Raw genomic sequence first — 68276 nt, 5'->3', positions numbered from 1 at the left:
AAATAACTCGAGTTGTAACTTTCCGGCGCCCTACCTGCCAATAACCCTTTCCCCACCTTGCCTAATCTAATCGCAGACCTTCTGGTTTTTTTCATAGTGAAACGTGATGCCTTAGGTCTCTGGCTGTTCACAGACTTCATTAGTTCCAAGCCGCTTGGATCCCAGGGAGGTGATGTAAGGGCCTAAAAAGTTAGAATAAGTGTAAGAGATTTGAACTCTGAATCTCAAATTTTAGACCCTTAATAACAAAGCTACGCTAACCCGATAGGCCAAGAGATAGCAGGCATTTCTTTTACAGAGCATAACTGGGTGTCAAAGAATGTACCGCAGCACAAGCTGCGTTGAAAACTTAATTGCTGCTTTTTCAACGCTCCTAAAATTACCTCATCCTTAAAACTGCTGTGGTATAACCATAGGGCTTCCTAATTATAGGTGTCATATTTAACACTGAGTGTTCTCTGTGTTCCCCCTGGTAGAGATGACCAGGATTTGCACCATGCTTTTCTTAAGCTGAAACGGTGCAGTGACCCAATGGTCATAATGGTCATTGGGCCAAAATTATCGTGTGTAGTTGTGATGAGAACTACTGGATAAGAAAAATGAGCTTTTTTTTTTTTTTTTTTTTAAAGAAAACAGAAAGATCATGATACTTTGTCTCCTGTTTACATATAAAAATCTCCTTAAAACTTTTTAACAGATAATTCAGATGAAACCCAGAAATTCATTAGGAGAAATGTCACAAGTTCTAATCAAAATATTGATGGAAACTGAACATGAGTATGCTTAGTCTCTCACAGCATGATGCAACAGTTGGGGTAAAGGGGATTCGGTGCTTTGGTCTACACACAGAGCTGTATGCTGAACAAAGAAGCTGTACATTGTTTTATGAAGGGATGTTCCAAAGCGGTGTGTTGATTTTAATGTCTGTCAGGAAACAGACAACTTCATGAACAATTAAATTCTAGCCTTTGATGTTTTAAGCGGGGGAATAAGAGGGAACAGGAATGCTCTAACTGTTCACCTCTCCAAGTGCTGTTCCCTACCTGAAGAACTTTTAAGGACTGTTTTTAAGGAAAAAGAAAAGTGCTTAAATGAATATGAATTCCATTTTATCATATTAATTTTTACTTTGACTTTCGAACCATGAAGGCCGGGAAACTCTGAAGGCCAGGAAAGTTCTTGGAACTTAGTAAGAAAATACAATGCTGTCAAGACTAATAGCACAGATTTGAATCAAACGCATGTTGCTTCAGTTCAGTTCAGTTCAGTCGCTCAGTCGTGTCCAACTCTTTACGACCCCATGAATCGCAGCACGCCAGGCCTCCCTGTCCATCACCAACTCCCGGAGTTCACTCAGACTCAAGTCCATCAAGTCAGTGATGCCATCCAGCCATCTCATCCTCTGTCGTCCCCTTCTCCTCCTGCCCCCAATCCCTCCCAGCATCAGAGTCTTTTCCATTGAGTCAACTCTTCTTTGCTTAGTTTCTCACAAAGAACAAGGTTCTGTAGTCATATACCAGATATCTGTACCGAGCTGACTACTTTCCACATGGCTCCCAGGAAGATGACTTGAAAGAACTGATGATTCAATGCAGACCCATCACTATTACCAGTAAGTCAGTCTGAAGAAGAATGTTTACTATCAGTGGCCTTTGGCATCATTTTTATATAGGAAGAACAGAGCATGATTTATAGTTTTAACTTAAAGAAGCACTGGATTAGAATTTTAAGTTAATGTTTCCATAAACAACTGAGTAAAGTGGCACTTAAAACTTGGAAATATGTGTATTTAAAAAGTATTCAACTGATATGCAATTTTCCCTCAAATCCCATTTCTAAATTTAAACTGAAAGATGACAGGGGAGGAAGCCTTTAAAATATAAACAAGGTTCATTTCAGTACATAAAGAATACGTTCAGTCAGAGACTGTAAAACATTAGAAAAAAATAAAGAGGCTAAACTTTGTCAAGTGTTTACATCTACCTCAGTATATGTCTGGGTATATTAACTTCAGCACTTCAAATATTTTGTGCCAGATATTCTCTGTGTTGTAGAGGTCTGTTCTGGCCTCAACTCACTAGATGCCGTAGCACCTCACTCTCAAGTCATGACTATCAAAAAGGTCTTCTCTCAGTTGAGCCCGACTCTTTTGCAGCCCCATGGACTGTAGTCCGCCAGACTTCTCTGTCCATAGGATTTCCCAGGCAAGAATACTGGGGTAGCTTGCCATTTCCTTCTCCAGGGGATCTTCCTGTCCCGACCCAGGGATCAAGCCTACAGTTGCAGGTGAATACTTTTATCTCTGAGCCCTCAGGGAAGCCCAAAAAGGTCTCCAGACATAGCCAAATGTCCTCCGAACAGCATATCACTGCTTTAGGTAAATTGAATATACAAAATTATCCTTTTATAAACAGATAATTGCAGTAGTTATTTGCTTTACAAAGAACTTAAGATTTAGTTATTCATAAAACCTGAAGATCACAATATGCTACCCCAACATATATGACACTTTGGCATAAGAATTATTTTGAGCTAAAACCAATTAAGAAACAATACAGGACATAAATTTCCCTTTTGTAAATGAAATTTCCACTTATAAAGGAAATTTCCATTTGCAAAGGTGCCCCCTCTGCCATACCAGGAAGAGAAGAACAACTCTTATCATGGAGATGGTGTTGAGATGAGTCTGCACAGTTTCTTGTCTACCATTTGTTTCTCCCATACATTTCCTAGTTACCTTCCTACAACTTGCCCCCGACACCAGAAGCCCAAACTCCCTTTTCCTTGTCCAGTCACTTCTCCATAATTTATCACCCTTTGTTAAAATGGTATATAAGTTCCCAATTCTAACCACCTCCTTTCACTCAATGCTGCTGCTGCTGCTAAGTTGCTTCAGTCGTGTTCGACTCTGTTAACCACTGAGTATTCCTGCACAACTATGCATTTCACATGCAAATAAACTTTGTTTTTTTCCTCTTGCTAATCTGTCTTTTGTCAGTTTAATGCACAGGCCTCCAGTTATTAAACTTGAGAAGTTAGAGGAAAGTTTTTCCTCCTGTACAACCTTTTGAATACCTAAAAGATGTGTAGTGTAATGGCCAAGACCTTGAAGAAAGAATGTGCCAGATTCAAATCTTACCATTACCATCCTTTTTTTTATAATGTCCAACTTTGGACTGACTTTAACTCTCTGAGTCTCTGTCCTCATTCACAAAAGTAACATCATAATTTTGACATGGGTTGTTAAAACATGATTTATATGTAAACAATTTAACATAATAGCTGACACATAGTAAATACTCAATAAAAAGAAAACCCTCAATATCATCTTTTTTTTTTTTTTTGGCCTCACAGCATAGCATGCAGGATCTTAGTTCCCCGACCAGGGATAGAACCCTTGCCCCCTGCAGTGGAAGTGCAGAGTCTTAACCACTGGACTGCCAGGGAAGTTCCATCATCATCATTATTCTTACCTGCCAAGATTTGTAATAAAACATAGAAGAGAAAGATTTACAATAATGACGACCATGAACTGTACAGAATTCTCCCTGTGTATGTTAGTTGCTCAGTCATGTCCTACTCTTTGCGACTCCATGGACTGTAGCCCATCAGGCTCCTCTATCCATGAAATTCTGTAGGCAAGAATACTGGAATGGGTTGCCATTTTCTTCTCCAGAGGATCTTCCCGACCCAGGGATTGAACCTGTGTCTCCTGCATTATAGGCAGATTCTTTGCCATTTGAGCCACCAGGGAAGACCAAAAGCATTCCGAGGGCGGGCACTTTTGTTCCTTTGGTTCATTGCTGTATCCCAGTGCCTGGAATAACATCTGGTACAGAACATACTCAGTAAGTATTTGTTGAATGAATATAACACTTTCAAAATGGATAAAAACATGCTTTTAAGCATCTAATGAGTCAGCCATGTCAAGGGTGGATTGGATGGGAGGAAACTGGAGGCGGAGAGACCTATTTGGAAGCCACTGAAATAGTCAACTTAGAGAAATGTATATGTGAATAAAGTCATGATATTGAGGATAATGATGAGGGGGTAGATTTAAGAATTATTTAAGGAACAGAAAAATGGAACTTGATGACAGATGAGATTCCTTTAAAAGTAAAATTTCCCAAATGCATTAAAAAAGTAGATGTATACAAGTACAATTTCTAAAGTGTTTTAGAAATACTTCTTTTGAAGGAATGAGAGGCTCTCTCGATTGACAGATGGTCTTTCTCCCATGGCTAACATATCGTCTATTGGAAAGTCACTCCTATTGCATGGTGGGCAAAAGCCAGATATTCTTGGGTATGAAGAATATCTATCACCATATTTCCCATCTCCAACTCTTTTTATAATTCCTGTATTAGTAACTATGTTTGAGGGGAAAGTTGTAAAATAGTTGAATTTTTATTTCATCAGTTGCTTCCAAAGACAGGGATCCAGTGTTTTTTGAGTTAGGGTAATGGCAGGGCATAGGAGCAAAGTTTAAGTCTATAATAGCTGGATTTACCGGAGAAGGCAATGGCACCCCACTCCAGTACTCATGCCTGGGAAATCCCATGGGTGGAGGAGCCTGGTAGGCTGCAGTCCATGGGGTCGCTAAGAGTCGGACAGGACTGAGCGACTTCACTTTCACTTTTCACTTTCACGCATTGGAGAAGGAAATGGCAACCCACTCCAGTATTCTTGCCTGGAAAATCCCAGGGATGGGGGAGCCTGGTGGGCTGCCATCTATGCGGTCGCACAGAGTCGGACACGACTGAAGCGACTTAGCAGCAGCAGCAGCAGCAGCTGGGTTTACATACTTGATCTGTACTTACCAGCTGGTGGCTTAGACCCCCTGAGCTTCTCTTTTCTTCAAAGGTATAATTCTCCCAGAATGACTGGGTTGCAGTAAGGATGAAATGAGTTGGTATGTGTAATACACCTTACCCACAGGACACTCTTTAGTAGTATAGTAATGGTTCTAGAACTTCCTCCCAGGAGGGACTCAAGGGTGATGGTCTCAGGGAGATGTGGCTCTTATTGATTGAAATACATCACCCCAAAAGGTGTGTCAATGGCCCAAATCCCAATATTTGCAGACCCTTATCTGCAAATAGGGTCTTGACAAGTTAAGATTAGGTCAAAATAGAGCAGCTGAGCCTATTGCAATGACTGGCATCCATACAAGAAGAGGAAATTTGGACCCAGGGACACAGACACACCCAGGAAGAATGCCGTGTGAGGAGGGAGGCAGAAATTGGAGTGACATGTCAAGGAATGCCAAAGATTGCCAACAGCAACCAGAAGCTAGCAGAAAGGCATGGAGCAGGTTCTCCCTCAGGAACCAACCCTGTTAACACCTTGATTTTGGACTTCTTAGCTTACAGGCTGCGAATCAATTTCTGTTGTTTTACTCCACTCAGTTTGTGGTACTTTGTTACAGCAGCCCTAGGGAACTAATACAGTGGGATTGTGGAATTCATTCTTTAGTCCATTATGTTTGATCTGGACCAACTTTAGCAGCGAGCACCAACAGAAATAGTCACTCCTTTGCAGCCATCACTCTAACCAAAGCCCTGGACTTTATACTACAACTTGGGGGAGGGGGTGGTTTGGGGTTTTGTTGTTTTTTGGGGTGTCGGGGGGGTTGTTTGTTTTATTGTTTGGTTGTTTTGTGTGGGTTTTTTGGTGGGGGTGTTTTTTGGTATTTTGGTTGTTGTAACATTTTGATTGTTTTTGTTTGTTTGTTTGTTTCTTTTTGCCACACTGGGAGGCATGTGGGATCTTAGTTCACTGAACAGGGATAGAACCCATGCCCCTGGTATTGGAAGCATGGGGTCTTAACCACTGAACTACCAGGGAAGTCCCTATAAGTTGTTTTTAATATAATTTTAAGTAAAAAAAAAATAGCAGAGTAAATATCTAAATGAGTTTTCAGCAGAGATGTCAAATAGCCATTTAAAAAAATGCATTTGAGAACATATGAACCTTTCCAACTTTGAAGACCAAGGCATCCTATACTTAGCATACCCATAGAGATGTCATGTGCTTGCCACTGACACAGCTGATGTTCTCAAAGTCCAGAGCCAGTGTGATCCAATTTTATTAGATTAATGTGATTTAGTGTTAAGGGGTCATTGGTTCCTATTTCCCAACTATAATGGAAAGAAAAGCTTAAATCTATATTAGCTGAATTATTACAGACATTGCTTTCAAAATTCGTGTGATTTAAGGTATTAAACTTACATGAATTATAATGTCCAGACATGTGTTTTCATTTATTTCCCAACCCACTGTTGAAACTTTCTATTCATTTTATGTTACAGACAAAATTGCAATGGGGACAGTTAATGCCTCCTTACTTATCTCAGAGGTTTCTGACCATGATTTGGGCCCTCAAAGAGAGTAGCCCTACTCTATCCACTGGGGAAGACCTCCCTCCATATTTAGCAAGGCTTGCCCTTTGCTAAAACATCTAAAGGCATTATAGTAAATCTGTGTGGCATATATATATATATGTTTTTTATGATGTAATCTGTCTAAAAGCTGATAGTCTTATTCCAGGCAGACTGACATAAAAATGTAATTAAAAGCAATTTGATTCTTTATTGCTCTCTACAATGAATCCCATTCATTACACAAAACAGCATTTTCTGAAAAAATTCGCTCAGCCCTTCTCAGCTTTAAATTTTTCCAAACGCCAAGGCTCTCTTTTCCCCTCTATTAAAAAATCTTCCCACCAAAACTATCCACAAACCCTGAATACTCTTTCATCTCTGCCTCTCTTGCCTCAGGGCTAGATTCAGATCTTTATCAGGAGAGGCACCTTGAGTCACCTGTATTCTGAAAAACAAAGGAAGGTCAGGGGCTGCCCTGGCTTATAAGGGGTTTGAAGTAAAACACTTAATAATGAACGTATTAATTTTCTTTCATTCAGTAAACACATTTTAGGGACTATAATTTTCATGACACTTTGCCAAATGCTTTAGAAAAATAAAAGACAAAACTTTCTCAGCCCTTAAGAATCATATAACCCATACAATCCCATTTTATCCAGTGTCCAATCTTCCAGCATCCCAGCTGCCCACAAGTTACTGAAACATGTAAACAACACTTAAAATAAGGAGAATAGCCCAAACCACAAGTCACAGAGATGTAATATGATGGGTTGATTTCTTGATCAAAATAAATCACTTCTATTACCGTTGACTGGAAAAGTCTAAAAGGCAAAAACAAAGAACCCATGCCCTACTGGCACTAAAGTCAAGAATTCTAAGAGAAATGGCAGGAAATAGCAAGAAAATAAAAACGAAAACTTAGGATTTCCCTGGTGGTCCAGGCTAAGATGCTGTGCTCCCAATGCAGGGGGCCTGGGTTCGATCCCTGGTCAGTCAAATAAATAAATACAATAAACTGAAAATCAGACAAAAGAGGGGAATTCCCTGGTGGTCAAGCACTTAGGACTCAGCACTTTCACTGCCATGACCTGGGTTCAATCCTTGACCTGGGAGCTAAGATCCCACAAGCCATGCGTGATTTAAAAAAAAAAAAGACAAAACAAATAGAGAGCAGAAGAGATGGATATTAGAGGCAGCTAGAGAGGTAGCCTGGTAGGCTCCAGTCCATGGGGTCGCTAAGAGTCGGGCACGACTGAGCAACTTCACTTTCACTTTTCACTTTCATGCATTGGAGAAGGAAATGGCAACCCACTCCAGTATTCTTGCCTGGAGAATTCCAGAGACAGAGGAGCCTGGTGGGCTGCCATCTATGGGGTCACACAGAGTCGGACACGACTGAAGCGACTTAGCAGCAGCAGCAGCAGAGACGTAGATGCTTTTGCTATTAAGCAGTTAGGTGAAGATGCAGAAATGGCCTTGAAGAAAGCAAAGAATCATAAGGAAAGGAAGTTCAGTGTCAGGGCCAGACCTGAATCCAAGGAGACACAGTCCAGGTGCAAGCACATATGTCTACACAGTGTGAGCAGCGGGACGGTGTCACACCGACCAGCGCTGGCCCAGCCCGGCATGCTGGCATGCCAGAAAGCTCTCCCAGGGTTGCCAGATCTTCCGGCTGCTTTAGGAGAAGCCAACAGATCTCATGCAACGATTTCATGCAAAATTTTTCCATTTTTAAATATTGGCCTGACTTGATAAAATACTGCACAGAATCTGATACCATATACATAATGTTTTAAAACAAGAAATGCTAAACACACTCTTTAATAAATACATAGTGAAACATGGATCTGAATGATAAACAAGGATAGAGGTTATCCCTGGAGAGGACTGGGAGGGGAGAGGCATGCAAAGGGGTTCTATAGCATCTGCAATGTTTTATTGCTTTAATAAAAATCTGTAATAAGTATAGCAACAGGAAAAGATTTGTTAGACTAGATGGTATGTCCATGAGTTTCAACTCTGGACTATTATATTATATCACTATTATATTAGTGACCCTAGTGTTCCATACGTTTGAAATATTTCACCATTATAAAACAATAATACTGCACAGGCCAAACAGTTTTAGTCCACGCCACACCAGTGGAGCAGAGTTTTGCACATCTGCATAGCACGATTGCAAAGGCATACAGCCCACACTCAGGTTAGAGTAGGCCGAATAGCACTTTGGCCACCCCTCCCACCCTGAGTAAAACATAGGTGGTCCAGGTGGGCTTCAACCTGGATGGACATCACAGTCACCTGCTCAGCTTGTTAAAACTTCCCATGCCTGGGGTCACCTAGATTCTACTAAATCATAACCTGCATCTAGAAACTGGGCAGCAAGGAGATTCTGATGTGTAGCCAGAGTTGAAAATAACTGTGATGGTCCTGAGAACATGACTGTGACACAGGAAAGCCACAGCTACAAGAAAAGCAACCAAGTCAGGGGCTCCCAGTGAGGCGACAACTCAGTGGTCACTGATGGCTTTCCTGAATTAGACACAACAAATGACAATGAAAGTAAAGTGCTCATTTAAAAGGACTAAGTCTTTTTGTAACAAGAAAATTGAAATAAGAACTGTTGAAAAAGTATTTTTCAAATATTTTCATTGAAATGGTTAGAAGAAAGTTTAACTCAGTGCATTATTTTAAAGACACAAACTGTATACCTGTGCAAAGCTTGGGACTGTGGAATAATGGAAAGATGGACGAGCGCCATCCCTTAACTCTCAATGAAACTAAACAGCTAATAGGACAGACAGACATATCAAAAAATAATTTGTCCCTTGGGGAGATGGAAACTGGTATTATACAATTCTAGTTTGGCCTCAAAGATTCCAAAACTAGAGCATTCAAGTTATTGGGCCACAGTGTCTTAAATTAGGGAGAAGGCAATGGCACCCCACTCCAGTACTGTTGCCCGGAAAATCCCACGGATGGAGGAGCCTGGTAGGCTGCAGTTCATAGGGTCGCTAAGAGTCAAACACGACTGAGCGACTTCACTTTCACTTTCCACTTTCATGCATTGGAGAAGGAAATGGCAACCCACTCTAGTGTTCTTGCCTGGAGAATCCCAGGGACAGAGAAGCCTGGTAGGCTGCAGTCCATGGGGTCGCACAGAGTCGGACACGACTAAAGCAACTTAGCAGCAGTAGCAGCAGCAGTCTTATTTTAACCATTCTCTGATGGCCTGGGTTTGGTACAGAGACCTTAGAAGCTGGGGAAGAAGAGCAGAATGGAAAGGAGTCATCTTAAAATGATTTCAATTTCATATGGCATTACCTATGTAAAGAGTTCAAAAATGATATGTTGACATGGAAACAATATAAATGTCCATTGATAGAAGAATGGATCAAGAAAATGTGGAACATAGAAAATGGAATACTATTCAGCCATAAAAAGGAATGAAATAATGATATTTGCAACAACATGGATGGACCTAGAGATGATCATACTAATGAAGTTGGAAAAAGACAAATACTATATAATGTCACTTATTTGGGGAATCTAAACTATGACACAAGTGAACTTATCTACAAATCAGCAACAGACTCACAGACATAGAGAACAGACTTGTGGTTGCTAAGGGAGGGGGTAGAGGAGGGATGGGTTGGAAGTTTGGGATTAGCAGATGTAAACTATTATATATAGGATGTATAGCACAGAGAACTATATTCAGTATCCAGCAAGTATAGTTGATTTACTTCAATATACATTTTTAAAATGATGTCCTGAAAAACTGTTCTCACTATAAATTACTCAGGTTTATCCACAAAAGCCTTTCTCCTGATATGAAGAGATTTTTGTCCTTTGCAATAAAGAGGACATCAGTGTGACTTTCTCTTTCAGAACCCCACAGGTGAATGAATCACTGGGTGAATGAATAGAATTTCAATCCTCATAACCAAGATAGCATTGGATCATAATATACTCCTTTAGGATAAATTTCAGGAATGTCTATAATTCAAAGCATTTCCTTTTATAGCAGTAGCTACAGATTATGGGTACATTATATTAAGCATTTTAGGTGCATTATCGTGATTCATCTTCACCTACAACCTGCTGAGGTAGGTCACATTATGTGCATTTTTATAGATGGATAAACTGGAGGTCACAATGGTTAAACAACAAACTGAACCACATCTCACTTTACTTGCAGCAGTGCCAGGATTCAAACATGCTCTAACTCAGCACTACTTGACAAGGAATATTTGCTATTATAACATTAAAACTTTTAAACAAAGTTTTATTAAGTTAAATTTCAATTTAATTTTAATTTAAAACTCCAGCTGATAGACTATGTGGCTTAAGTCCATTAAAGCCAGAAGGTCAGGCTGTAAATAGCCAGGAGACAATCACTGAGGGTGGTGTGTTCCTTCTTCAGGCATCAGTTTTTGGTAATTTTGAGTTTGGAGACAAATATTCCATATGTGCCTCTATTCCTCCACCAGAATATTGTAAATATTAGCTCCAAAACAACCTTTTTGTGCTCTCAATAATACCCTGTGAACAATGGCCATTGTTAATCATTGTTTTAAAAATGCTAAAGTAACAGTCTGAATAATCAATATAAATAATTTATTAGTTTGGTCTCTAAATCAAGTAAAAGCTACATGACAGCATTTCATGGTTCAGTGAAGCAGTTAGTTTAGTCAAGTAGTGAATAATCTTCAAATCAATTGTTCCTCAAATACAAAAAAAAAAAAAAAAAGAGTGATGTATAGCTAAGTAATTCAAGAGACTAGAAAAGGCTAGGTAATATTATAGAATTTTGACACATATTTCAATAGATAATCCAATAATTTTTTCATTCTCATGTGTTCAATTCTTTAAAAACATAAATTTTTGAAAAAAGAGAAAAGAATCACTGTGTTTTAGTGTTATTTTCAAGCCAATTAATGCACATTGAATATTGAAAATTATAGTGGGCTTACCACTTTGTGTTCCTGTGACTGGGCTGTCAAAGCAGGCTTGTCATTGCCTTAACCATTTAAGTGCATAGAGAAAGGCCATTATGTTTTCCTCCCTCATGAAAATGCATGGCCCATTTTGTATTTTCCACGGATATGGCATGGATTTAATTCAGCAAGCGAGGTACTCGCTACCCTGAAAGAAAGGGCTCATGGGAGTAATATGATGTCAGGAAAATATTATTTTTTGGCACAAACATTTTGTTCAAAGATAGCAAGAATGTTTACCGTGTGGTGGGAAGCAGTAGCACAGTAGAAACCCAAAGAGTTCATGTATCTGTTGACAGAGTTTTGTTCTTTCAAACAAGCAATTAATCATGGAAACAGTGGCTGATGACAAATTTAGATTATGAAGGAGCTTCGTTAATTTTTTATTTTGAATACATATTTGTACAAGTTCTAAAAATTTAAAGTAGGAAGGGCATAAAGTGAAAATTGCATCTCTCTCCTGCCTTTATCTTTCACCCATGTGTTTCTCTTTCCTAGAAGCAACAATTATTACCTTGTTCTTGCATCCTATGCATATACAACCATATTTATATATTGTTTTTTATACTAATCATAATATACATACTGATCCATAGTCCCATTTCTTTACTTTAACAAATGGTCTTGGAAAAGGTGTCAGGGAATCCTAATTGTTGCTATTGTTTTTTTAACCTAGCTCTATGCTGTCCATGTTTCCCTTTTCACTGAGGTATAATTTTCATTTAGTAAGATACGGAGATTCAATTAGATGCATTTTGAGAATTGAATACTAGGGTGTAACCATCTTTCAAAGCAAGATGTAGGATATTTCATAATTCTTTTTTGCATGGATGTGCCATGACTGATTTAACTAGATCTCTGTTTTTGCACTCTTTCGTTGCTATAAACAAGCTTGCAGTGAATAGTATATATATGTATGATATTGTATATGTCTAGGTGCACCTATGAGAAACTTCCTAGAATTAGGATTACTAGATCAAAGGGTATATGCATTTTTAATTTGGAAGGATATTGACAAATTACATGTCATAGGGGTTGTACTAATTTACCTTCTGACTGACAATTTATGAAAGTTCTTTTGCAGTATGCTATGGTTAGTAAACTTCTTGATCTTTGTCCACTGGTAGGTGAAAAAGTAAGATTGTAGCTTTAATTTTGTTTCTCTCATTAGGAAGATGCTGAGCATCTTTCCCTGTGTTTAAAAACCATGAAACAGCTTCATTCCAAAAGAAAATCTGAGCCAAAGCAAAGGTGCCGTGAAGACTGTGCCATGCGTATGGAGTGGTGAACAGAAACACAGAAGACTTAACATTTATTCTGACCTTTCAAGAGAAGCTGGACAAAGGAATGTGTTTCTGAGGACAGTAGAAAATTGAGAAAACTTGATATTTTCAGTATGAACTGAAAAGGAGATGCCAAAATCTTGAATTGAAAAGTTCAAGAAACCAAAGTTCTAAGAAAGTATGCCTGTCGGAATCACAAATGAGGACAACATTAATTTGTTTCCTCAACATAAATGTTATTGTCCAAGCTGAATTAATCGACAAAGTCAAACAGTCAACAGGCTTCTTATGCAGAAATTCTAAAACATCTGTGGGATTGTGCACCATACAAATCACTGCTTGATCATCCATTCTATTTACTACACTTTGCTTTGGACAACCTTTGAAAATCAGAGCCATTCTGAAAGGAAAAAAGCAACCCAAACAAGAAAGAAAACTCACCACTGAGTTGACTCATTGGAAAAGACCCTGATGCTGGGAGGGATTGGGGGCAGGAGGAGAAGGGGACGACAAGGATGAGATGGCTGGATGGCATCACCGACTCAATGGACATGAGTTTGCGCGAACTCCGGGAGTTGGTGATGGACAGGGAGGCCTGGCGTGCTGTGATTCATGGGGTCGCAAAGAGTCAGACACGACTGAGCAACTGAACTGAACTGAACTGAAGGATATTAAAAAGACAGTGACTTCAATTCTAATGGCAGTTCCAACAGAAAAGATTAAAAATACTTAGGACAATACTGGAAATCACTACAAAGCTTCCAATGTGACTTGTTTGAAGGAAACAATACTCTTTTAGATTTAGAAATTCTTATTTTAAGTTGGTTCCATTGCTGGATAATTATTTATGCCATGTTAATCTATCAATCAGAGATACTTAAAATCCTTCAGCTACCCTTCCTCTCTCCTATAAAGTATTTCATGGAACAATGGAACAACAGAAAAAATTATTCCTTAATTTATTAGACTCCCACTCATTAGCTGCAGAGTATTGTTAAATTTATTTCTCTTTCTTGGACATCAGTTTTATGTTGAATTCCTACAACAAATGGTGGTGCCTAATTAACTAATAATGTCTCTGGCATATAGTAGTCTCTCAAAAAAATGTGTGTTCACTTCCACACATCGGTATTTTGATTAGGATTTGTTGCTACACCCAGAAGTAACAATTGAAAATGAAACTCTTGAGATTTCAAAGGACTGAGTATGAAAGATTTAGGTTTCAAATTAGGAAGAATTTTCTTTTACCAACACCTGTGATAAAAAAACAAACCTTAATAGGAACATTTAAGGAAAATAATATACAAAGACATATTGTCAGAGTTTATTTGCAAAGAATAGAATTCAGTTTAGCTAGTTTACAAGACATTAAAAGACTTTCAGATTTGGGGAAAGGGATAACGGGACTTAGTCTGGGTTGAAGTTTCAGGAAAGCTTCCCACAGCCATATTTCACTGTTGGGGCATTAACCTGCGTTGAATAGTATCCCCTCAAATTCATGTTTAACTGAATCCTGTAAATGTGACCTTTTTTGGAAACAGGATCTTGCAAATGTTATCAAGATGAGGTTGTACTGGATTAGGGCAAGCCTTAAGTGAACATCTAGCATCCTTAAAAGGAGGCAAAGCAGAAGAGACACTGACCCATGAGAAAAGGACATTTGAAGCTGAAGACAGGGATTGGAGTGAGGCATCTACAAGCCAAGGAAAGCCAAGAATTGTCAGCAACCCCCAAAATCCAGAAGTCAGGGAAGGATTGTCCCTAGAGCCTTCAGAGAGAAAGCAGAGTTCTACCAATAACTTGATTTTGGACTTGTAGCCTGCAGAATTGTGAAAGAATACATTCATGTTGTCTTATTTTTATTATTATTATCATTTTTTAATTTATATATTTTAATTGGGGCTAATTACTTGACAATATTGCAGTGGGTTTTGCCATACATTGACATGAATCAGCCATGGTGTACACGCGTTCCCCACCCTGAACCCCCTTCCCATCTCCCTCCCCATCCCATCCCTGAGGGTCATCCCAGTGCACCAGCATGTTGTCTTAAACTGCCCCACTTTGTGGGGCTTTGTTAGGGCAGCCCTGGGAAACTAATATAAGCGCCAAGGGATCTGCTGAATCTTCCATAATCAGGGATGCTCCAGTTCTAGAACCACCCTTCTGCCTCAATAGTTAATAAAGCTTCAAGATCAGGAAACTACTACAGTCAGGAGCCCAGGCAACCTGAGGTGGTCAGAAAATATCCCTCTTGCTGGTTCCAGAACTGTGGCACATCTGGTACTAGCAGTCTACACTCTGTCATAGGGCATAATGCGGGGTTCCTTGAACAACAGGACTTTAGCTAATACTCCCACAGAAAAAGCAAACACTTCATCATCATTGTATCCAGCAGTGGAGGAAGAAAATGCAGGAGGAGCACAGCCTCAGAGTGGCAAGACCATCTGACAGGTCAATCCTACATCACATCCAGAATTCCAGGTGCTAAGGAGTCTGTGTGCGTGCTCAGTCAGTCACTCGTGTTCCACTCTTTGCGACCCCATGGACGGTAGCCTGCCAGGTTCTTCTGCCCATGCGTTTTTCCAGGCAAGAATACTGGTGTGAGTTGCCACTCCTTTCTCCAGGGGATCTTCCTGACCCAGGGATTGAACCTGTGTCTCTTGCATCTCCTTCATTGGCAGGTAGATTCTTTACCACTAGCACCACCTGGGAACCCTGCAAAGGAGTCTTGGAAGTATAGTTATTGGTTCTCCAGACCCCCACAGTACAGGAAGATGAAACAGACCCTAAGTACCAATCCACCATATTTACTACAGAAAGTTCATGCAATTATTCCTTATTCTTTTTTGTGTGTGAACATATGCTTTCATTTCTCTTAGGTAAACTCAACTTGAAATTTGAAATGAAATTATTAGATGATTGGGTAGACATATGTTTTGTTTTATAAGAAACTGCCATAACTTTTTCCAAAGTGGTTTATCATTTTACAGTTCCTCCCACTAACCGTGTGTGAGCATTATGGCTAGTTCACACCCTCTCCAGCATTTGGGGCTGTCGGTCTTTTTAATTTTAACCATTCTGGGGATGTATAACCAGTTTACTTTTTAACTGTTGGATTTGAGGAATGTTACCATAGTCGTCTAATTCAAAATTCACAAGGTGCAAAATACTATACTAGAAGGTAGTCTCTGTCCTAGCCTTTACTCTATCGTGCAGTTTCTTGTATATTCTTACAGAGATGGTCTGTGCATTTCATAGTGCATGAGTATAAATACTTTTCAAAGACATTTTTGTACAAAATGGCATCTTGTTAACAATATTTCAGATATTTCTTCCTAGTATATGTAATACTTAACCAGTCCTCTGTTTCTGTACAATTAATTGTTCCTACGCCAGTCTGTTTTCTCTCTCCCCATAGAAGTTGTCTTCCTCTATCCCTCTCTTCTTCCCCTATTCAGTATTAGCCTACCACAAAACTAATAATAATAGTTTATATATTTATAAATATATCTTTATGTATTTTTTAATTCACTCTTACTAGGTTACCTGTAAATTTTTTTCACCATTTTTGATTGTTAAATTGCATATGAGTCAACAATTAATATTCAGGGGAAATATGTACTCAGTAGGGTATAAATAATCTTTACGTGTGATGTGAACATATAAATTAAAAATGAAAGATTTTAGGTTACAATCTTATTTGACAATAACGTTTCAAAAGAGAATAATCTATAAGTATAAATGCCCAAATGGTAGGCTGAAATTGTTCCTTTTACTATATTCTGGTGGCCATGAAGATATTAATATATTAATAGTAAACAAGAAGCACCATTAGAGATGAGACAGGGGGAGCCATATGCTTATATATATATATATACTCTGTTTCTTGTTAGCATTGTTATCAGTTCCTGTTTTTATGTTTGATGATAAGGAAGAGCATGTGGATTTTTGTGATACTTAACTGTTTTCCTACCAAGTTGTAGTTATGTCTCCTAAGAATGCACTGTTTATCCATGAGACCTGATGATCACAAAGCTTGTTAAACTTGTTCATTAAAAAGGAATCTGCTTTTTTTTAATAACTCATTGAGTGCATCAGTCATAGGCTGGAGCCAGCACATATGGCTTGTGAGAGTCAATTGGACCTTTCATTAAGTAGCTTATACTTGGAGGTGTACTTATTTATTATTTTTGGCCACTCTGCACAGCTTGTGGGATGTTAATTCCCCCATCAGGAATTGAACCCAGGTCCCAGCAATGAAAGTGCCAAGTCCTAAGCACTAGACTGCCAGGGAATTCCCTCAGACGTGATCTTTTTAATCCAATCTGAGGATCTTGTTCATTATATAGTAAAATTCAAACAATTTGCATTTATTGTAAAAATGAATATATTTGGCTTCCTTAACTTTGTATTTATTTTGTGTTTTCTATTGCTTCTTGTGTGTATGTGCGTATGTGTGTGTGTGTATGTTGAGTAGCTTTACTCATGTCTGACTCTTTGGGACCCTATAGACTGCAGCCTGCAAGGATCCTCAGTCCATGGGATTCTCCAGGCAAAATTACTGAAGTGGGTTGCCAAGCCCTCCTCCAGGGGATTCTCCCAACCAAGGATTGAACCCACATCTCTTAGGTCTCCTGCATTGGCAGGCAGGTTCTTTACCACTAGCACCAGCTGGAAAGCCTATTGCTTCTTACTTTTTGTAATTCAACAGTTGTGATTTGCATTTCTAAGAGCACTTTCCTATTCTCTCATCATTACCTGTTACAGTTTCATCAATGTATTATCTTTCTGAATTTTGTAAGCATACATATAATTTCCCAAATCTTCTTATTTCTTCAGAATAACTTAATATGATAATTCAGATTGGCTCCAGCTTTTTAAAATTGTATGTAGTTTTCAATAGTTGATTTTCTCTATTGAATCATACTAACAGAAAGGATTCTAGCCAAATTGCTGTGCTGTGTGCTATGCTTAGTTGCTCAGTCGTGTCCAACTCTTTGTGACCCCATGGATTGTAGCCCACCAGGCTCCTCTGTCCATGGGATTCTCCAGGCAAAAATATTGAGTGACTAGCCATTCCTTTCTCCAGGGGATCTTCCTGACTCGGGGATTGAGCCTGGGTCTCCTGCATTGCAGGCTTTACCTTCTGAGCCACCAGAGAAGCCCAACAATGCTTATTGTGCACTTATTATGAAGCAGGGTTTGTGCTAAATGTTACACATACCGTTTTATTTAATCTTCACAACAACTAGGAACTATGTAAGATCATCCTCATTATCCATGGCCACTGCAAGTTCTCTACCCCTCTTCAAGGATAAGGCTGCTTCGCACAGAATTCTGCTCACATCCCAATCTACCCACCTACAAGGAACAAACACTTAAGCAAAAGGAGATGATCCCCCCCGCACACCCCTGACCATTGTATGAATCTTAGTTTCTCATCTGCTCCCTCTGAGTCAAAAGTTTTCTGTCCCTCACAGCTGTATTCTATCTTGCTTTGCTCTTTTGAGGATTAGCTTGGCAGTTATGCTTTGATCTTCCTGCTAATCCCAGCCACAGGATGTAACCTTCCTTACATGTCTTTTAGAGACTTATGTAAGAAGGCAATATTATATGTTTTTCAAACTTACAAAATTTCTATGAACAATTCATATCACTGAGGCATTGGCATCTGGATTTCCCAGATGGTGCTAGTGGTAAAGAACCTGCCTGCCAGTGCAGGAGATGTAAGCAACACGGGTTTGATCCTGGGGTCAGGAAGATCCCCTGGAGGAGGAAATGGCATCCCACTCCAGTATTCTTGCCTAGAGAATCCCATGGACAGAGGAACCTGGCGGGCTACAGACCATTGGGTCACAAAGAGTTGGACACAGCTGAAGAGATTAGCATGCACGCACGAAGCATTGGAACAAATTCTGGCTCATCTCTCTATGTTGGTTCCTACTGCAAAGCCTCAGACCTGGAACAAGTAATATTGTGGTACTTGTGTTTCCCAGTCAGCTTAGAACGGCCAGCATTCTTTGGGAATGTAGAGTGATAACGGGGAAGCTACTGCAGGATGCCTGCATTCCACATCACCTGTAGCAGCATGAACATCCCTGGGGGACTTTGTCCCACTTTGTTGCCTCCTATAGTTGCCCTCATTATCAGTAAGCCATGGTTGGATCCCTTCTCTTTTCCTGACCTTGCCATCCTTACCATTTGAAGCCCGAATTCAAGCCAGATTAATGGGCAATCTAGCTGGGCAGGTGTTTGGGCTGCCAACATACAGGGTGATATAAGTCAGCTTTCACTGTGTAACAAACCACCACAAAACTCAGTGGCTAAAAATGACAACTACTTACTATCACTTATGTGTCTGAAGTTTGGTGGGGATTTTCTTATCTATGCTGTGTTAGTTTAATGGCTCCATTACTCTTGGCTGGGTTTATTCTTAAATGTGTTGATCAACTGATAGGAGAGATTGTTCTATTTATTTCTTTTTCTCTTGGATCAGTGGGCTAGTAGCCTGAAGGAAGAGATGCAAGAAGAAATGCATATTCAGTTTCCTGTGGCCCAAGCTTAAAACAAGCACACTGTCAGTTCTGCCCATAATGAGTCATATGATGAGCTCAAAGACAAGGGCATGCAAGATGGTCCACAGACATTTGAGGCTATGGGAAGGGTGTAATTGCAGAAAGGGGTAAAGAATCGGTATTCATTAATTAATAGTGAAATCTAGCTCAGGAGCCAAATCATCACTGCACATACAATGATATGGAGGACATGGATTTATCAAGACTTCCTTTTAAACAGAGTGCTTTATATGTTTGGAAACTAAACTTTGTAAGAAACTGTAGGGGAGGAAAAGAATATTTTTCGCCTGTCCCTCTTGGGTTCTCTGGCTGGAGTCCTATAAATTAGACTAACAAAAGCCAGATTAACAAGAGAAAATACAGACAGGAGTTTATTAACATGTACAATGTGGGTACACATGAGAACACTTGGTGATGAGTGACTCAAAGGGATGGTTAGAGCTTGGGCTTCATAGCATCCTAACAAAAGAACAATCAACTTTTAGAAAAGTGACAGAACAAAGGAAAAGGACTTTGAGTATCTTAATTGTGGGAAAAAATGTATGGGAGAACTATATTTGTTTGTCACACAGTGAAATGGAAAATAAGGTCTGGTTATTAAAGTCTGGTACGTTGATTCCTCTGGTGCCACCATCTCTGGGCTGATAAGAATCTATAATTACTAGTGATTACTTCTGTCTTTCCTGGTAGGGAGGGAGGAGGGCATAATACATATGCCCTTTATACATATATGTATATGTATAAATACTTTATACATATATGTCCTGATTTTAGGACATAGAGGACAAACAGTTTTCCTTATATCTACTTCCTCTTAGTTGACTTCAGCTCAAAATAATCCTTATGTCAAAGTGGCATATTTGAGTAACATATTGCTATCCTTCAGAACTTCAGGTTTGAGGTGCTTGCTGCATGCTACTGCTGCTAAGTCGCTTCAGTTGTGCCCGACTTTTAGCAACCCCACGGACTGGAGCCTACCAGGCTCCTCCATCCATGGGATTTTCCAGGCAAGAGTACTGGAGAAACTAGCTAATTACTAAACTACTTTACAAAGAGGGATGTCAAGTAAACCAAAGATGTTTTGTTTTACAGAGTGGGATATGAGAGTCTGGACCAGAGACAAATACTTGGCGGGAGAGAGAAGAGACTTAGTATGGCTACCATTCTGTCTTTTGTTCATCAAATACTCAATCCCACCTGAAAGTAGGTGCCAATCAATAGAAATTCATTTCGATGGGCAAACTATTTCAGAACAGCGACAGGTCCCCTAATATCGTGTTCCAGCCCTACTTATAGGAAGTCTCCCTGTAGAATCATCACCCCCAGGTACCCACTGTATTTCTCAGAGGAGCTGCTGAGCTCCGCTGTGCCTCCCCTGAGTCCTGCAGCACCTGCAGTCCATTATGGTGAAACTCACAAAGTCTAAAGCAGATAGCAGTTTTTGTTTTGGTGTGTAATCCACATGGTAACTGGTGTTTCAGCCCAGGTCTAACCAGGAAACAGAAACCACCTGGATATTTAGAAGAGTGTTCAATGCAGAGAATTGGTTATCCACAGGGGAGAAAACAAGCTGAGAAGCCAAAATAAGGACACCAAAGCAACCTAGAGATGAACAACAGCAGGAAACCTCTGCCTCTGCCGTGTCTGGAAGGACAGAGGGAAGATGTGGTGTCACAGGGGTGCAAGGTCATCTAAGGAAAGTGGAATCACGCTGGTCTGACAGTGTGAGTCCCAAAGCAGAGTGAAGGGGAGAAAGAGCCTGGTCTCTCCTTCCTTCAGTCGCTAAGTTCCTCCAGCTTTTCCTATCAGTGACCCCATCTATCAACAGCCATCACAACAGCCTGGGAAGTGGAGTTTATAGCCAGCCTCTCCCTGCGTGGAGCAGGGAAGTTAAAGGAAGGGCTCCCTCTCCCCATCCTGTGCTGTGCTCAGAGGCTCAGTCATGTCCAACTCCTTGCCACCCCATGGATTGCAGCCCGCCAGGCTCCTCTGTCCATGGAATTCTCCTGGCAAGAATACTGGAGTGAGTTGGCATTTCCTCCTCCAGGGGAGCTTCGTGACCCAGGGATTGAACCTGTGTCTCCTGCATCTCCTGCAGTGCAGGTGGATTCTTTACCCACTGAGACACCTGGGTAGCCCCTCCCCATCCTCACACTTTAAAATCCCATTGCCCCCCTCCCCACCCCCGCTAGTGCCCTGTGGATTCCCAGGAGGCCTGCTTGGCTTTGAACTCTCCCCCCACTGACTTTGTTAGGTTTAGAAATCATCTCAACATCCTAGATGTGCCATTCCTATTGACCCACATACAAACTTTTCTTACTTTTCATGAAACAAAACAAAAAGAAAACTTACAGCTAAGGCATTTGGTGAATGTATCTGTTTCTATAAAGATTGACAGGAACAGAGATTTACTGAAGAGTAATAAATTTTTTAAGTGGCTATTAGAAAATCTTGTGTTTTAAAGAAGTCTGTCATTTCTACAGACAAAAATGGGCTCCTGTCTCCTGTCATCTTATTCAACCTTCATCTCTCTGGTTTCTCTGGTTCATCTTCACTTCACTTTATTCCTCACAGGGTCAAGAAATAAAATAAAAGTCTACCACTCTGCCACCCCCAGCTCTTATCTGTCGGTGTTTCAATTCTCTTGGATCTCTCCTCCCAACTGAGCCCCAGGCCAGCCTTTATACATCCCAGACCCGGGACTGAACTTTGGAAAATAACATTGAAATGCTCTCATAAGGTCAGAGTAGAAGGGAGGTCCTCTGTTTCCTTTTGCTCTGGAGAACCACGTCCTGACCAGTTTCACATTTATCTCTGATTTTTCATTTTCAATGAAGCATTCTTACTAAAGTTGCATGACAGTAAGCCAGGACAGGTTCAGTAGAACTCCACCAGGCACATCTGGCTTCTACATGACAGATACATGTACAGAAAGCTGAGTTCTCACTTCACCATGTGGTTAAGTCTGAAAGATGACCAGTGATAATCTTCTAGACCCTCCCCTGAAGCAATGTAAAAATAATCACCTTTCAACAACAGGTGGGCACTCACTGATACCTGACATGGGTGGCTAGAACAAGTCAACTGCTTATCCTCTGCTAGAAAAGGGAGGACTATCCCCAACTACACCATTCCTGGTCAATCAGTTTCCTGGTGTTCGAGTTGGTTGGCCTGTGTCTGTGGCTCTACCAATCATTGATGCTTAAGGCCTCCAGGAGAAAGATGGCAGGAAGAGGAGTACGTGTGGGAAATTATAGTTCAAGAGAACAGCAACATACGTGGTAAGTTGAAATGGGCCCTCACTTTACTATTGAACATAGCAGGTAATCTAACAATCTTTCTTAGTATAAATTTATGACTAACTTTGCTTTATTGTTTCACAATCCTTTTTATTTTGCAATAAAAATTTCCACAGCAATGATATTTTTAAAAAGAATATGCATGTTTGGAGGGGCTTCCCCAGTGGCTCTGGAGAAGGAAATGGCAACCCACTCCAGTATTCTTGCCTGGAGAGTCCCCTGGATGGAGGAGTTGGTGGGCTACAGTCCATAGGGTCACAAAAGAGTCGGACACGACTGAGCGACTTCACTTTCACTTTTCGCTTTTATGCATTAGAGAAGGAAATGGAAACCCACTCCAGTGTTCTTGCCTGGAGAATCCCAGGGACGGAGGAGCCTGGTGGGCTGCCGTCTATGGGGTCGCACAGAGCCGGACATGACTGAAGCGACTTAGCAGCCGCAGTGGCTCAGCGGTAAAGACTCTACGAGCAATGCAGGGATGCAGGGTCGATCCCTGGGTCAGGAAGATCCCCTGGAGGAGGGCATGGCAACCCACCTCAGTATTTTTGCCAGGAGAAGCCTATGGACAGAGGAGCCTGGTGGGCTGCAATCCACAGGGTTGCAAGACAGTTGCACACAGCTAAAGTGACTGAGCACAGCACAGCACAACACAGGCATGTTTGGGATAACTTTACTTAACATTCCCCCCACCCCGTCTTTTATCATAAGTTATATTCAAAAATAATTATTTACTTAAAAAAACTCTAGTTTCCTTATGTTTGGCTATATTTTTAATCTAGGGACAACAATGGTGTTAATGAGCAATTTAAAAAAAGCCTCCTTTCCTGACTTTCCTCCGCAAACCTAGAACCAGGCATTATTAAGTAACTACTGAAGCTAGAAAATCAAATCCCTACCCTCACAACTATACAGTGGAAGCGGGAAATAGATTTAAGGGACCAGATCTGATAGACAGAGTGGCTGATGAACTATGGACAGAGATTCATGACATTGTACAGGATACAAGGATCAAGACCATCTCCAACAAAAAGAAATACAAAAAACCAAAATGGCTGTCTGAGGAGGCCTTACAAATAGCTGTGAAAAGAAGAGAAGCAAAAAACAAAGGAGAAAAGGAAAGATATACCTATTTGAATGCAGAGTTCCAAAGAATAGCAAGGAGAGATAATAAAGCCTTCCTCAGCAATCAGTGCAAAGAAATAGAGGAAAACAATAGAATGGGAATGACTAGAGATGTCTCCAAGAAAATTAGAGATACCAAGGGAATATTTCATGCAAAGATGGGCTCAATAAAGGACAGAAATGGTATGGACCTAACAGAAGCAGAAGATATTAAGAAGAGGAGGCAAGAATACACAGAAGAACTGTACAAAAAAGATCTTCACAACCCAGATAATCACAATGATGTGATCACTCACCTAGAGCCAGACATCCTGGAGTGTGAAGTCAAGTGAGCCTTAGGAAGCATCATTACGAACAAAGCTAGTGGAGGTGATGGGATTCCAGTTGAGCTATTTCAAATCCTAAAAGACGATGCTGTGAAAGTGCTGCACTCAATATGCCAGCAAATTTGGAAAACTAGCAGTGACCACGGGACTGGAAAAGGTCAGTTTTCATTCCAATCTCAAAGAAAGGCAATGCCAAAGAAAGTTCAAACTACCACACAATTGCACTCATCTCACACGCTAGTAAAGTAATGCTCAAAATTCTCCAAGCCAGGCTTCAACAATACATGAACTATGACCTTCCAGATGTTCAAGCTGGATTTAGAAAAGGCAGAGGAAACAGAGATCAAATTACCAACATCCGTTGGATCATTGAAAAAGCAAGAGAGTTCCAGAAAAACATCTATTTCTGCTTTATTGACTATGCCAAAGCCTTTGACTGTGTGGATCACAACAAACTGTGGAAAATTCTTCAAGAGATGGGAATACCAGACCACCTGACCTGCCTCTTGAGAAACCTATATGCAGGTCAGGAAGCAACAGTTAGAACAGGACATGGAATAATAGACTGGTTCCAAATAGGGAAAGAAGTATGTCAAGGCTGTATATTGTCACCCTGCTTATTTAACTTATATGCAGAGTACATCATGAGAAATGCTGGGCTGGATGAAGCACAAGCCGAAATCAAGATTGCTGGGAGAAATATCAATAACCTCAGACATGCAGATGACACCACCCTTATGGCAGAAAGCAAAGAAGTACTAAAGAGCCTGTTGAAAGTGAAAGAGGAGAGTGAAAAAGGTGGCTTAAAGCTCAACATTCAGAAAACTGAGATCATGGCATCTGGTCCCATCACTCTATGGCACGTAGATGGGGAAACAGTGGAAACTGTGACAGACTTCATTTTTTGGGCTCCAAAATCAGTGCAGATGGTGACTGCAGCCATGAAATTAAAAGATGCTTACACCTTGGGAGAAAAGTTGTGACAAAACCTAGATAGCACATTAAAAAGCAAAGACATTACTTTGCCAACAAAGGTTCATCTAGTCAAGGCTATGGTTTTTCCTGTGGTCATGTTTGGATGTGACAGTTGGACTATAAAGAAAGCTGAGGGCTAAAGAATTGATGCTTTTGAACTGTGGTGTTGGAGAAGACTGTTGAGAGTCCCTTGGACTGCAAGGAGATCCAACCAGTCCATCCTAAAGGAGATCAGTCCTGAAGATTCATTGGAAGGACTGATGGTGAAACTCTAGAACTTTGGCCACCTGATGCGAAGTGACTCATTTGATAAGATCCTGATGCTGGGAAAGATTGAGGGCAGGATGAGAAGGGGACGACAGAGGATGAGATGGTTGGATGGTATCACCAACTGAGTGGACATGAGTTTGAGTAAACTCTTGGAGTTGGTGATGAACAGGGAACCCTGGAGTGCTACAGTCCATGGAGTTGCAAGGACTCGGACACGACTGAGAAACTGAACTGAACTGAACTGAACTGAAAAGGTCTCTATTATTTGCTCATCTATTCCAAGGCTAGGAAACCAAGCCCATGAAACTCTCTCCAACTTACACTACCTCAAGATGGGGTGAAATCATCTTTATTCAAGTTCCCCCAGGCTTGCCAAGGTCCCTGGCCTGCTTACCACCTGTGAGGCTAGGATTCTGACAGTCATGGAAAAAGATCAAGCCATTTGTCTGCACTGGCATTGTGGGTATTGATTCCACCTAGAAAGTACAACCCTTGTTCCTTCAGGGGGACTAGTTACAATAACTGGTCAAGAACTAGTCTCAAGTATGACAAGCCACATACAAGCCTCAGTAGTACCAATGTTTGGTCCAATTTTATCTGGTAAAAGGAAGAGAGAGTCTTATTGAGCTTATGGAAGTAACTATAATACCATGAAAAACAATAAGACACAGTAAAAAAATATTGGATTCTTTTGAATGTGCTTTCTCATTCAGCTAAACTAAACATTAAAAGCACAATAAGAAAAGAAAAAGTATATATGAAGAATACCAATAATTTTTTTTTTTAAGCACAGACCACAGGACAATTAAATGGCTCTCATTAGTTCATTCAGTTCTATAATGAATTCTTATACCTCTGGATTTTGAATCACCACTCTGCTTTCCTGAAGTCATCTGCCTCTGGACTTCAAAGAGCCTTGGAAATCTCAGCCCAGTCCTCGGGTAGAGTCGTCTAAGTGCTGACAGCTCAGAAGCCAGTACCCAGAGGTTCAACTTTGAATTGTACAGTCCTTCCCAAGACCCTGAGACTGCATTGTGTTGAGGACTCAACTCCCATCTTATTGCTTATAGCAGAACCTTCAGGAAGCATTCAGGGAAAGAACGACCTTGTAGTGATGCAACTAACTGGCTGTGGTTAATGTGTTACAATGGCCTTCCCTGGTGGCTCAGACGGCAAAGCGTCTGTCTACAATGCGGGAGAACTGGATTCGATCCCTGGGTCGGGAAGATCTGCTGGAGAAGGAAATGGCAATCCACTCCAGTACTATTGCCTGGAAAATCCCATGGACAGAGGAGCCTGGTAGGCTACAGTCCATGGGATCGCAAAGAATCGGACACGACTGAGCGACTTCACTTTCCTTTAATGTATTACAATAGCTAGTAAAATCATAAAGAGGATTAATACCCCCTATTGGGGTAAAAATACGTGACTATTTCCTAAGAATAAGATCAAGAATTCTCCTAAGGATGAAAGCATCATGGGCAGTGAGAACATTGATACATCTTCAAAGGCTTTCTTTTCTAGTTTGCAAAGTGTACAATCTTTGCAACATTTATATTAAATGCACTCTACCAATATGAAGTATTGGTAGATTTGACAATTCTTCTCATGCAATTCTTAAATTATCTTGTCAGTTAAGAAGTATGGAGTATAAAAAGCACCTAAATGTTGATAATACCCCTCTTTTTATAAGATGAAAAAATAAATTTTGTCATTTTCCCGAGTCTCTGAAAATCTCAAATAGTTTTAGGTGAAAAAAATCATTCTAAAAAATGTTTGTTTGTTTTTTTGATTTCTGAGGGCTTTTTAAATGTAATGTTTATTTATTTATTTAGTTTTGGCTGTGCTGGGTCTTCACTGCTGCGTGGGTTTTCTCTAGTTGCGGTGGGCGCTGTGCTCTAGTTGCGGTACAGGGGCTGCGCATTGCGGTGGCTTCTCTTGTTCAGCACAGGCTCTAGGGTGCACAGGCTTCAGCAGTCGTGGCACATGGGCTTAGTTGCCCTGCAGCATTTGAGATCTTTCCAGATTGGGGATTGAATCTGTGTCTCCTGCATTAGCAAGTGGATTCTTTACTACTGAGCTACCAGGGAGGCCCAGGTTGTTATTGTTCTTCTGTCCCGTACAACAAATTTTATTTTGTAGTTATTTCCAAAGGTGACAGAGAAATGGATCAAATATCCTAGTTAGTTGCGACTGCATAAAATGTTCATAATCACTTTATAGAAATTGTACTTTATCCTATACTGAGAGAAATTTGCGATGGACACATTGTATCTAAATATTTTATCCATAAAGCTTACAACATTAACAGCCAGAGGCAAAGATTTGGCCATCAGAAGGCAAAATCAAAAGGGTTCTCAGGGTAACTTTGGTCACTGACTTCCCAGATGGCACTAGTGGTAAAGAATCTGTCTGCTAATGTAGCAGATGCAAGAGACTCGAGTTCAGTCCCTGGATGGAGAACATCCTCTTGAGAAGGAAATGGCAATCCACGCCAGTATTCTTGCCTAGAGAATGCTATGGACAGAGGAGTCTGGCAAGCTATAGTCCATGGGGCTGCAAAGAGTCAGACATGACTGAGCGACTAACACACACACACTGAGGACCTATGCAGGCTCTCTGACCTCTCTTACAAGGTAAGATTATGGATTCTTGAGAACAATAGCTTGAAACTGCTGTTCATCTCAAGGTCTCATTTCAGTAGTTTAAACAGCAAAAGCAGGGCTTCTCTGGTGGCTCAGAGAAGAATCTACCTGCCAATGCATGGGACAGGGGTTCGATCGCTGGTCTGGGACGATTCCGTATGCCTCGGCACAGCTAAACCCACGTGCCACAGCTACTGAAGCCCCTGCGCCTAGAGCCCATACTCTGCAACAAGAGCAGCCACCACCGAGAAGCTCCTGCACTGCCAGTAAAGAGCAGCCCCTGCTGGAGCCAACTAGAGAAAAGACCACGCAGCAGTGATGACCCAGCACAGCCAAAACTAAATAAATAAAACTGTTTTTTAAAAAGTAGAGTTTTCACCACTAATTCACAACACACAGCTTAAAAATCACCAGCACACTTAACATAAGGAGTATAAGGATCATGAAAGAAAATTGAAAAGAGGGAGTTGAGGGAAAGTTGATGGCTAGTGGGAAATAACACAAAGATATATCCCTGGGATTGAGTGTGTTAGGAGGGGTATTTTAAAAGTGTGAGAGAGCAGAAAACAGATGATAAGCATCTATGCTGTTGTTTATCTAGCACTCTTGCCTGACCCATGCCCCACTGAACTACTGCAAGCCTCCTGACAAGTGACTGTTTTTTTTTTCTGCAATTAATTATTTTTAGGACAGGGTGATGTCCTTATGTGAAGCTACTGTCCTGGTCAGGTTTGGCACCTGAAACTCGGAACTTGAAGTGGAAGATGAAATATTTAACATTTGGGAAGCCATAAGACACACTTTTTCTAAAGCAGAGAAAGTCAGTCCTTGGTGTCAGACAATAAAGTCAACACTCAGAAGGAAGCCAAGATGGAAGATGAAGTGCCCTGTTGAGGAGAATCCCTGGTCACTGGTCCCTGAGGCCCAGATGTATCAATGAATTTCACATGTTTGTATTGGTTCATCCTCCCTTAAGTTACATCTGCCATTAGGTTTCTGTCACTTGCAACAAACTCCAAAGGCAAACAGCCTACATCACAATTTATTTAAGGATCACCTTGTTTAAAAATGGATGTACTCTGAGTTTCAATCTACTTTGTAATTTAAGTATCTCAGCTTCTCTTTAAGACATTCACATTTTTAAAAGTCACGTCTTTACATGAGAATGTTATTTATGTTAAACAAATAGCTATAGTGCTTATGAAAAAGCTCAAAAATAATTTATTGGAAATTTAGAAATCAATTAATGAAGTAGCTTAAGACCCTCACATTTCCTACTCTAGGAGAGTCAGAGATTAGACAGCATCACACACCCACCGTGTAAAAAGTCTAAAGTGGTCTACAAAACCACACTGCCAACACTAAAGGTCAGGTTTTCACGTACAAATGCTTGTTAGATGCTCTACTAATCTTACAAACATTTTTTTCATTGATATTTAGTTCTACGGACATCTGTGTTGAAAATTTTCTTTTCCTATTTATTTGTTTGATTTTTCTTTCATATCATGTTTAAGGTCAGATGACAGGACTTAGTGAATATGTCTCAGCTGGGTAGTATTTATAGGAAAGTATATATGAAGTTTTGAGTGGGGTGTCTTGAAGGATAGCAATGTTAGAATTTGGTTTATACATTTAAGGGGGCATACCCCCTTAAATTAAGCAAAATGAGATTCTAATGTACTAACTCCTCAGTCTTAGGTTCTAGGGAGCTAATTCATGATGCATGATGGATGTGGAGTTCCCTTTCCAGGTGTCCTCTTCACCACAGTGACCAGAAAAGACTATTAATGGCCAGAGAGTGCTGCTAAAATGAGATTGCAGCACAAAAAGGACAGTCACTTGGGCTGGTACTCAATCAGCTCCAGCTAGGAAGAGGGAGGGTTTTTATGCATTTCTCCACTGTCCCTGGCCTGTCAGCTTTACTAGGACTTTGCTACAGATGCTGTTAGAATGCAGATTTTTGATGCTGAGTAAAGAATAAGAGTTGGACTGTGAAGAAAGCTGAGTGCTGAAGAATTGATGCTTTTGAACTGTGGTGTTGGAGAAGACTCTTGAGAGTCCCTTGGACTGCAAGGATATCCAACCAGTCCATTCCAAAGGAGATCAATCCTGGGTGTTCATTGGAGGGACTGATGCTAAAGCTGAAACTCCAATACTTTGACCACCTCATGCAAAGAGTTGACTCATTAGAAAAGACTTTGATGCTAGGAGGGATTGGAGGCAGGAGGAGAAGGGGACGACAGAGGATGAGATGGCTGGATGGCATCACTGACTCGATGAACGTGAGTCTGAGTGAACTCCAGGAGTTGGTGATGGACAGGGAGGCCTGGCATGCTGCAATTCATGGGGTCACAAAGAGTCGGACACAACTGAGTGACTGAACTGAACTGAACTGAAAGAATAAAAAATAAAGAAATAGCTTTAAAATAATTATAAGAATAACTACTAGGGGACTTCCCTGGTGGTACACTGGATAAGAATCAGCCTGCCAATGCAAAGGACACAGGTTCAAGCCCTGGTCTGGGAAGATTCCACATCCTGAGGAGCAACTAAGCCCATGAGCCACAACTACTGAGCCTGTGGGCTGGAACTACTGAAGCTTGCACACTGGGAGCCTGTGCTCTGCAACAAGAGAAGCCATGGCAGTGAGAAGCCCACACCTCGCAATGAAGCATAGCCCTTACTTACTGCAACTAGAGAAAGCCTGTGTGCAGCAATAAAGACCCGCGACAATAAAAAAAGACATAATAATTGCGAGGGAAACATTTCTATTAGAGTTCTAATGGGAAAGGGAATACGTCAAGGCTGTATACTGTCACCCTGCTTATTTAACTTATATGCAGAGTACATCATGAGAAACGCTGGTCTAGAAGAAGCACAAGCTGGAATCAAGATTGCTGGGATAAATATCAATAACCTCAGATATGCAGATGACACCACCCTTATGGCAGAAAGTGAAGAGGAACTAAAAAGCCTCTTGATGAAAGGGAAAGAGGAGAGTGAAAAAGTTGGCTTAAAGCTCAACATTCAGAAAACGAAGATCATGGCATCTGGTCCCCTCACTTCATGGGAAATAGATGGAGAAACAGTGGGAACAGTGTCAGACTTTACTTTTTGGTTTTTCAAAATCATTGCAGATGGTGATTGCAGCCATGAAATTAAAAGATGCTTACTCTTTGGAAGGAAAGTTATGACCAACCTAGATAGCATACTCAAAAGCAGAGATATTACTTTGCCAACAAAGGTCCATCTAGTCAAGGCTATGGTTTTTCCAGTGGTCATGTATGGACGTGAGAGTTGGACTGTGAAGAAGGCTGAGCACTGAAGAATTGATGCTTTTGAACTGTGGTGTTGGAGAAGACTTTTGAGAGTCTCTTGGACTGCAAGGAGATTCAACCAGTCCATTCCAAAGGAGACCAGTCCTGGGTGTTCATTGGAAGGATTGATGCTGACGCTGAAACTCCAATACTTTGGCCATCTCATGCGAAGAATTGACTCATTGGAAAAGACCCTGATGCTGGGAGGGATTGGGGGCAGGAGGAGAAGGGGACGACAAAGGATGAGATGGCTGGATGGCATCACCGACTCGACGCACATGAGTTTGGGTGAATTCGGGGAGTTGGTGATGGACACGGAGGCCTGGCATGCTGCGATTTATGGGGTTGCAGAGTCAGACACAACTGAGCGATTGAACTGAACTGAACTGAATGTTAAATCAGACTTGGAGAAAACCATGTTGACAGAAAACTTAAAAACCTAGTCTTCTTTGTCCTAATTCAGGATTTGCATCATCCCTAAGAGACTGTGACCACCTAAGGCTCCTTTCCTCCTAGCTAATAGTTAAGTTTTCATATAAACCCAGGCTGCCCCGTAATGTTTAGAATGGTTGGAATAACTTACTGCCAGGATTGTGCATTGATATGTTCCAGAAAGATGCTTAGAGCCCCAGGAAAATCAGCCATCACAAGCATTCCTCCTCTCTCTATTATTCATTATGGGATTGCAGATGATAAACTGACTGGTTATGGAAGGACTCATAAGAAAGTGTAGTACCATCTGGTAGGCATTCATCTATAACAGTGTTATGAAAGCTTTCTTCTTTGTGTCAGGCATGGTATGGCTTTGAGTCAACAAAGTTTCACAACAATGTTCTGTAAGCCCAAGAATCTCCAACATCTCTTCAGTTTTCCAGGTCTCTGAACATCTCAAACACTCCATGAAATATCTTATAATGATTAAGAACATTGATCATGTCCAAAGTGAATAGACTCTAAATTGAAGAAAGTAGGGAAAACCATTAGAGCATTCAGGTATGACCTAAATCAAATCCCTTATGATTATACAGTGGAAGTGGGAAATAGATTTAAGGGACTAGATCTGATAGACAGAGTACCTGATGAACTATGGATGGAGGTTCATGACATTGTTCAGGATACAGGGATCAAGACCATCCCCAAGAAAAACAAATGCAAAAAAGCAAAATGGCTGTCTAAGGAGGCCTTACAAATAGCTGTGCAAAGAAGAGAGGTGAAAATCAAAGGAGAAAAGGAAAGATATACCCATTTGAATGCAGAGTTCCAAAGAATAGCAAGGAGAGATAAGAAAGCCTTCCTCAGTGATTAGTGCAAATAAATAGAGGAAAAGAATAGAATGGGAAAGACTAGAGATCTCTTCAAGAAAATTAGAGATACCAAGGGAACATTTCATGCAAAGATGGGCTCAATAAAGGACAGAAATGGTATGGACCTAACAGAAGCAGAAGATATTAAGAAGAGGTGGCAAGAATACACAGAAGAACTGTTCAAAAATGATCTTCATGACCCAGATAATCACGATGGTGTGATCACTCACCTAGAGCCAGACATCCTGGAGTGTGAAGTCAAGCCGGCCTTAGGAAGCATCACTATGAACAAAGCTAGTGGAGGTAATGGAATTCCAGTTGAGCTATTTCAAATCCTGAAAGATGATGCTGTGAAAGTTATGCACTCAATATGCCAGCAAATTTGGAAAACTAGCAGTGACCACAAGACTGGAAAAGGTCAGTTTTCATTCCAATTCCAAAGAAAGGCAAGACCAAAGAATGTTCAAACTACCACACAATTGCACTCATCTCACACGCTAGTAAAGTAATGCTCAAAATTCTCCAAGCCAGGCTTCAACAATGCATGAACTGTGAACTTCCAGATGTTCAAGCTGGATTTAGAAAAAGCAGAGGAACCAGAGATCAAATCGCCAACATCCATTGGATCATTGAAAAAGCAAGAGGATTCCAGAAAAACATCTATTTCTGCTTTGCTTGACTATGCCAAAGTCTTTCTGTGGATCACAACAAACTGGAAAATTCTGAAAGAAATGGGAATACCAGACCACCTGACCTGCCTCTTGAGAAATCTATGCATGTCAGGAAGCAACAGTTAAAACTGGACATGGAACAACAGACTGGTTCCAAATAGGGAAAGAAGTATGTCAAGGCTGTATATTGTCACCCTGCTTATTTAACTTATATGCAGAGTACATCATGAGAAACGCTGGGCTGGATGAAGCACAAGCTGAAATCAAGATTGCTGGGAGAAATATCAATAACCTCAGATATGCAGATGACACCACCCTTATTGCAGAAAGTGTAGAAGAACTAAAAAGCCTCTTGATGAAAGTGAAAGTGGAGAGTGAAAAAGTTGGCTTAAAGTTCAGCATTCAGAAAAGTAAATCATGGCATCTGGTCTCATCACTTCATGGCAAATAGATGAGGAAACAGTGGCAGACTTCATCTTTGGGGACTCCAAAATCACTGTAGATGGTGACTGCAGCCATGAAATTAAAGATGCTTACACCTTGGAAGGAAAGTTATGACCAACCTAGATAGCAATATTAAAAAGCAAACACATTACTTTGCCAACAAAGTTCCATCTAGTCAAAGCTATAGTTTTTCCATAGCAGGTATGGATGTGAGAGTTGGACTTTAAAGAAAGCTGAGAACTGAAGAATTGATGCTTTTGAACTGTGGTGTTGGAGAAGACCTTTGAGAGACCCTTAGACTTCCCTGGTGGCTCAGACGGTAAAGCATTTGTCTACAATGCGGGAGACCTGGGTTAGAGCCCTGGGTTGGGAAGATCCCCTGGAGAAGGAAATGGCAATCCACCCCAGTACTATTGCCTGGAAAATCCCATGGACAGAGGAGCCTGGTAGGCTACAGTCTATGGGGTCACAAAGAGTCAGACACAACTGAGCGACTTCACTTTCACTTTCAGTTTGGACTTCAAGGAGATCCAATCAGTCCATCCTAAATGAGATCAGTCCTGAGTGTTCATTGGAAGGACTGATGTTGAAGCTGAAACTCCAATACTTTGACCACCTAATGCGAAGAAGTGACTCATTTGTAAAGACCCTGATTTGGGAAAGACTGAAGGCGAGAGGAGAAGGGGACGACAGAGGATGAAATGGTTGAATGACACCACTGACTCAATGGACACGAGTTTGGGTAAACTCCAGGAGTTAGTGATAGACAGGGAGGCCTGGCGTGCTGCAGTCCATGGGGCCGCAAAAGTCGGACACGAATGAACAACTGAACTGAACTGACCTGAAATGTAGAATGCGATAGGTATTAGCTTTCTTAACTAACATTCTATCAGTAAAATTTAATATTGTTTTGGAAGTGAGAATTATAGTATTGTCATACTGACTGCTTTTTAATCAGGATTTTAGTGCCTGTAACTATTATTTTTAATCAACTCAATGGTACCATTATCTATAGCATCTCTTCTGCATGGAAGGCAGTTTGTTTTATTAGTGGAATTGTTTTGATCCTTAACCAAAACATAGTGTTTTCTGTGTGTTCTGTACTTTTCAATTTTCTGATTAAAAAAATATATACATAATATTTTTTGGCTTTTTCTCCTATGCATTCATGTGTTTAGATAACTTGTCATGCTTTCATTTGCAGAAGATTAGAAGGTTTCAGATGTGTATTTGTGCAGTATTGCATTTCATATTAAGAAGCCAAGTTCAACAAATAAAAATTATCTTTCAGTGGATTCAACATAATGTTTGAATTGAAAAATAAACAAATGGAGAGTCTCTGAGAAACGAGTAAATTGAAAAAGATTAGAAAAATAAATATCCTATGTTAAGATAGTTCTGGAAACTATTCTATTTATCTTTACTGGCTCTTTTTGAACCCCAGAATTGTATAAATCTTCAGGGAAATAAACATCTCTCTTTTATTTTTATCAGAATAATGGGCTTTTTAAAAAAAGACATTTTATTTATTCTTTTGGCCACTCCATGTGACATGCAGGATCATAGTTCCCCAACCTGGGATGGAACCTGGGCCCCCTGCAGTGGAAGTGTGGAGTCCCAGCTATTAGACCAGGAGGCAAGTCTTGAGGGAAATAAACATGTCTTGCCAACAAGTAGTACTACGGAGGTGGAAGGTATAGCTATAGTTTCAGGTTTTGGTTTTTTTCCAGTTATTCACAAATAAGTTTCTGGTATATTTTACCATTCTAAAATTTATGTCATGGTAAGAAGGCCTGACACTGCTTGATTTTTTTTTTTCCCCAATAAAATGATAATATCAGCTGTTTACTTGTTTCTCGTCTCTTTTTTATAAAAAGACAGACAAGGAACAAGATACAATTTATCTGCTATTTGAGCCTTTTGATTGCTTGAACTTTAGACGCGTAGAAGTTTCAGTTAATTGTATGTTATATAAAGGAATTGTACTGTATTCTCTCCCCCATATTTCCTTTTCAAATTACTCTTCTTATAGTTGAAGGTGTCCCGTAGGGCCAAAAATATCCTGAAAGCAAAGCAAAAACACTCAATATCAGCTTATTGCTATAGTATTTTGCTGGATCATTTGTCCTTAACCATTACTAAGAAGTATTATGTTCTTGTTTTTAAGAACATGTTGTTTTATAAGAAAAGTAATTATACTACTTATTCTAAAATGATTTCCCCTTTGTTCTTTTGTTTGCATAGCAAACTACCCTAAAATTTTGTGACTTAAAATGAAGACTGTTTTATTATATTTCATGGTTTTGTGGGTCACAAATTGGTCAGGGTTTGGTTGGGTCTTTCTTCTGTTCTACATGGTGTCATAAAGGTTTTTCAGTAGCCTGGAAGGCCCAAGACAGTTTCAGTTCTATGATTAGGGCCTTGGTGGGGACAGCTGGATGTCTGGGCCCCTCTAGGAATGTGTTTGGAGTACCTACAAGTGGCCTTGCCAACAAGGTGGGTTCAGCGTAGTTGGTCTTTCATAGATGCTCCAAGAACCCCAGAATTCCTATGACCTGAAAGTCACACAGCCTTGTGACTGCTGTCTTTTATTGGTTAGCCCGTCCGCCACCAACCTGGTGCTGGTTGGTGGTTTCGTTGCTAAGTTTTGTCCAACTCTTGTGATCCCATGGATAATAGCCTGCCAGGCTCCTCTGTCCATGGGATTCTCCAGGCAAGAATACTGGAATGGGTTGCCATTTCCTTCTGCAGGAGATCTTCCCAACCCAGGGATAGAACCCAGGTCTCCTGCATTGCAGGCAGATTCTTTACCAACTGAGCTATGAGGGAAGCCCAACTTCCCTTTCGATTTATTGGTTAAATCAATCACAAACCCACTCAAATTCAAGTAGAAGAAACATGGACCTCATCATCCACATTATTTGGTGTGTGAAGTGTTCAAGATTGCAGTCAGGTTTTAAAACCATCAAACCTTAACTTCAGGCAACTTTCCCCCATCCCTCCTTCAAACCTCTGAAATATTTTCACTTTTCTTTATTCTAGAAACTGTGCAGTTCTATGAAATCATTTGGCTTTAAATTCATTGATGGTAGAGTTTACAATTTCATGATCTATATCTTTTCTCTAGTATTTCTTGCCTGAAATAAGGGTACTGCTATCTATGTTTACCATATGAAAAAATAGTAATACTAATAGTTCTTTTTGGTGGGAAGTAACTCATTTAGTAACAGCTTTTATATTTCCATGATAAAATATAGATTAAAAAAAAACAAGAATAGAATCCCAGCTTGTTAAATATAATGTATTTTATATTTTCATAGAAATACAGAAGTAGAATACTTTCAAAGTCCTGGTTTTAAATTTTATTGCAAATATGAATATATATATATATATTTGGCTGAATTGGTTCTTGTTGCAGCATGCAGGATCCTTAGGTGCAGCATGTGGAATCCAGTTCCCTGATCAGGGATTGAACCCAGGTCTCCTACGTTGGTCAGGGAGGCCCCTGAATATATTTTTTAAATTTGAAAACCTTTCCTTTAGTATTTCTCTACCAATAATCAAGCAAGCATTGATTGACAGATTAGGCTTAATAATCCTGCCTTCCTCTTTCCTAAGCAAGCTGTTCTACTTACATTTTTGACATTTAGAAATGACTGCTTGTCGACATTGTCAGTGATGTGTTGAGTAAGAAACTGTTCTTTTACATAGTTCTCCAGTCTCCCATTTTTCTTACTTTTCTTTTTCTCTTCATATTCATTGTGCTTATGGACATGAAACAATTACAGATGAATAGGAATTGTCTTCCCTCTATTTACTGTTCAAAGTTCATTGATGCTTTGCTTAATTTTGTAAATTCAAATTTTAGAAAATGGAGTAAAAGATGTGAATACTCTGCTAATCTTCATGACAATGAAATTGTCTCACCCAGTTAGCTCTGCCACCGGTATTCCCCCTCAGTAGGGCTGGAGTCCCTTCATCCTATAGCTATAGGATATCATAATCACATTCTGGCAATGGAGGACCAGATTGTCTCTGGGATACTGTGCATTGTCCCAGGTGCTGAATTATAGTACTGTGGTATTAGGAATACTGGACTAGAATCTAGGATGCTTGGTTTATTACTTTGCAGTGGACATCAGTCTCCTGAGAAAATAACTAGAGATGTCACTACTCCTTATTCTCAGTCATGTGGGTCACACAGGGCTAGAGTCATCTCCTAGATCCTGACAGAGGCACTTGGCCCTGGCTTGACCAATCAGCATATCTCATATCCCTGGCCATAGTTCAGGGATAAGCATATTCTCCAGGTAAATGTAATAAGAATTACACTTAGCACTTTTGCTACAATTACCTATCAATTACATAGAAAGAAAGAAGTATTCTTTTTACACTGAGATTATTAAACAGAACATAGTACTTGAGCTTCTGCTTGCCAGATTTGCCACTGCTAAAGGAAGATCTGCTGTGAATAAAGTCAATTAGGAGGAAGAAGAGCTGAGAAAAAGATCAATTTCTGATTAAATTTGTAAATTTAATTAAAAAGAATTGAACACTTCCAGAATTCAGAACTACTCCCTTGACTTTTCAGTTATAAAAGCAACAGGCTTTGGTTCCATTTATAAGCAGTTCTAACCCAGGCATCCTCACTCATAGAGATAGGATTTAGATCTCCTTTAGAATGGACTGGTTGGATCTCCTTGCAGTCCAAGGGACTCTCAAAAGTCTTCTCCAACACCACAGTTCAAAAGCATCAATTCTTCGGTGCTCAGCTTTCTTCACAGTCCAACTCTCACATCCATACATGACCACAGGAAAAATCAAAGCCTTGACTAGATGGACCTTTGTTGGCAAAGTAATGTCTCTGCTTTTGAATATGCTATCTAGGTTGGTCATAACTTTCCTTTCAAGGAGTAAGCGTCTTTTAATTTGATGGCTGCAATATGTCCACACAAAAAAGAATAAGGAACAATTGAATGAACTATCCGTAGTAAATATGGCAGATTGGTGCCTAAGGTCTGTTTCATCTTCCTGTACTGTGGCAGCCTTAAAAACTAGTTACTATACTTCCTAGACCCCCTTTCTGGGCTTCCCAGGTGGTGCCAGTAGTAAAGAATCTGTCTGCCAATGCAGGAGATACAAGAGACACAGGTTTGATTCTTGGGTTGGGAAGATCCCCTAGAGAAGGAAATGGCAACCTGCTCCACTATTCTTGCCTGAAAGATTTCATGGACAGAGGAGCCAGGTGGGCTATAGTCCATGGGGCCACAAAGAGTGGAACATGACTGAGCACACACACAAGGTGTTTCCTTATGGTTTGATCAGGTGATGCATTTTGGACAGGATGCTAAAGAAGGGATATTATGCCACCCCAGTCAGCACTTTAGGAGGAATATGATGTTAATTGTCCTATTATTGGTGATGTTAACTAGTGACTTCCAGATTCCTCCACTGTAGAGTGACTATTTTTCCTTATCATTAATTTGTATCTTGCAGAGACTTTGTGAATAATCTGTTTCTCACCATACTTTTGGCCACTAATTTTATCATCCATTGGTGATTCTTGCCTGAAGCAATTACTACTTTGATGGTTGACAAATAGTAATTTTCTAACATTTTTACAGTGTCTGAAATCCACCATACAAAGAACTTTCTTCTGTTGCCTATTTATTCATATATATCCATATATAACAATATATATAGATCCAACAATATATATATATATATAACAATATATATGGATATATTTCAGTATATATATATATACATATCAATAGATATGGTGTATCAGCACAGATTCATGTGTTCTTATTTTATGGATTTTAGCCCATTACTCTCATTATTTATTTTGCTCAAACTGATAAGAGGAGAAGTCTCTTTAAGATGGCTGTTCTCTCCACCTGGTATCCTATTTTGAGAACCTCCTTACTTTTTGTACAAGATGTTTGTTTTGAGGAGGCAGAATTCTAAGATGGTCCCTGAGACTTCTGCCCCCTGGTGAATAAACTTGGCATAATCCTCTAAGGAATCTCTTCCTTCCTTAGAGGGAAGCTAAATAGTCATTCCCATGATTGGGTTACATGATATAAAACTGTTACATTGTATAAATCTCTCTGCAGGAATTGTCCTTCTGGCTTTGAAGAAGAAAGCTATCAGGAAGTAAGAGGGTCATAAAGGACCTTCCGGCAGCTTCTGGGATGTGAGAGAAAGCACCACTGACAGCCAGAAAGGAAATGGGGGTTTCAGTACTCAGTCACAAGTAAATAACCTGAACAAACTTGGAAGAGGACTCTGAACCCCAGATAAGAATGTAGCCTGGCTGGTCCTTTGATTTCAGCCTAGCGATATGCTGAGCCTTAATCCGGGAGTTGGTGATGGACAGGGAGGCCTGGCGTGCTGCGATTCATGGAATTGCAAAGAGCTGGACACGACTGAGCGACTGAACTGAACTGAACTGAACTGAATCCATTTGAGCTATACCTGGACTTCTAATCTACAGAAATGGTGAGATAACAAATGGCTGTTATTTTTACATGCTAAGTTTGTGGTGACTTATTATGCAGCAATAGCAAACTAATACAAGGTTCCACCCTCCCTTATGCCCTTCCTGCCCAAGTCCTAGAATCAGTCATTTTTTCAAGGAGTCTTCCAACAATGAGAAAGCTGGCTATAGTGCTATATAAATAATAAGCCTGGCTATAACTACATAAATTTATATCCATACACACACTCACATACACACTTTCTATATATTAGAACAAAAATACAAACTCAGCTCTCTATCTACATATGCCTCTAATCCTCTTTTTCTCTTCTTTAACCTTTTATTCTTTTCTTTGTCAGTTTTAACTGATATAATTTAATTCACATCTATTGCTTACACAATGATTAATAAATGTATTTAACTTTACTCTTTCCCTGTTCAAAAACCATCTTTAAATTTCATTCTCTATTGTTTGCCCTGTTTCTGTTTCACAAATTCCCTCTTTCAATTTATTTCTTCTATTTTGTGGTTTACTTTGCTCTTATTTTATATCTTATTTTATTTTATATTATAAAATAAAATTATATTATAAAATTATTTATATTTTATCTTATTTTATATCTCCTTGAGGTAGAATTTTATTTTATATTATAAAATAAAATTATATTATAAAATTATTTATATTTTATCTTATTTTATATCTTCTTGAGGTAGAATTTTATTTTATATTATAAAATAAAATTATATTATAAAATTATTTATATTTTATCTTATTTTATATCTTCTTGAGGTAGAATCTTAGGTTTGAAAGAAAAATTTTTTTTTCTACACAAGCACTTAAAGCTATAACTTCCTTCCCTCTAGTTATTGCTAATCCCACAAATTTTGGTAAATTGTGTTCTCATTATAATTTGGTTCAAATGTTTGCTAACTTCCTTTATGACGTCTTTGTCTGATGTTTAGAATGCTTTCTCATTTCCAACTGTTTTGGAAACTTTTTGATATTTAAATTAGTAATTAATTTCTAATTCTATTGTAACTGAAAAACACTCCATGAAACTTTTTTCATTTTAAATTTCTTGAAATGTGTTCTGTATTTCAGTATATGCCTTTTGATAAATGTTCCATGTACATTTCAAAAGGATGTATTTTGTTTCTTTATCAATTAGATAAAATTGGTAGTGTGGTAAAGTTACTTCTATTCTTAACAATTTTCAGTCTTCTTGTTTATCAGCTACTGAGAAAGGAAAGTTGAAATCACCAATTATAATTTAAATTTGTCTATTTCTCATTTCAGTTCTGTCATTTAACTTTGTTATTAGATACATACATATTAAGATTTTTATATCTTTTAGAGAAATTCATCTTTAATCTTTATGTAAAGTACTTCTATATTTTTAGGAGTATTTCTTGTACTGATTATATTGTCTGATATTAATATAGCTTCTTCAGTTTTTTATGATTAAAGTTTTCATAATATAGCTTTCCATTCTTTTTTAAAAATTAGCTTTATTGTGCTATAATTTACATACTGTAAAATTAACCCCTTTAAAGTATACAAGTGGCTTTTAGTATATTCAGAGTTATGCAATTACTGCCTCTATTTAATACTAGAACATTTTGCCACCCCAAAAAGAAACCATGCACCCATTAGCAATCATTCCTCCTTCCACCTAGCCCTTGGCAACCACTAATTTACTTTCTGTCTTTATAGATTTGCTTATTCCAAACATTTCATGTAAATGAAGTCATACAATACATGGCCTAGTGTGACTGGTTCTATAACTTAGCATGTTTTCAAGATTTATTCATGTTGTAACAGATATTAGGGCTTTATTCCTTTTATGGCTGAATAATATCAGGACTATAATCCATTTTAAGTTATATTTTTGTGGACGGTATAAATTAGGAGTTCAGCTTTGTTGTTTTACAGGCTCAGATAGTAAAGATTCTGTCTGCAATGCAGGAGACATGAACTCTATCTCTGGGTTGGGAGGATCCCCTGGAGAAGGGAATGGCTATGCACTCCAGTGTTCTTGCCTAGAGAATCCCATGGACAGAGGAGCCTGATGGGCTACAGTCCATGGAGTCGCAAAGAGTCAGACACAACTGAGTGACTAACACTTTAACTTTTCATACATTTAGCCCAGTACTTCTTGTTGAAAAGACCATTTTCGCCCAATAAATCATCTTGGTATCCTTATCAAAATCAGTTGACCATAAATGTAGTCAACTGGTTACTTTTAGACTCCCAATTCCATTTCATTGATCTGTCTGTCCTTATGCCAATGCCATATTGTCTTGATTATTGTTGCTTTGATATCAGGGGAAAAGTTTTGGTATCAGGGAATGTGAATCCTCTAACTTTGTTCTTTTTAAAGATGGTTTTGTCTAATCTGAATCTCTTCATTCTGTATGAATTTTAGGATGAAAAATTTAGAAATTTTTGTCAATTTCTGCAAAAAAATAAAGAAGACAACTGAGATTTTCTTTCATGATGTGATGTCAATCAGCTCTAGCACACATTAAAGATGGTTTAATACTACCATCTTTCTATACATTTTAGCTCTCTAGTTTTTTGTTTCTTTTTTTCCTTTATTCCATGCCTTTTTCTAAGTTGAATTATCTTAGAAGTTTGTTTAGTCTTCTCTATTGAATTATTTCCTATACCTCCACATTCTACTTATACCCCTAGCCCATAGCAATCATTAGTCTATTTTCTATTCCTATGATCTGCCTTGTCGACTTTTCATATAAATGAAATCACACATTTTTTCTTTTGTGTTTGGCTTCTTTCAGAAAATACACTATTATTTGAGATTTGTCTGTTCTTTTTTTTAATACCCTTTTTTTTGATCTCTACTTCAGCTTTGATAGTTTCCTTATTCAAGTTCACTTATTCTGTTTTTCTACAGTGTCTAGTATACTAAGTCCAGTGAATTTATTTCAGATATTTTAATTTTCAGATCCAGAAGTTTGACTTGACTTTTTTTATAGTGTCCATTTCTTTCTTCATTGTATATATGTTTTCCTTAAATCTTTACAGTTATTAAAGCTGTTTTGTAGTCCTTTTCTGTTAATTCTGGGTTTGCTTCCATTAACTAATTTTCTTCTGGTTATGGGCCACATCTTCCTGATTCTTGTACTTTCAGTAAATTTTTATTGTGTGCCTTCTATTGTGAATGTCATCGTATAAAGTATATTAATTTTTTTAATCCTTTTTTGAAGAAGGTTGCGTTTTATTCCTGAGAGCAGTTATACTATTGTAGATCCCCTTAATCTTTCTGAGACTTGTCTCTAAGCTTTGCTAGTACTTGTGTGGCATAACCTATATGTAGTGGTAATTTAGCTCTAGCATTGGCAGAGCCTATCTGGAGCCTCTACTGAATGCCCAGTTGTTCAAGGATGTTTCTCTACTCGCTCAGGTACAGACATTGAATGTCTTCTAATTCTATGGATACTCTAGTGGTTTTTCAGCTTATAGTCCCCAAGTCTTCTGCATTACCAGCAGATTTTTTTTTTACCATCCGAGCCACCAGGGAAGCCCTTAAAATTTTTCAGCTTGTGGTGCCCTGGTAGTTGTCCTTACATGGCTTCATTGAGTGTCACCCCATGCAATGCAGGGAAGTATTGCACCAAAGACTCAAAGGGATCCCTATGAAGATTTCTGGAGCTCTTATTCTGTGCACTTCCCATTCTCTTGTTTTCTGTGCCACAGATTCTAGCTGCCTCAGCTCCCTTCACCCCTGATCTCTGTCTTTTAGTTCAGTGAGACAATTGTGCTTTGCTTAGGTTCTCTCTCCTCCTGCATGGCCTGGAAGTTGCTTCCATGCAGTCAGTCTGAGTAATTGTAGGTTTACTTTGCTTGTTTTCCATCTCTCAGAGATAATAGTCCTGTACTGCCTATAATCCAATTTCCGAAGATAGTTGTTTCAAACAATTTACCCAGTTTTCTAGTGTTTTACCACAAGAAAGTTAGTCTAGTACCAGCACACTATCGTGGCAAAAACTTTTAACTTCCAAGACTGTACATATTTAAACCAGAAATTTCTTTTCTAATAGATATTTTATCACTTTAAAAAGTATTTTTATATGATTTTTAAATTGGAATATTAAAATAAAGGGATATTAGAGTAAATTGAAAATAAATGTGAGAAATCAGCAAGGTATTTTGTAGTTATTTTGTAGTATTTTGTAGTTACCTTAATGGAGGGCAATAAAAAAGCAAAACTTTGACTCAAATAGTAATTAGGAGCTTATGTCAAGATTTTTCAGTGAATTTCCCTCCCATTTTTATCTCTTCCTGCATCTTCTAAAGATAAGCCATTCATGTGCAAAATATTTTTCTTCTAAAAAGAAATTATTTCAAAATGGGGTTTATATTTGATTTCAGACAGGTTATTTGGAGAATATTTAAGTACAAAAAATATATTTTAAATTATTCTCTAAGTGGAAATTGCATTGGCTAGATAATTACATGGATTCAGAATAAATGTAAAGTCCAGCTTCCCTCTATCAATCTGATAATGATACTACTAATAAGAGCTAATACTTATATATGTTTTATTATGTCCCAGGTAATCCAAGTGCTTTATATGCTGTGCTGTGCTTAGTTGCTCAGTCGTGTCCGACTCTTTGTGACCCCATGGACTGCAGCCCTCCAGGCTCCTCTGTCCATGGGGATTCTCCAGGCAAGAATACTGGAGTAGGTTGCCATGCCCTCCTTCAGGGGATCTTCCCAACCCAGGGATAGAACCCTGGGTCTCCCCCATTGCAGGTGGATTCTTTACCATCTGAGCCACCAGGGAAGCCCAAGAAATCTGGAGTGAGGAGCCTATCCCTTCTCCAGGGGAACTTCCTGACCCAAGAATCAAAGGGGGTCTCCTGCATTGCAGGTGGAGTCTTTACTAGCTGTGCTACCAGGGAAGCCCAGTGCTTTATATATATTAATATGTATCTTGCTTAATAAGCCTATGAGGTAAATGTTATAATTCACTTACTCTGCCAATGAAGAAACAGACCTACAGGGAGATTAAATAATTTTTCCAAGGTCACACAGCTAGAATGATTCAAATATATTCTGAATAAATTTTGGAGAAGGTGCTTCTGACCTAGCCAAAAAGCAGACCTCACTAAATGAGGTAATCATTTACATTTACAATCCCTTTTGATTGCTGGCTCAAGGCCCAAACTCATACTCATACCTAAGGAAGATCTTGCCAGATTAAGTCAACTGGAATGTTGCCTGCATTCACTGTATAAAATTTGTATCATCACACATATCCTATAACTTAGGCTAGCTTTTGGGCAGAAGTGGTCATTCACATCAACAGTATAATTTGGGTTGAAAAAACTGATGATTTTGCTAGCATCACAATAGCTTTATTTAAGACATTGTTCATGTCTATTTAAATGAAAACAAAGTTCTAGGTTGGTTCACTGAAAGAAATCTGATCTCTCCTTATAGGGTTGGAGGTTGAGAGACTTGGAAAGTAGCTATGCTTTTTGAATTCTTGGCAGGAGACAAATCTTCCTTTCAGCACATAGAATCTTAGTGGTTGAACTCTATGTGTTAAAAGCCCCCAGAAGAGAATTGCTCATCTTATTTGTTAGAGAATCTAGTGATAGAGGCACAGTGCTCAGAACTGTACATGTAACAACAGACTGGTTCCAAATAGGGAAAGGAGTATGTCAAGGCTGTATATTGTCACCCTGCTTATTTAACTTATATGCAGAGTTCATCATGCAAAATGCCGGGCTGGATGAAGCACAAGCTGGACTCAAGATTGCCGAAAGAAATATCAGTAACCTCAGATATGCAGAAAACATCACCCTTATGGCAGAAAGCAGAGAAGAACTAAAGAGCTTCTTGATGAAAGTGAAAGAGGAGAGTGAAAAAGTTGGCTTATAGCTCAACATTCAAAAAATGAAGATCATGGCATCTGGTCCCATCACTTCAAGGCAAATAGATGGGGAAACAATGGAAACAGTGACCGACTTTATTTTCTTGGACTACAAAATCACTGCAGATGGTGACTGCAGCCTTGAAATTAAGACACTTCTCCTTGGAAGAAAAGCTATGGCCAACCTAGATGGCATATTAAAAAGTAGAGCCATTACTTTGCCAACAAAAGTCCATCTAGTCAAAGCTATGGTTTTTCCAGTAGTCATGTATGGATGTGAAAGTTGGACTATAAAGAAAGCTGAACACTGAATTGTTGCTTTTGAACTGTGGTGTTGGAGAAGACTTTTGAGAGTCCCTTGGATTGCAACCAGTCCATCCTAAAGAAAATCAGTCCTGATTATTCATCAGAAGGACTGATGTTGAAGCTGAAACTCCAATACTTTGGCCACCTGCTGCAAAGAACTGACTCATTGGAAAATACCCTGATGCTGGGAAAGACTGAAGGCGGGAGGAGAAGGGGATGAGAGAGGATGAGATGGTTGGATGGCATCACCGACTCAATGGACATGAGTTTGAGTAATCTCTGGGAGTTGATAATGGACAGAGAAGACTGGCGTGCTGCAGTCCATGGGGCTGCAAATAGTCGGACACAACTGAGCGACTGAACTGAAGCATGTTTAGTCTACCCATTTAGTAATTCAGCAGAGTTCACTAGCCAGCTCAAATGTGAACTTTTTTTCCATATCCCATCTTTATTTTATTCTTGAGCTTATTTGCCAGTCATTCTCAACACCACAGAAAACTGAATAGTTGTATGAGTCTGTATCTATGCTAAGAGAAGGATGGGCTTCCCATGGCACCAGTGGTAATGAACCCTCCTGCTAATGCAGGATATGCAGGTTCCTTGGGAAGATCCCCTGGAGAAGGGAACAGCAGCCCACTCCAGTATTCTGGCCTGGAGAATCCCATGGACAGAGGAGCCTTCTAGGCTATGGTCAATAGGGTCACAAAGAGTCAGGCATGACTGAAGTGACTTAGCATACATACACGCAAGACAAGAGCACTTAATTTTGTAAACTTGGAAAAAAGCTCAAAGAGAATTACATTAGCTCTTTTGTATTTTATCATCATACATATCCTGTAACTGAAACCATGATTTAAAGTGGGAGCAGCAGGCTTTGGAGATTAGGTGGGGTTGAATGAGGCTCAGCATACCCTGTCTGAAAACATATTTTGATAAATATTTCTTCTGGGAAACCAGGAAACTGAACAATTAAAAACTTTCATATGGTACTGGGCAGGGCAATGTCTAATAGTTACAGCTAATAAATTGGTTTCGGAGAACTGGAATACGTAATGGAAGAGTGAGAAAGCATTGAATTGTTATGCACATTAATATCAATCTGATGCATTTGTAAATGTATGACATTAATAATCTAAGTACATAAATGAACATAATTTTATGATTATGAAATAAAGGACCTAATTTCTAAGAAAATCATGTGAATTAAAAGGAGTCAAATATTTCAGATCACCATTGTTTAAAAAGTCATCTTGGAACTTCCCCAGTGGTCCAGTGGTTAAGATTCTGCATTCCCAATGCTGGGGCCCCAAGTTCGATCCCTGGTCAGGGATCTAGACCCTGCATGCCTCAGCTAAGAGACTGTATGCCATAACTAAAAGATGCTGTGTGCTGCAACTAAGAACCAGTGCAGCCAAATAAATACATATTTTTTAAAGTCATTGTGACAATTATGGAAATATTTTAAATTAGCAGAACTATTTTCCAAAGTCTAAGTCAATAAAAAAATCCCCATTGCAATTTTGAAGATGAGTTAATTCATCTGAAAATAGGACAGCTTTTGCCAGGAATTTTAACACAAAATCTGTTAACATACAGAATCATATTCGGAAACCAATTATTTGCAATGCAGATCAAACCTGCCTAAAGAACAGAAAATGTTCATTAAGAACTTAATAAACAAAAAGTCAATATTTGCAAATACGTTATTCATTGAGATATTATGGGTTTGAAAATTGTCAATAAAATTATAACACAGGAATTTAAATACATCTTTAAATTTTTTCTTATTTACTCAAAAAGTGTTTTAAAATTAACTTTATCATTTAATTCCCTGAATTAAGTTTTCTTAGCAGGTGGGCACATTCCATCTTCTAATTTACCAGTTATTTGGGTCTCTCACCAACTAAAGTATTTCTGAATACAGGCTATTTATACAAACTGCTCAGGGGTGAGCCGTTAGCCCTCAGCTGCCCATGTCTTCAAAGATAAACTACTCTACCACATGAGGTGCAAATAACATCAGGTCTATTTCCATTTTCCCAATTTAAAATGGAAACTGCTTGAACCCCTTTAAGCCAGGTGGGAAGGAAATCCTACAGTACACTCTTGGTGTTCCCTCAACCCCTTTGCTCATCCAAAAATTGTGGTGGCTTTTTATCCAACAAAGAGGTCCATCCACTTTCACTTCTATCTGAAGAGGAACTTTGTGTCTTAAGAGCTGCTGTTGTTTTGTGGTCATTGTTCCTCGCTGCTACACACTGTCCCTTGGGTATGGCCACTTGACTGTCCAGAGCTGCAGGGAAGTCACCCTCCACAAATGTCTGATGCAGGTCATCCTAAGCTTTCACAGGAGACCACATCTGGAAGAGGCTCCACTTTATCCAGGGTTTCTCCTCTGGGCTCTCTATACATCACTTAAATATCCAGAGGTGCTGTGCTTGAGCTGATTAGAGGGTCTGTTGCTGCTAAGTCACTTCAGTCGTGTCCGACTCTGTGCGACCCCATAGACGGCAGCCCACCAGGCTCCCCCGTCCCTGGGATTCTTCAGGCAAGAATGCTGGAGTGGGTTGCCATTTCCTTCTCAAATGCATGAAAGTGAAAATTGAAAGTGAAGTCGCTCAGTCGTGTCCGACTCTTTGCGACCCCATGGACTGCAGCCTTCCAGGCTCCTCCGTCCATGGGATTTTCTAGGCAAGAGTACTGGAGTGGGGTGCCATCGCCTTCTCCGATTAGAGGGTCAGCCCATCACAAAATAGGCAACTACTGTTGCTCTTTCTAGTCTCAGAAATTTGGAGAGCCTGCTGGAGGCATTGACCAGCCTCCTTTCCCTTCTAGCTCCAAAGACACAGAGTGTTTATTCCACATCCTTTACCAGAAAACAGAACTTGTTTGCCTTTGAGTTGGGCCGAGATTATTTTTAATGAGAAATACAGTCTCTGTTTCCCTGATCAGTCATCCTGCTAGGATAATCCAAGAGAATCTCTGGCATCTATCTTGCTAACACAACAAATTCATAACCACCACTACTACCGACAGCAACACAATTCAAAACAGAAGTTAAATCTTCGGTGGCCACCCGACCACTTTTATACCATTGTGTAGCATGAATATCACCAAATGCCTCTCTATATTTTAAAACCTCTACTGTTTCCAATGAATCACCTGTATCTTCTCTTAAGTAATGAATTTAGATAACAATTTCTTTTCGTCTGTTCTCCAGATAGGAACTAGAGTAGTACTGTTTAGTAGAGCTTTCTGTGATGATGAAAATATTCTCTATCTGTGCTATTTAATATGGTAGCCACTAGGCCCATGTGGCAGTTCAGCACTTGACACGTGGCACATGCAACTGAGAAACTGAACTTTTAATTTTGCTTGATTTTAAATAAATTTAAATGGCATGCATGGCTAACAGCTAATGCATTGAACAAAGTATCTGCCTTAATTACTTTTTATGAAAGAAACTAATCAAAATTCATTTCCAGAGTGAATTTTTTTTCTGAACTCTGAGTTGAAACTCCTCTTCAAATCAAGCCAAACAAATACTTCATCTGGTATTTTAAAAAGACACACATGCTCGAAATATGTATTTTTGTTCTTTTATCAAAACAAAAGATTATTATAAACTTTAGAACCAGATACTTTTGCTGGATAAGCCTTACCCATCAGCCTTTCCCTCTTCCACAGCATGCCTCTTATAAGTTAAACATTTGCAGTGGTAACATAAATAATTTCTCTCCAATATTAACACACACTGAATTTCAAGTGCAGAGGGACATTCTTCACCCCCACAACCCATCTTTCTGTCAACATAACCTGTCTCACAAAGCTGTTCTATGAATTGACTCACTTATGAATGTGTTTTTTTGCCTCTTAAGAATAAGACTCTACTGTGTAGAGAAATTGGATATTAAAAATAAATGTGAACTGATGTTATTTCTTTGGGCTATCTCTTTGACAACTTGCCTTCAACTTAAATAGGACTGAATTTGGTTAAGAGTCTCATCTAACAGATTTGGGTTTCTGTCCTACCCCCAAACTAAATATATATGAAGCTCAATTGTCTTCAGCAGGAGGTATTTTAATTTACCACAAGCCCACAGTTTGCCCATGGTTATTTTTAGAAGCCTGTTCATATTGGACAATTGTTTACTCTGCCACAGGGGCTAAAGTTAGCTGCCAAAAATCCATTTATCTTCCCGCTCATTCACTGGGCCCTCAGTCTCTAAAATTATTTTCTTAAGTGTCTGACCACTCAGGAATAACTCCAGTGTTCAAACATCATACATTTTGGGGTAGCTGAAAAGTGAATCTGCAAAAAAAGAATGATTCACTTTTGCTTCTGTGTCAAAAAGGCTAAGGAATTTCACTTGGAAAAGATGTCTATATTTAGGAAGTCTAGTTTATGCAACTTGTGGTCAGTAGGTCTTTTAATAAACAATTGGCGTACCTAAGTCTTCAGTTAATGTGATTTAAAAGCTAGCTCTGAGGAACCTGTTGGAATAGAATTACAATTCAAATGCATTTACTCATTTGCCCAACAAATTATTTTCTACTGGAATGGAAGATTACAGTTGATTTCAAGAATGTATTTTGCTTCAGACTGTCTAATATAGTCACCTGGGGGATGCACCATGGCTATAATAATAACTTATTCAAGAACTCAAAGCTGCTGTATAGCCTATATAAGTATCATGGAAAATTATACTTCATTTAAAATGCTCGTGTTGAAAAAGTCATACATATATGAGTGTGCATCAGCAATGTACCAACAGGGATGTGTACTACTCAAATGCCAGGAAATCCAGGCTGAGGCTTTAGAAGTTTTCTTCTGTGGGTCTGAGCGTTAAAAAAAAAATTACATACTGAAGGAAGCATACTTGTACCAAACAGCAGTGACACTGCATCACTGGGTTGGTCTCTGAGCCCAAATTGGGATTGATTAAATCTCTCATCCACACCACTCTATGACTAGGGACAAGCACATGAGAAACACATAGATATAAATTATTTATTTCTATTGTACTTAGCAGAATGGGATCTGTGCCCTTTAAAAATTAATTAAGTAGATACTGAGATGGGTAACTTGGAGTCAGTGAAGGGTTTGTTATACTGAGCATGTTTCCTGTTTTCACCAAAGAAGTGATAGAAATAAAGGGACTCCTATCATAGCAAGAACTTTGCTGAAGGGGGGAAATTAACTTCCTAGAGGAAGTAATGAGATGCGAAGACAGCTCTTGGAGAATTGATACAATCCCTGTCCCTAAAATATGTCAAAAAATAGGGTACTCCTCATTTGTCTGATAGGAGGATCTTAAATGCACTTCTCTGGAAATAGGGCTGTTCTACAACTAAGGCTGGGAGTTGCCTGTGTGGGGCTATGCATCTGAGATATAGCCGTTTCCCCATGTGTTCCTTTGCTGTGTACTCTGCCACAGACCTTGCTTTGCAACTGAGCTAGTAGAACTCAATAGTTATTTGTCGGGTCAATTGAATAAAAGCAGGAAGAAATAAGGAACTTATTTATTTATTACTATGCAACAACAGTACCTTGTATTTAGCAGCTTAAAACACAATCATTTATGATCTCACAGTTCATGCGGATCAGGAATTTGGGAATGGCTCAGCTTGGTGGTTCTAGCTCAAGGTTTCTCATGAGTTGCAGTCAAAATGTTGGCTGGGCTGTGGAGGCAGAGACTAGGGCCTCTCTGCTACTGGAGTCTGGGAGCCGAAGGGCAATGTTTAGGGACGGGGGCAAGCACAACGAAGCAAGGGGTGGAAATCCCAAATTGAGGGTTATGTGAAATTTGGTCAGAGGAAATGGAACTATATAATGAAAAGCACTAGGAGGAGTCAGAATGTCAAGGCCAAATGAAGATGAATGGGGGTGAGCCAAGGAGCAAACAGATAGTCCATGACTTGGAATGGATAGGGTAGGACGGGCCAATCGCATGGTGAGAAAAGAACCAGGCTGGGAAACGCCAGCCAGAACACCCTGATTTGGGCTTTCAGCTGCTCCAAGTGCTTGCACCTGCTCCCCCCAGGTATTAGGGAGGGGTTAGAGCTGGGGAGAGGTAGAGAAGGAGTTTTAGGAGGAAGTTCAGAAGAGGAGGAGTTTTCACCCTGAAAGCATCCCTTGGTAGACAGTTGACTGCTCACCCTCAGCTAGTGTGGGCCCTGCTTCTCTCTTGTGTTTCCATTAACACCCCCATGGTCCAGCTCCTGATCTTGCTGGAGTCTCCACTATGATATCATGCTGTTGCTCGGCCACCATGGGATCCTGAAAGTATCTATTCACAACCCTCACAGACAGAACAGAAAATCAGTAAACACTGGGTTCCATCACAGTCTTTGAAAATTAGAAAATGGGCTGGGTCAGTCAGTCAGTCAGTTCAGTTCAGTTGCTCAGTCGTGTCCAACTCTTTGCGACCCCATGGACTGCAGCACGCCAGGCCTCCCTGTCCATCACCAACTCCCAGAGTTTACTCAAACTCATGTCATTGAATCGGTGATGCCATCCAACCACCTCATGCTCTGTCGACCCCTTCTCCTCCTGCCTTCAATCTTTCCCAGCATCAGGGTCTTTTCAAATGAGTCAGTTCTTCGCATCAGGTGGAATATTGGAGTTTCAGCTTCAACATCAGTCCTTCCAATGAATATTCAGGACTGATTTCCTTTAGGATGGACTGGTTGGATCTATCCTTTGAAAAATTAGACTGGGTACTAGAAAATATTAAGTAATACTTCTTTTTTCCTTTTATGTGTCACAATGGTATTGTGGTTACTTAGGAAAATGTCATTGGTGCTTAACGTTTGAGAGCCCTAGCTTGGACTCTGGCTACAATCTCACTAGAAGAATGCTACTTTTTAGTGATCTTGATCTGAAATTCTACCACCATGTATCTGACCCCTTCATACCAAGCAGTCTTCACCATGATCCACTCCCTTTGTCCTGTCTCACTCCCTGACTCTGGAGCTCTGTCCAGTCTTTTAACTTCTGACATAGTTACTTGTTAGCTAATGATGGTCTCACCTCACTCCTTAGACTTGAAATTAGGCACTACTCCATTTCTGGCTTCAGTGTTTCTCTTCTTTCCTCAACTATGAGTTGAGCTCTCTTCTGGTTCTATGACCTGAGTTTTCCTAATCTGTATCTTTGGATTTACTTTTCTTTGTTTGGAGTGTGTGTCCTTGGTGGATTCGTCACAAATGTGAGACAAGATCTTCACACTGATGACCATGTTACCTTGCCTGAAACCTATGTGAAATACGTTAGTTTTTCTTTTCCTGTTTCAAAGTCCATGACCCTCCCTAGACCACCCACTAGGTTTGCTTCCTGTTTAGAGGATGCTCCCTATACTTAACTTATTGTTGAGTGAAAATGACTGACATATATGAAATCCAGTGAAGGACCAGATTTATCCTGTCCTGGAAGATCAACCCCACTCATATTTCTTCAACAATGTATCAGGCATGTTACTCCACATGCCCACCTCTACACTTTGCTCTTGAATATCACTGAGTCATGCCAGAACTTCTCCTAAATGTTTGCAGTAGTTTTAGAGAGTCTCTCAGGAGAGTTCCTGGCTAGGGAAACTTCTGATCCTCACAAATCTGGAGCATAAACTCCCAAATTCCAACATAAAAATTCATGTAAAGAATGATCTAAATCAACCACTCACTACTCAACTCCATACACGTGAGAATATCTTGGAGTATGTGACATCTTCAGGCACTAACTCACCTGTGTTCTTCCCTTGGCCAGAGAGCATTTCCAGCAGCCCCTGTGGGTTCACTCAACTCCCGGCTTACCCTTCCACTGTATTCTGGGACGCCGGCTCATTGGAACAGCTTAACCTGAGGCCCAGGTAAAGAGGAAATTTCTCATCTATTTTTAGGAACCCAGGAAATGGCTTATATTTATTTAACCCTAATTGAATTCAATTACAAATATTTAGTCAGTTTATTTTGTCTATAACTCATTTTTACCAGATGCTGGAATGCAGGGAAGAATTTGGTAAAAAGAAATAAGTAAATAAGAAATGATCCCTATGCTCAAGGAGCTTTCAGCTTAATACAAATTTATACACATAATTATTGTATAATAGAGACAAGTAAGGGCTCTGAGAGCCCAAGAAGGCCCTAGGTTGGTTTGAAGAAAGGAGACATTTGGGCAGCTGGGCAGAAAGGGGTGTGTGGGGCTGTACTTGGCATTTAGCACAGGGCTGCAGTGACCAGTGTGGTTTTTACTGCAGCAGTAGAAGAGGGAAGGGTGCTGTCTGGTCTAGGGGTTGGCAAACTTTCAGTAAAGGTCACATAATAAATACTTTAAGGTTTACAGGTCACATCCTGCCTCTGTTGCCTACTCCTTCCCCCCTCCTCCTCTACCTTTGAAACATGGAAAAGCCATTCTTGGCATATGGGCTGCAGAAAAACACACTGCAGCCCTGAGCCCACAGGGCATAGTGTGCCAGCCCCCATCGTCGGCTACATGAGCAAAGCTGTGGCTGTGGGGAGCTGCAGTGTGTTTCCTTTTGGCTGAAGGTTATGGAAGTTGGGGCAGGGAGAGTGGGAAATAGGATGGGAAACGTTGGTTAAAGCTCTAGTTTGCCGAGCCTTAGATGCTGTTATAAGTTCATCAGGCATGAGAGAAAAGCTGAAGGTTTCCAAACAAGGAAAATGATATAACATAGCTTCAATTTTGGAAGCTTAATTTGATGAGCATATGCAGGATGGAATCGTGTGGGGAGATGAAGTACACCAGGAAGAACAAATGGGGTTGGTATTAGATGGTAGACTGTTTGAAAGATGCAGACAGACGGGAGGGGCCAGGCGCCTTTTTATGAAGAAAAGAAATCAGCATTTGTTATGGGAAGTATATTTGCATAAATAAAGCATGGCATGATGGATGCAGGACTTGGCAGAACCAAATAAATCATGAATACAGTCATTAGTCAAACAAGATTTCACAATGTCACTGTCAAGTTTGACTTCACCAATTGAAATTTTGATTATCAGGCTGCTGAATGCAGCAAAGTAATTTCCTGTCAAATTGACACCTGGCTCAGAGAGATTCTTTCAGAGATCTCCTATTGGATGGTCAACCAAGGAGTTATTAAAGAATATTTGTCATGTGAGATGCCATGTCCGGAGAAGAGCACACAAGAAACATGTAGGAAAAGAAGTTCGGGGGAGAAAGAGAAATTCAAATGCATTTCTTAAATATGAAGAAGAAAGCAGTTGAATTAACTTTACTGGAATTAATTCACAAAACTAACAACTTCTGGGTATACCTATGGCTGATTCTTGTTGATGTGTGATAGAAAACCACAAAATTCTGTAAAGTAATTATCCTTCAATTTAAAAAAGAAAGAAAGAAAGAAAACTAACAATTTCTCTTTAGCAAAACTGTACAGAAAAAAATGAATAAAAATTGAGAACCCCCACCCCCGCCCCCAGCAAAGTCTGACATCTCCACAGGACAACTGAGCAATCCCAACCTGTCTCACAGACATCAAAGCATTTTCTTCTGGAACAGAAACTCCTTGCCAGCACTGTTCTGCCATCACCTACAATAATTGCCCTTGGAAACTACTTGTATAATTCCCAACCTGACCTTAAATCAGACAGTACCCAAAGAAGAACCTTCTCTATCAACAGCAGAAAGAACTTCAAGGGAATACAGAGGTAGAGGGGGTGAAGGAGAACCCTATAGCTATGTATGTAATAGAGAAATGTTAATAGTAAAAATAGTTATATTAAAATGATAAACAGAAATGAGTGAGTGCTCCAGTCTCATGTGTATTTGAGACTTCTTCCTAGCACCCAGAAATTATTGAGTCTCTAGAGACATTAATTGGAGTAGTTTTCTAGAAAGTCCTAAATGGTGTTGGCTGTGTGACCACAATCTATAAATAACACAGGGCGATTTCCTTCATAAGCTTCTTGAGCAGAGGATTTTAAAAATTTTCTTAGTTTTTATACTTGCTGCTCCCTGTATGCACTGAGTAGTTTTTAAATTTCATATAGTGAAAACAGCTTCTTTTCATGTATTAGGAAATTGTAGCATAATTTTAAATAAGATTGCTTTTTCTATTAACCTGTATAGCTAAAAATGGCCAACTTAAAAAAACAAACATGTTTTTCCTGTCACTATACACAGCTTGCAAATTTGAAACAACACACTACAAACCCATCCAAATTCAGAACTCTTGAAAAATTACGCCTTTATAAAGAAATAAACACCACCTTCAGTGTTTAAAATATTGTAAATTATATGTAATGAGGGATGATGGGAAATCTGTGTTTGCAGCATAAAGGGTAAAAGTTTTCAGAATCTTCCCAATTCTCTTCTTTCCTTTTAAAGAATTCATTGCAAATGAGTACATTCATTATTTTCTATTGAGTACACTTAGCTGTCAATTACATGAAAATGTATTATAAAAATAATTGCTTTTCATCCTCATTAACCATTAGGAAGAAAAATGATGGAAAAATCATTCAACATTTTATTAATTCTACAACAGTATTTCTAATGAATCCTTTTATCAAGTTATGTGTAGAAAAGCATTTCCCTCCCCATTTTCTAGTGAATTAGGCAGCACTTGAATAAAGAAAGACACTCCCGTTACGAACACATTACAACATTCCCTGTGGACTACAGAGACTCTTCAGCATCTGGGGGAAAAATTAAATCTTGCCTTCCCACCGTTGCTTCTCACAGGCTTCGTAGAAGCTTTAATTGAATCTGGCACACTCTGCTAGATTTTCTATGCATAATTCACTACTTATTCCTTTTTGAGTAATGGCAAGGAAGCAAATGCATCCTCTAGATTCTTTGGGCCATAAAGCTTGAAAGAAAGGGGAAGGGCTCTAAGACATCTCCAGAAACCCACAGGGAGCAGGCTAAGGAACAAAAGCCTTGCACCTGTGCTTGGCTGCAGCCCTTTCCCTCTGGTGGATGTGAGCAGCTCCAATTTCCCACTCCCACTCCTCATCTGTGGTTACAACTGTGTGAGTGCCAAGTCGCTTCAGTCGTGTCTGACTCTTTGCAACCCTTTGGACTGTAGCCCACCAGGCTCCTCTGTCACGGGATTCGCCAGGCAAGAATACTGGAGTGATTTGTCATGCCCTCCTCCAGGAGATCTTCCCAATGCAGGGATTGAACCCGTGTTTCTTATGTCTCCTGCATTGGCAGGTGGATTCTTTATCATGAGTACCTCCTGGGAAGCCCCTTACAGCTGAGTCACCCATATTTCCTGAAGGAAATGTTTATCAGGGTGCCACCTGATTGGCGTGCATACCAATTCACACCACCTGCATTTGGTTCAAGGACTGGTTAGTCATGGTGGGATTTGTGTCTGAAGGGTCTGGCTCTCCTCATTCATGATTTAGGACTGACAACATGGCACCCCAGCTGGTCTGAAGGGACCTGGGCTACAGTCTGAGGAATTCTTCCGCTTCCTCTTAAAGGCAAAGAATCTGCCTGCAGTGCAGCAGACCTGGATTCAATCCCTGGGTCAGGAAGATCTTCTGGAGAAGCGAACGACAACCCACTCTAGTATGCTTGCCTGGAGAATTCCATGGACAGAGAAGCCTGGAGAGCTCTAGTCCATGGGGTCACAAAGAGTTTGACATAGCAACTAAACAACAGCAAGAGGATGGATAAGCAGCAAGGGCCTACTGTATAGCACAGGGAAATATATCCTATATCCTGTGGAAAACCATGTGGAGAAGAATATGAAAACATATATGTATGTATAACTGAGTCACTTTGCTCTCAGATCAGATCAGATCAGTCGCTCAGTCATGTCCGACTCTTTGTGACCCCATGAATCGCAGCACGCCAGGCCTCCCTGTCCATCACCAACTCTGGGAGTTCACCCAGACTCACGTCCATCGAGTCAGTGATGCCATCCAGCCATCTCATCCTCTGTCGTCCCCTTCTCCTCCTGCCCCCAATCCCTCCCAGCATCAGAGTCTTTTCCAATGAGTCAACTCTTCGCATGAGGTGGCCAAAGTACTGGAGTTTCAGCTTTAGCATCATTCCTTCCAAAGAAATCCCAGGGCTGATCTCCTTCAGAATGGACTGGTTGGATCTCCTTGCAGTCCAAGGGACTCTCAACAGTCTTCTCCAACACCACAGTTCAAAAGCATCAATTCTATGGCGCTCAGCCTTCTTCACAGTCCAACTCTCACATCCATACATGACCACAGGAAAAACCATAGCCTTGACTAGACGAACCTTTGTTGGCAAAGTAATGTCTCTGCTTTTGAATATGCTATCTAGGTTGGTCATAACTTTCCTTCCAAGGAGTAAGCGTCTTTTAATTTCATGGCTGCAGTAACCATCTGTAGTGATTTGAGAGCCCAGAAAAATAAAGTCTGACACTGTTTCCACTGTTTCCCCATCTATTTGCCATGAAGTGATGGGACCGGATGCCATGATCTTCGTTTTCTGAATCTTGAGCTTTAAGCCAACTTTTTCACTCTCCACTTTCACTTTCATCAAGAGGCTTTTTAGTTCCTCTTCACTTTCTGCCATAAGGGTGGTGTCATCTGCATATCTGAGGTTATTGATATTTCTCCCGGCAATCTTGATTCCAGCTTGTGTTTCTTCCAGTCCAGCGTTTCTCATGATGTACTCTGCATATAAGTTAAATAAACAGGGTGACAATATACAGCCTGACGAACTCCTTTTCCTATTTGGAACCAGTCTGTTGTTCCATGTCCAGTTCTAACTGTTGCTTCCTGACCTGCATACAAATTTCTCAAGAGGCAGATCAGGTGGTCTGGTATTCCCATCTCTTTCCGAATTTTCCACAGTTTATTGTGATCCACACAGTCAAAGGCTTTGGCATAGTCAATAAAGCAGAAATAGATGTTTTTCTGGAACTCTCTTGCTTTTTCTATGATCCAGCGGATGGCAATTTGATCTCTGGTTCCTCTGCCTTTTCTAAAACCAGCTTGAATATCAGGAAGTTCACAGTTCACATATTGCTGAAGCCTGGCTTGGAGAGTTTTGAGCGTTAATTTACTAGCGTGTGAGATGAGTGCAATTGTGCGGTAGTTTGAGCATTTTTTGGCATTGCCTTTCTTTGGGATTGGAATGAAAACTGACCTTTTCCAGTCCTGTGGCCACTGCTGAGTTTAAACACAACATTGTAAATTAACTATGCTTCAACAAAACTTTTTTTAAAAATTCAGTAGAGGTAAAGCAAATCCACTTGAATCAAGAAATGCAGTATTACATGTCACATGCAAGTCACAGAGGATACAGACCAGTACAGGATGAACTGCCAATGGCTCCCGGAAAAGGGTCCATATGAGTGCAGAGCTGGGGATTCAATGGAGGCTCAGTGAAGAAGGTAGCAAATGACTTGGGGCTTGGAGGCCACACAGGATTTGAATGGGCAGAAAGAGAGGATAATCTCTGCCGAGTGGGATAGTGTGAAGACAGATTCATGGGTGGCATGTTTTGGGAAGACTATTGCAAGTTACATGGCAACAACAGTGGATCTCATACTCAGAATCACCTGCAGGGCTTGTTAGAACACAGGTTGCTGGGTTCCACACCCCGCCCCCTCTTCCTCATTGAATAGACCTGAAGCCCCCTCTTCCTCTTTGAATAGATCTGAGAATTTGCATCTCTAACAAATCCCCAGGTAATCCTGATGCTGGTGGTCCAGGGAGCATACTCAAAGAATCCCTAAGTAAAAGGGTAGAATTTCCAAGCGAAAATGAGGCTGAAGATGGAGCCCAACTCTGAATGGTTGTATGGTTTTGGAAGAAGTTGGGATGTATCTGAAAGGTGAGAAAGGTGCTTTAGAAAATGTCCTTGGACCACTGTGCTGAGAATAACTTGGAAAAGGATAAGACTCATCACAGGAGAATCTAATAGGAAGTGAGACCCAAGGCTTTAGGTCCTGAACATGAATGTGCAAGAGTGAATAGCTAAAGAAAAGAGATGGTGCAAAAGCCCATTCATTCATCCTTCTTTAAACTAAATTTCAAGATACATTTGCAAAAGATTTGACAAAACAATTTACTAGTAAAGTCTCTAAGCTAGTGGAGTCAAAATTCAGGGCAAGAGGCTCACTAGAGATGCTTGTTAAAAATGCAAAATACATCTCAATATATACACAAAAGAACTGAAAGGAACTCTAGCGGATATTTGTACCCATGTATTCATAGCAACGTTATCCGCTACAGCTGAAAGGAGGAAATAACCCAAATGTCTATTGATAGATAAACAAATGTGCTGTGTGTAAATATATACACACACACAGGAAAGTGAAAAGTGAAAATGAAGTCGCTCAGTCGTGTCCGACTTTTAGCGACCCCATGGACTGCAGCCTACCAGATGCCTCAGTCCATGGGATTTTCCAGGCAAGAGTACTGGAGTGGGGTGCCATTGCCTTCTCTGACACACATATATAGGAATATTATTTAGCCTTAAAAAGGAATAAAATGTTGACACCTGCTGCAACATGGATGAAACTTGAAAACGTTATGCTAAGTGAAGTAAGCGAAACACAAAAGAATAAGTACTGCATGATTTCACTTATGTGAGGCACCCAAATTCATAAAGACAGAAAGTAGAATAGAGATTACTAGGGGTTGAGGGTTGAAGAGAAGGAGAGTTACTTTTTCATGGGTATAGAGTTTTAGTGTGAGATGATGAAGAATTTCCAGAGATGAGTCGTGGTGATGGTTGGACATCAATATATTATTTTTGCCACTTAGCTGTACACTTAAAATTTGTATATACCATTATACACACATATTTTAACACACAGCGCCCCCCCCCCCCGCCACCACACACACACAGACAAAACTCAAAATGCCTGAGGCAGTCCCCCAACTAGAGACTGATTCAATGGGTCTGGGCAGGGCCCAGGAAATTGCCCTTGAACATCTAGCCCAGCGTGCTTCAAAACAAGTTTCAGAAGAATACATTCTCCACCTCAGCTCTAGAAAAAAACAGCTCCTTTGCAGTAAAGCCTTATGTGAGTGAGGGGTTTACTTAATGTGAGATTTCTCAGGAGCCACTTAGACCAGAAGCTGCTTTTTCCCCGCAAGGTCACAGAAGTGCTCAACATTTCTGGCTATGAGAAAACTGAATAGAAGCCAGGGCTCTGCTCCTCATCTGAAGGCAAGCACACGGGAGAGTCACGTCTCCTGTGATTCTCGCGTTGCATGTTTCCTGTAATGACTGCTAGCGGCAGAAAGAGCGCCACATGAACACAGATGATACACTTTCTGTAGCTGCAGCAGAATGCCTGAATTTTATGGCTTGAACTTTGTACAATTATTGACTGGCTGAGAGCGCTCTACAATGAGTATTAATTAACGTGAAGCAGGAAATAGCCCAGCAGGAGACAGAATGGAACATAGGTGAGGATCGGAAGCAGGATAACAAATGTGAACTAGGATCTGCATTAGGACCAAAATGGAGATGTCATCTCAGCAGCTGTCTGATAATTGAAACCTGGAGACCACAGAGATTATTCCTCCCCAGCCTGAATGTGTGCATTATAAATTCAAGTATAATGCATATTTACTTCTTTGAGTCTCTTTCAGTTCAATTCAGTTCAGTCACTCAGTCGTGTCCGACTCTTTGCGACCCCATGAATTGCAGCATGCCAGGCCTCCCTGTCCATCACCAACTCCCAGAGTTCACTCAGACTCACGTCCATCGAGTCAGTGATGCCATCCAGCCATCTCATCCTCTGTCGTCCCCTTCTCTTCCTGCCCCCAATCCCTCCCAGCATCAGAGTCTTTTCCAATGAGTCAACTCTTCACATGAGGTGGCCAAAGTACTGGAGTTTCAGCTTTAGCATCATTCCTTCCAAAGAAATCCCAGGGCTGATCTCCTTCAGAATGGACTGGTTGGATCTCCTTGCAGTCCAAGGGAGAGTCTCTTTAGGACCTGAGAATCATAGGATCCGATATATTTGATTCCCAGTTGCTCCACAGAGTAATTTAGGGGGAAAAAAATACTTCAAATAAAATTTAGTAATTTAGGAACTGTGATGAAACCACACAGGTGGTTTCAAAGGCAGACAACAAAAAAGAAGAGACTTAGTATGCATATTATCTGGCAATAAAACAAAAGGAATTTTAAAGTACTTTTTAAAACTGAGAATGTGGTACAGGGCTTGTGAGATGGTTAATTTTATGTTAACTTGGCTGGGCCACAGGGTGCCCAGATATTTGGTCAAGCATTATACTGGGTATTTCTGTGAGGGTGTTTTAGATGAGATTAACATTTAAGACAGTAGTCTTTGAGTAAAGCAGATTGCCCTTCATGTGATAGGTAGGCCTCATCTAATCAAGTGAAGACCTGGATAGAGCTAAAAGAGGCCTCCCTGGAGCAAGTAAAGAAGTCTGCCAACCTTCAGACTTAAAGTTGCAGTATTGGCTCTAAGGTCTGCAGCCTGCTGGCCTATACTGAAGGTTTTGGAGTTGTTCACTTCCATAATTGTGTAAGCCAATCCTTCTGAAACAGTCCCCAGCACAAAGGTTAGAGACATAGTCTGTGCAGTCAGAAACCCTCATTTACGCTTTTAGTCAGCCCTCCAAAGACTGTGTAGTACTGTGGTACATATTTAGTGGAAAAAAAAAAATTCTTTTATAAGTGGACCTGCACAGTTCAAATCCGTGTGACTCAAGGGTCTACAGTGTGCATATATATGCACATGCTGTTGGTCTGTTTTTCTGGAGAACAATTACTCATACAGGTGGCAGATGATATCTGTAACTGTTTCTAGTAAGTTAGGAGGGGTGAAATGTATGATTGTTGTGGTTTTTAAACAGTCACAAGCTCTTTGACATTCTTCCCAAGAAAAGATGAGGTATATGTTCCCACCCCATGAATCTTGGGTGCATCTGGACTGTTTTGACCAAAAAGTATCACCAAATTGCACTGTGTGACACCTGAGGCTTTGTCATAAAAGCCACGCAGTCCTTTCTCCTGATTCACTGAACACTTGCTCTTGGAGCCTGAGGGCTCATGAAAGAGCTCTGATCATCCTGAGGCTGCCATGCTATGAGGAAGTTCAAGCCATGACAAGATATCTTGTGTAGGGTCTCTGGTGACAGCCTCAGCTGAGCCCAGCCTTCAGTTCATCATGGCCCATGTGCCAAACACGAGACTGAAGAAGTTCTCAGGGTATTCTAGCACACCCACTTATTAGTTTTCCCAGGTGAGGGCCCAGACTCTGTGATGAGAGACAGGTCATCCTTCCTGAGTTTTTGGTCTGCAGAATCCAGGGACTTAATAGTCTTTTTTTTTTAATTCATTTTTAATTGGAGGATAATTACAGTATTGTGATGGTTTTGTCATACATCAACATGAATCAGCCATAGGTATATCTATGTCCTGCCCTCTTGAACTCCCCTCCTGTCTCCCTCCCCATCTCATCCCTCTAGGTTGTCACAGAGCTCTGGGTTTGGGTTCCCTGCATTGTACATCAAATTCCCACTGGCTATTTCACATATGGTAATGTATATGTTTCAATGCTGTTCTTTCTCATCCCACTCTCTCTTTCCCCCACTGTGTCCAAAAGCCTGTTCCTCATGTCTGTGTCTCCTCTGCTACTCTGCACATAGGATCATTGGTACTATCTTTCTAGACTCCAGATATATGCATTAATATATAATATTTGTCATTCTCTTTCTGACTTACTTCACTCTGATTAATAGGCTATATGTTCATCCACCTCATTAGAACTAATTCAAATGAACTTTTAACTATAAACTTCCTTTTATAGTTGAGTAATATTCCATTGTATGTATGTACCACAACTTTCTTAACCCATTCAACTGGTGATGGACATCTAGGTTGCTTCCATGTCCTGGCTATTGTAAATAGTGCTACAATGAATATTGGGGTCAGTTCAGTTCAGTCGCTCAGTCGTGTCGGACTCTTTGTGACCCCATGGACTGCAGCACTCCAGACCTCCCTGTCCATCACCAACTCCCAGAGTTTTCTCAAACTCATGTCCATTGAGTCGGTGATGCTATCCAACCATCTCATCCTCTGTCGTCCCCTTCTCCTCTCGCCTTCAATCTTTCCCAGCATCAAGGTCTTTTCAAATGAGTCATCTCTTCATATCAGGTGGCCAAAGTATTGGAGTTTCAGCTTCAGCATCAATCCTTCCAATGAATGTTCAGGACTAATATCCTTTAGGATTGACTGGTTGGATCTCCTTGCGGTCCAAGGGACTCTTAAGAGTCTTCTCCAATACCACAGTTCAAAAGCATCAATTCTTCAGTGCTCAGTTTTCTTTATAGTCCAACTCTCACATCCATACATGACTACTGGAAAAACCATAGCCTTGATGAGATGGACCTTTGTTGGCAAAGTAATGTCTCTGCTTTTTAATATGCTGTCTAGGTTGGTCATAACTTTTCTTCTAAGGAATAAGCGTCTTTTTATTTCATGGCTGCAGTCATCATCTGCAGTGATTTTGGAGCCCAAAAAAATAAAGTCTGCCACTGTTTCCACTGTTTCCACTGTTTCCACTGTTTCTCCATCTATTTGCTATGAAGTGATGGGACCGGATGCCATAATCTTTATTATTGGGGTACATGTGTGTTTTTCAATTATGGTTTCCTCGGGGTATTTGCCCTGTAGTGGGATTGCTGGGTCATATGGTAGTCTTATTCCTAATTTTTTAAGGAATATCTGTACTGCTTTCCATAGTGGTTAATCAATTTGCATTCCCACCAACTGTGTAAAAGGGTTTCCCCTTTTCCATGCTCTTGCCAATAAAATGGTTTTTTGTCATTAAGTGTTAGGGAAGAAGCTTGTTATAAAGCAAGAGGTCACTGAAACAATGCTACTACTATTTAAAATGTATAAAAGTCACTGATTTCTCATTTTCTTAGCTGTAGAATCTATTCCTTTATTTTAGTGAACTTTAAGAAATTTTTATAGAATTTATAAATGTACCCCTAAACTTGGTGCCTAATTTGATTCTTAAATTCTTTTCAGTGACATTTTCTACTTTGGGAATCTTTAAGGATATAATCTTGGAAGATGAGAGAAACTTAATTTCTCATACATATTTGTTAGCTGTTAGCTGCTGCTGCTGCTAAGTCACTTCAGTCGTGTCCGACTCTGTGCGACCCCATAGACGGCAGCCCACCAGGCTCCCTGTCCCTGGGATTCTCCAGGCAAGAATGCTGGAGTGGGTTGCCATTTCCTTCTCCAATGCATGAAGCTAGCAAATTGTAAATAGTTAATTCCAAAGACTATTTTCTGTATTTTCCAACCTTTCTTTTTATTGTAGTCATAAAACGTGGACTTTTGACAATTCTTACAATTACTACCAAGGATAGCTAGCCAATCTGGTGTGGACCTCACTTGCATTTGAAAGTACCATTTTGTTTCCTATTTATCTGATTGAGTGGAAGGTAGATTTTTAGTTGGGTTTTTATAAATTCCAATGATCTTAGTACTTTCAACTACGAAGAGAGAATATTAATACTGTTCAATGCAAGAAATATTAATCTCTGTAGCAGGCAAGTTTAGAGCTAAAATAATTGAAGGAACAATTGCTCTTTAAAAGCATATAGCTACTATGATAAGGTATTCTATTATGATAAAACTGTAGTTACATAATCACTAGTGGTTCATAAGAGTTCCTTGAAATTAAGTTAATTCCACCATATTATGGGCTTCTAGGTGGCACTAGTGGTAAAGGGCCTGCCTGCCACTGCAGCAGATGTAAAGATGTGGGTTGGATCTCTGGGTCGGGAAGATCCCCTGGAGGAGGGCATGGCAACCCACTCCAGTATTCTTGCCCGGAAAATCCCACGGACAGAGGCGTCTGGCAGGCTGCAGAACTAGACTCAACTGAAGCTACTTGGCACACAACCATATTCGTGGTTTTTATAGTGTGTCAATTATTCTCTTGAAGTACGTGATGAACATTTTAAAAGTTCTTATATGTATATATATGTGTGTGTGACTGAATCACTTTGCTGTATACTTGAAACTAATACAGCATTGTAAATCAACTGTGTTTCAACTGTATTTCAAAAATAAACATTTTTTAAAACTTAAAAGTTGTTATATAGAACCTGACCTTATGAATCCTATAGTCTAGTGAACACAGTAAGATTTGCTTACTTGAATCAACTAGATAGGAGGGCTTGGTAGAAAAGGTACATTCAGATGAGAATCCAGGAGAATCACCTCTGACTCTCCAGACCCTTTATGTCATACAAGAAGGAAGTAATTCCTTAAATGATGGGGAATGCACTCTTTCAGATCTTTTTCTAAGGCGTTCTAGTCATTTAAATTTGGAAAGTTTTTTTTTTTTTTTTTTCCAGCTTGGTGATCACAAAACAAGGAAGAGCAATAGAAAACAGCAAAACCAGCTCTCCACTGAACTGGCAGACTACTGATCTGGACTCTTGAATTGGATAATTTTGTATTATTTGAAAATGCTATTGAACTGCCTCTTGTTGTAATTAGCATTTTTTATGAGAGTGACTGCAGTAGATTAGTAAGCAAAACAATGCAGGCTATGCAAAAACTTCTTTTTGTTTTCATCTTAATTCTGTCTAATACTGTGAACTAAACTAGTCTTCTTCCTGCCTACTCTTCATATAAATAACTTGATCCTGGGAATTCTGCCTCCCTTGGGATCTCAATCATCTGCAATTCTCTGTTTCGTGTCTCACGCCTATGATTTCCAGAAGCAGGTGGGTGCTCAAAGAAGCTGTAAGAAAGTTGGATTTTGGTAACAAAAAATCACATTAGCCCCATTAACATATGTATTCTACATTTTGAGGGAGAAAAAAAGGAAGCAAAACAGTTATTGCCTTCAATAAACTTGGAATTTAAAAGAAAAAATAAATAGTACTTATACATGAACACTCCAAGTCTCATAAAGACGTCAAGTCTTATAAAGACATCAAGTTTTGTAAAGATGAAAATTTATTTATTTTAATAAACTTATTACAACTTGTAAAAATCATGAAGGTTTCAGAGTAGAAAGATTTCCTACATGTCACCTGGCTTACTCAGAGAGAGTGTTCCGAGAGACAGGATTTGGAAGCAGCTAGTCTCATAAGAGGGCAGGCTTCCCTCGTGGCTCAGCTGGTAAAGAATCTACTTGCAATGTGGGAGACCTGGGTTCAATCCCTGGGTTGGGAAGATACCCTGGCAAAGGGAAAGGCCACCCACTTCAGTATTCTGACCTGGAAAATTCCATGGACTGTATAGTCTCATAAGGCCTGAGCTCAGAAACTGGCACAGCATCACTTCTGGCAAGTTCTGTGGGCGAAAGCAGACATAGAGTCTGCCCGGATTCAAGGGGAAGGGACTACTTGCTACTTCTCAGTGGCAGGATTGTCAAAGAGTTTGAGGCCATCTCTAATCTGTCGTGACCCCTTTCCCCTGAAGTCCCTGTGACTTTCCCCATGGATAACATTAGGAGCCACTGGATCACCTGAGCTTGAAGCCACTTATGCTCACGCTGCATCTAGCAGGTCATGCTCCAGGATGGTTGACTGCCTAAGCCTTTCTTAAAAGCATGCTGTACCCTTTGGAGCACAGTGCTTGTTTTGCCCAAATGCCCCTTGATTTTCACACCTATAGTCCATTCACTCATATTCATTCATTGATTTATCAAGTGCTGGGTGCTGGAAATAAACGGGTGAGAGGAAACAGATGTTTCTGTTCTCAGGGAGCATATAGTCTATTACAGGAGATTGATGCTAAAGAATCTCACAAAGCAATATAAATTTATAACTGTGAACTGTGCCCCAAAAGTGAGGTAATAGTGGTAGGAGAGGGAAATGGGCCTTGTCCCTGAGGATATGATCTCTGACCTGATACCTGAAGAAAGGGTAGGCATCTATCAGGGGAAGGGGTGGGGAAGGGCACCATGTTCCGGGTAGAGGGAACAGATTTTGCAAAAACCTATGGTGCCTTCCCAGAACTGAAAG

At 40.0% G+C, this 68276-nt stretch overlaps 1 long non-coding RNA gene across 1 annotated transcript; it reads left to right on the top strand.

The window, feature by feature from the left end:
* Nucleotides 1-39924: 39924 nt before the first annotated feature.
* On the top strand, nt 39925-66951 carry LOC129647702 (uncharacterized). The gene is made up of 3 exons (XR_008712447.1): nt 39925-40121; nt 54076-54178; nt 66654-66951. It is a non-coding gene; the product is annotated as an uncharacterized LOC129647702 (long non-coding RNA).
* Nucleotides 66952-68276: the final 1325 nt, after the last annotated feature.

This window comes from Bubalus kerabau, chromosome 3 (genome assembly GCF_029407905.1).
Source record: "Bubalus kerabau isolate K-KA32 ecotype Philippines breed swamp buffalo chromosome 3, PCC_UOA_SB_1v2, whole genome shotgun sequence".
In the NCBI taxonomy this organism is placed as follows: Eukaryota; Metazoa; Chordata; class Mammalia; order Artiodactyla; family Bovidae; genus Bubalus; species Bubalus kerabau.
The sequence above is the reverse complement of the archived record's forward strand: the minus strand, read 5'-3'. Positions and strand labels throughout refer to the sequence as shown.